Consider the following 72,089-nt stretch of genomic DNA (forward strand, 5'->3'; position numbering starts at 1 on the left):
TAGAGTTATAGTGAGAGAGTGGGTGCAAAATAAAAGTCATCACTATGTTCATGAATCTAGGACCTTTAGCAAAAGGCCTACATGGTGTGAACTGACGATCACCCCAATCTGCAGGACGCTCACAGAAAGCAAAAATCATCTCGTCTTTGGACACAATTCACAGACGCTCACAACTGAGGTAGTCAGGATGCTCTACCCTCAGAACATGAAGCACATCCGCAACAAACTCTGGTGTAACTACAATGCGCATACCTCGAACGTGAGTAGAAAAGAGAGGTACTAAAAAATCAAAACCATGCATGTTGGAGTAAAACTCTTGGATTAGCACGGTTGGACAAGTGACCGAGACGTCACACAGTGACTCCCATCCCCGACTGTGAATGACAGTGGGAATGTCAGTGTCAGCGAAGTCTGTCAAAATGACTCAGCATTTCGAATGAACACCTCGTCGAGAAAAGTTCTCCAAGAAGTCCTTTTGGGCTTCCTTATCACGAAACCGAATATGAGAAGGAGTATGATTAGAAGAAGACGATGTCCTAAAACGCAAAGGGTTCTAGGACAGAGCTGACTTACGCTTAGGTGCCATAGACACGACTAACGTAAACAGAAAGAGAGGGAGAGAAAGAAAGACAATCAGAAAAGCTCCAAAGCAATTCAAAAATAACAAGTATATTGAAAAGAGAGTACGTATGCACAAGATTTTCAGACCCGGACCGTTCATTGAACCGTAAAAGGGAGAGGTTCAAGGTTTTTAAGGTCGAACCGAGGTCAAACCGAGGTTAAACCATGATGACGTCATAATTAATTAATGCCTAAATATAAATATTAAATTTTTAAAACTAGAAAAATTGACTAATATATCTATATATGTGAGGGAAATTTAATGATTTTCAAGCATATATTTAGTAATTAAATAAGAAAGTTAATAAAATAAAATAATAACCATGAAAACATTAAAATTTATGATTAATTTTTGAAGTAAAGTTGAATATCTTTGAAGGATTTTGATTATAATTTTTTTTATTCCTTGTAAGAGATGGATAATTTAATTAAGTAGAATAAAATTGTGTTAAGTTGTTTTTATAAAAAATAAAAAAATAAATTGCTAAGGGGTTGGACCACACGATTCTTGCCACCGGTTCGTGCGGTCCAACCCTGGTTTTAGGGGTTCACGGAATTGCAACATATGCCCGGTTTTTTATGCTTATAAAATCGGTTTTCATCCCGGTTCTCGGTTTTCACGGTCCAACCTCTCGGTCCAGTTCGGTTCTGAGAACTATGCATATGCATGGGAAATGCATGAACATGTGATATGCAAAAGAAATTGCAACATGGGCTTAGCCCAATCCAATCCTACCAGCACATAATCAATTTGCACACATCTAAATGTATGATAATACTGTTATTATGCTAATGTGATGCAATGCATGAGATTTTAAACTCATTTAAGTGAAAACCTATCCCAAAATTTCAATAATAACTCATCAATTTTGAACAACCCCAAAATTTCTCAAAAACCCCAAATCCTAGGTTTTAAAACATGAAATGCATGTAAATGAAGGAGAAGAAACTTACCAAGTGTAGAAAAAGCCTTGAAAAAGCTTGAAAATCACTTTGGTAGAGGTTTGGAGTGAGAGAAGATGTTTTGGGAGGAGAGGAGACAAAGGTATTGAGAGAGAGATCGACAGAAATGAAGAACGGATCGCATAGAACCTATATATAGAGGTTCAGATTTGGCCATCAACAGATACAAGTGTCGAGGTACAAAACATCAAACACAAGAGTTGATGCTCGATCTATCCACCAGGTGTCGAGAAGCTATCGAGGGGACAGGAACTTTCTCGTTCAATCCACCAGCTGTCGAGGATCTGTCGAGATTGCGATACGAAAAATCCTCAAGAGCTCAACAGATAGCTAGGTGCTGAAGAAGTATCTAGGAGGTGTCGAGATTGCTTAAAAAAAGTTTTTCAAGAAGAGAAAAACACATATATGAATGCAATCAAGCATGCAACTTAACCAAAGATCCAACCAACATTTTAAGCTCTTAATATCATCTCTCAACAAAAATTTAAGCACAATGATCCCAAAACACACACACACACACACACACACACACACACACACACACACACACACTAAACAAGTCTAACCACACACACACACACACACACTAAACAAGTCTAACCAATTTTATATTTCAAAAATAAGTCAAAACAGTTTAGTAAGCATACATTAACACATGTAAAACCTTGTGATGACCAAATCACATTGTACCTGCACATGTATCAAAAGTAGCAAAGAATATTGCATGTTGTGTGTGAAAAACATCGCAAGATTGCATAAGTGTATACATGTTATGATGATTTGAGATATGAGAAAATCATATTAACTCACACACAATCATAACTGTTTGATGGGGACTATCACCTTCGAGGTACATCCTATAACTCCCACATCTTCTAGAATACACGCTTGCAATCATATTTAAAGCATTTTTGATCTTTTTGCTTTTCATTTTCTTTGCATATTTTTATTTAAGCAAATCATGCATGGGCATATAAGAGATAGAAAAGAAATACACAATTATGTTAAGCTTTTGACATTCCAATTTTGCTATGCCAAAGCACACAAATGTCATTGTCACTGCACTTTTGCTATGCCGAAGCATACATGTGTCATATTATGATTGGCAAGCAACAGTGGTGAGATGGTTATTTATATCTTTCTCTTAGAATTTTTTAGTCCTTCCCATCAAAAAGAGTGATACGAGTGTTAAGCGCAAGAGATAACTTATTCTAACTCATCACAAACAAGAGCCACAAAGTTCACTTGCTTAGTTGTGCATAGAGATGCTCATCTAAGTTACAAGAGATACAAAATTTAGAAAACTTTGTTTCAATGGCCATCCAAGGTACACAAGTACCAATGTACACATAACACACACTGTTTTTGTATTTTTCTGATTTTTCAATTTTTATTTTTATTTTTATATTTAAAAAATAATCAAAACTGAAAACAAACAAAAACATGTTAAACAATGCAAAGTATAAAAACTAAATGCATATGCATGAGGAAGAAGGAGGAGAGAAAGAGATCAATCCATGGAGATAACGCCGATGTTTTGACGAAAGAATTCAAAACGTTTGCTGTCAAGAGGTTTGGTGAACAAGTTAGCCTTCTGATTATCAGTGTAAATAAACTCAAGAGTGAGAATACCATCTTCGACAAGCTCCCTAAAGAAGTGATGTCGAATCTCTATGTGTTTGGTTCAAGAATGTTGAACCGGATTCTTAGAGATGTTGATGGCACTGGTATTGTCACAATAGATGGTGAAATGTTCTTGACAAATACCATAATCATGGAGGAGTTTTTGCATCCATAGGAGTTGGGTGCAACAGCTACCGGCAGCGATGTACTCAACTTCTGTAGTGGATAACAAATAGAGTTATGCTTTTTGCTCATCTAAGAGACAAGATTGTTACCCACATAAAAACAACCCCTTGATATACTTTTTCTATCATCAGCATTCCCAACCCAATCAACATCAGAATATCTAGCTAAAATATCATTTGTGTCATTGCTGTACCACATACCGAACTCAGCAGTGGTTTGACATACTTTATAATTCTTTTTAAAGCAGTCATATGGGATTCTTTGGGATTAGCCTGATATCTAGCACACACTCCAACACTGTAACTAATGTCAAGTCTACTAGCAGTAAGATAAAGAAGACTACCTATCGTGTTTCTATAGAGAGAAGGATTTACACCTTTGCCTAACAAGTCCACAGTGAGTTTAACATTTGGGCTTATAGGGATCTACACCTTTTCACAAGATTCTTAGCATATTTAGATTGAGATAGGAATATACCTGAATCTTGTTGACGAATCTGCAATCTAAGGAAGTGAGTCAGCTCTCCAATCATGCTCATCTCAAACTTTGCTTGCATGAGTTTTGAGAAGCCATAAGCAAATTCATCCTTAATTGACCCAAAGATGATATCATTTACATAGACTTAAGCAACTATCAACTCGTCATCTTCATTTTTTATGAAGAGAGTCTGATCAGCTTTTCCTCTTGTGAACCCATGTGATACCAAGTATTGAGTGAGTCATCATACCAAGCTCTAGGGGCTTGCTTTAAGCCATAGAGTGCCTTCTTGAGGTACAACACATGATCTGGAAAGTGTGGATCAATGAATCCTTTTGGTTGAGCCACAAAGACATCTTCTTTAAGTAGCCCATTCAAGAAAGAAGTCTTTACATCCATCTGGTAAAGTTTGAACTTTAATTGACATGCTAATGCAAGGAGAATTCTGATGGACTCCATACGTGCAACTAGGGCAAATGTCTCATCATAGTCTACTCCTTTCATTTGTGAGTATCCTTGAGCTATAAGCCGAGCCTTGTTGTGAATCACATTGCCCTCCTCATTAGTCTTATTACGGAATATCCACTTTGTGCTGATGATATGCTCGCCCTCCGGTCTAGGTACTAAGGTCTAGACATCATTCCTCTGAAACTGAAGGAGTTCATCATGCATTGCGTTGACCCAACTTTCATCCTGAAGAGCTTCCTTAGCTTCCTTAACTTTTATGGGTTCAACCTGTGACAGATAACAAGAATAAGACACAAAGTTAGCAACACATTTATCAACTGTCTGTTTCCTTAATGTGAGTTCATTTATATTTCCCACAATAACTTCTAGAGGATGATTTAATTTAGTCTTGGATGAAGGTCCTTCTCTTCATGAGATTTAGAATTTGATGAAGTGGGTATATCTGCAGAATCTTCCACAACACCGGGAGTACTTGGAGATGCAGGTTCTTGTTCAACAATTTCTTGAACTTCCTTAGGCTCAGGAGGAAGGATTTCTTTGGGGAATTCCTCAATACCTTTCTCAGAACCGAAATCTGAAGACTCATCAATAACAACATTCACTGTCTCCATTACCTTCATGGTTCTTTTGTTGTATACCCAAAAAGCCTTGCTTGTGGAGGAGTAGCCCAGAAATATACCTTCATCACTCCAAGAATCAAACTTTCCCACATTTTCTCTATCATTGAGGATGAAACAAGTACTTTCAAAGGTTCTGAAATACTTCACATTAGGCTTCCTTCCTTTCCATAACTCATATGGAGTCTTCTTGGTACCGGGTCTGAAGTACACTCTATTAACCGTATGACAGGTAATGTTAACGGCTTCTCCCCACAAGTTTCTAGCCACATCTTTGTTGTGTAACATGGCTCTGGCCATCTCTTGAATAACCTTGTTCTTCCTTTCTACTACACCATTATGCTGAGAAGTAATAGAAGCAGAGAATTCTTAAGATATACTTGATCTTGTGCAAAAGGACTCCATATACGAGTTATCGAATTCTTTACCATGGTCACTTCAAATTCGATCAATCTTCATACTCTTTTCATTCTGCAGTCTTGTGCACAAAACTTCAATGTGCTTAGGAGCATCAGACTTAGATCGTAAGAGAATGACTCAAGTATATCTAGTGAAGTCGTCTACCACAACCATGATGTATCTCTTACCACCAAGAGATTCGGTTTTAGTTGGACCCATAAGATGCAGATGTAGAAGCTCCAATGGTCTAGATGTAGTTGATGTCTGAGTGCCTAGATGCTTAGCTTTCGTCTGTTTCCCAAGCTGACATGGTCCACACACTACATTGCTTATTCTATTAAGCTTTGGTATCCCCAAGACTGATTCATGCTTAGATACAATAGAGAGATGTTTGTAACTAGCATGTCCCATCCGTTGATGGCATAGATTTTCGTTTGGCAAACGAATGCTATTGCACACAATATCAGCATTAGGAACCAATATATAATAGTTGTCTAGAGTACGAACACCATTTATGAGTTTCTTTCCAGACTCATCCATGACAAGACACTTTCCTTTTGAGAATAGCACCATAAAGTCTTGATCATATATCTGACTTATGCTCAACAGGTTTACCCTCAGATCTTCCACATAGAGAACATTTGCAATGTCCAGCAGTCCAGGTAGAGAGATGATTTCCTTTCCTTTAATCTGTGACTTGCTCCCATCACCAAAAGTGACATTGCCACCTTTCTTAGACTCGAAAACCTTGAAGAGAGATCGGTCTCTAGTCATGTGTCCTGAGCAACCGCTGTCAAGGTACCACAAACACGTGTCCATCACTTTAAATGTGGACTTCATCATAAAACACACTTCATGCTTAGATGACAGATCAGTAGGAATAGTGCTTTCTCTCATGTGCCTTTTACGAGCTAAACCTTTAATTTTCATTCTTCTCAGATGAACTCCTTTACACATTTTCATTTTGAGACAGTCTAGTTTTTTCTTAGGCAAACTGAGATCTTTTACAATGGTCAGCACAAGTGAATTCAAATAACTTTTAGACTTGTATTTTCTGAGACACTTAAATAAGCAAAGATTAGAAAAGCAAGATGTATTTGAATTAAAAGATCTCTTCAAGCCGGTTGTAGCCATGACAATAGGGGTCAATGGATCAACACAGCAAAGATTAAACCCTAATCAAAGTGTGCCTGCTCTGATACCACTTGATAGGCCAAAAACGAATTGGCCCCTTGTGATGAATTAATTGATTAATTAATCAAGATAACTTGCAAATACGTGGTAGTACAAACAAATTACCAATAAACTAATTATGTATCGAGAAATAAATAACACGGTGATTTATTTACGAATGGGGAAAACCTAACGGCAAAAACCCCACCGGGTGATTTTCAAGTCACCACTCCCGAATTCCACTATTATCAAAACAAGCGGTTACAAGTAAATAAATCATAGTACCTTATACCAACCTACAATTGAACCCTTATCCTAATACCCAATTGGACTTGTTCTATAGTGACAATTTCCCCTTTCGATGCACGGCTCCCAAGTGCGTGACTAACCAATGTGCGGATCCCAATACGTGACTTCAATCACCAACTAGAGAAGGTTGTTGACTGCAAAGTTCTTCAGTTCATCCCAACGATGAAGATCAAGAAGATGCTTTGTCACAAAACCCTACGGTGCACATACACAGCAACTTCTTCATAAGAATGATGAACTAGGGCAAAACTTTGTCTCCGATTACAAATTGCTTGAATAAACTTTGCTCAACACTTGTGCAACTTGTATATACTTTGACGGCCTTCAAAATAATCCTTTTATATGTCTAGGGTTAGAAGAAAAGAAAGCCCAAATACATTATCCCGGATTAGAGTCAAAACAGAACTGGAATTCTGTTTTTCATAAAACTCGACAGATAGCTGTTTGTCAAGATGCTGTCGGGCAGCTGTCGAGCCACGGGGCTAGAATAGCTTCTTCAGCTTGAATCTTGGATAGACTTGCATGTCTTCAACACTTAATCTTGAAATATAGTTTCTTGAAGTATTAAACACATCATAAATCTACCCAAATACAAGTAAAGTGTGTTTTGTCAAAAGATAAGCCAATTATATAAAATAGTGACATATGTTCCTAACAAGTGAATCACATATGTCCTAACAAGAGAAACTACATAGGAGTTTTATGTACTTTTTTCCCTAAATAATTAAATTGAAAAGAAAAATAACTACAGTATGAATATTCAGATTTGAGTTGTTAATTTATCAATAACTTCTCCCATTTTGCAAGTGCCTTAGTTCTAAAAGAAGACTAAAAGAATCGTGATAGAAATGATGCAAATATTTTGTAGGTTTTTGAATGAGAAACAAGCCATATAGTTTGTGGTTTTAATTACAAGGGCAAATTAGTTAATGGCATTGCAATTTGGAGTCGGAGAGTAAAACAAAAACAAAAATAAAAACAAAAAACAAAAAACCCATAGCTGTATGGGCAATTGGGCATGATTGATTATCCTATTCAAACCTTCCTTGTGCAGCGTTCGTGGGAAACCATTCCAAAAATTAAGCCTGAGTAATGAGTACACATTAGCTAGTCTCCAAAAATATTCTCTTTGAATTCAACAAGCATTTTATTTTTATCACCGCATTTGTAATTGTAGGTAAAAATTGGAATGGAGCTAGCTAGCTATACAATTTGATTGGCCTCGTGTTTAGTTGAAAAACTCAAAAATCAAAATTGCATGTGAAAAAGAGCTTTGGAGAATAAAAACAATTTTAGGAGTGTAAGGTTATAGTAAATAAGGTAAAAAATTCAAAGGAATCGTGGCTGGCCTCCAATATTCAGAGGCATTGATGGCCATTCGCTGACAACTACAACAATTGTGCTGGAAAGTTGACAAATTAAAACAACCTCTGTTGACTGAGTGCACTGCTTGCTGAGTAACTTGGAAAAGAGCAAACGATCCCTCCTCACTCTTTCTTAGTGTGAATGAAAACAATTTAATTAGCAAAAGAAAAAGAAAAAGAAAATACAAATGTGAATGAGGAAAGCAATTTGCTCTGTCCCAACCTAGAGAGGGTCTTATGTCCTAAAAAGGTCGTATCTCTCTCCCACAGTCCCACACCTCGATCTCCTACATCTACATGCATGTGTGCTGGCATATTTCCCAAAGTTGGAAAAGTGGCTGACTTTGATTGCTGGAAAAATCTTAATATTGAAATCGTGTTTTTAAAATATCGTATGATCAGTTAAAATTGTAAAATGATAAAACAAAAATACGAGACAGAATGTATAATTTCAGTCTATGTATTACGTATGCAATAGTTCGTGTGTGATAATCATCTTGTCTTGTATCACAAAGAATACATCGAAATATATTTTAATTTAAGAGTGAGAAATTTGGAAAGAGCAGAAGTCAAGTCATGCAGGCGTAAGCAGCTAAGCAAATATATAAGCATGAAACGGTTGAGATGTGAGCCCTCTTAATTTATTACTACTCTTTTCTATCACACTCATACAGTCATACAAATACAATATAATCTTTTTATCCTTCTAGAGAAAGAGACATATATTGGTAATTGCATGACGCGTTTTTTTGGACCTGCGAGACAGACAAGCAACAGCTGGTGTGTGAGATTTTTGCGTAGGCAATAGTATTGTGCCTTTCTGCTAGCAACTATTAAGTCTGCGCGTATTTTGAGTATTGTGTTGTTGAGTTCATAATTAAATCTATATATATATATATTTTTTGTTGTGCATCACAGCCAACTTCAAAAAACAAAGCTTTACATTTTTAAGCATCAATCACAACCTGCAAATCCTGGAAGTTGCCTACGACAGAATCCTATGTCTCTCTCTCTCTCTCTCTCTCTCTCTCTCTCTCTCTACGTACTTATATATATTATTATTGTGTAAATTAATTATAATATAAGATATTATATTGATCTCCCTAAACTAGCTAGAAGATATATAATAATATTGTACATATAAAATAAAGTAAGCCATAGTGGGAAATTTACTAATATGCCAATGAATTTTTTCCTGAGTCAAGAAATTTTTTATTAGAATATTTGGTGTCAACTGAGGAGGGGTGAATCTTCTTCTTCTTATGTAAGTCAGAAATTTAAAATATATATAGTAATTTGTTAATCTTTCCTTTCTGGTCTCTCATTGGTCCATGCAGGCAAGAGGCAACAGAACATTAATTAGATTTGTTACGTTTTCTCAAAGTTACTGTGGCATTCTTGGAATTTTTGGACTCTGAATTATATTCTTACTTTTTATTCTTAGTCATACAAGTAACTGCCCATGGCAGCAAATCAAATTAGCTAGCAAAAAAGTCATAGAAGAATTAGTTGTCTAGTAATAGTATAATTTTTTTTCAAGTATTTGATGAAGCATGCCACTTTGACACACTCACATATCTGAGATAAATCTTCCACATAAGTTCCAGCAGTTTTTTTGTTACGTTAATAATTATGTGGTTGACCATTCAAAGTTCTTCAATAATTATTCCAACTAAAAGATTATGGAGTAATGATAATGTTTCCTAGAAAAACAGACTTGTAACTAAAATGTTTGAAATATAAATTAAAGAATAGCAATTTTCAAGCTCTCAGCTTCCAGCTTTTAGTAAATGTGCACAGCCCATGAGAAGAAGGGGAAAAAAAAATAGAGTACTCGCTAGGTAGTACTATGACTACTCGGTAAATTTACATGGTGCACAGCCCATGAGAAGAAAGAAAAATAAATTTGCATGGTAAATTTTGAGCTCCTTCTATCATTTGGGTTATTTGGTTTGTTATTATACCCTTTGGGTTAATGATTTTCTCATATAACTTATTTAAATATGAATATTATCTTTTTGTCTTTTAAAATATGCATGCGAACGCATACAAATACAATATTGCATGTAGTGTGTGAAAATAGAATTTGAGAGAATATTTACAATTTCATTTCTTTTGAGATATTTTTACTTTCCATTTTGTGACAGAGATGTGCATAATACTAGCCCTCTAATACTATTTATTTATTAATGAATCTAATACTACTTTTATGGTGAAAGGGCAAATAATCATTTCAATAAAAATTAAGGGATAGTAAATTTAATAAAATACACTAGAAAACATCTGTCACCCATTTTCATGTTCATACGTTGAGAACCCTACTGTTCATTGACTAGAGAGATCCGGTCCTCAAAAAAACTGACCCCCCATCTATAAATAGCTATCTTTTGTTCTCAACATTCAGTTCCTACCTCATTGCTTCCCTCACTTTCAGAACAAGAAAAGGAAAAAAAAAGAAAAAAGAAAAGAAAAAAAAGATCATCATTCATCAGTGCTAGCTAGCTAGAGAGGCTTCTTCAACACACTTTCTCTACCCAAAAGTATTGATTCTTGAACACCCTTTTGTTCAACAAAGCATTGATCTTTGCAGCTTTCTACACAAATGGTGAAGACAGAGCTCAACAAGATCCTGCATCTAGACACATCAAAACCAATGCCATCAACATCGGCAAGCAAAAAAAAGAAGTACAAGGGAGTGAGAATGAGGAGTTGGGGTTCATGGGTATCTGAGATAAGAGCACCAAATCAAAAAACAAGAATATGGTTAGGCTCTTATTCCACACCAGAGGCTGCAGCCAGAGCCTATGATGCTGCACTTCTATGCCTGAAGGGGTCTTCAGCCAATCTCAACTTTCCTATCACTTCTACTTCCTCTCATCACATTCCTCATTGTGATACCATTATGTCACCAAAGTCTATCCAAAGAGTTGCTGCAGCTGCTGCTAATAGTACTCTCATTGACACTACTACTACTTCTACAACCCCACAATCACCTCCTACTCTCTCTTCCTCATCAACTGTGTCATCTCCATCTATGTCCTCCTCACCATGTGATCAACTTGATGATGATGTTTCACATTCACTAATGCCATCCTATGAGGTCACTTATGAGCCAATGGCCATGATGGAATCATGGTACAACTTTGATAGCCTGCAATCACCAAAATTCATTGATCAAATGCTTAATGGTGCCTTGTTTGATCCACCAGCTGTGGTGGATGATCTGTATGAAGAAAGTGATATTCCTCTGTGGAGCTTCTGCTGAAAGAAAGATCAATCTTTTTCGCATTCATATTCGTTCATGATCTTCGATTATTGCTTGAAGACATTACTGACAGTGACCAAAAATTCATTTATTAATTAGTGTATTTTAATTAGGACAAGAGAAATTCACATGGAGATGAGACATTTTTTGGACTCTCCCTTGTGGTTTTCTATATATTAAGAGGTTGTATGATTCAATGCCAAGTGTGTTATATCAAATATTATTTATAGTTTCTTCACAAAAAAAAAAAGAAGTTTATTTGTAGTTTATATTGTAATGAAATAATAAGAGGGGGAAATTTTTCATTTCATCAGTGTTCCCTTATAATTATATGCTTTGGCTCTTTCTTTCTTTCTTATTTTGTTTGATCTTAGTAAAAAAAATGCTGTACTTGTATAAGTATTCTTAGAAATTACAGTTGCACGCACTGTTTGGAGAGAGTGGGCGGCCATTGTTTGCATAGACAGATGTCAGAATTATGCCTTACTCATTGGGAACAAATTGCAGAGGATGTGGAAACTTGAAACCATCTGAGAGTGAGTTTTTTTTTTTTTTTTTTTTAATGAAGTTTTTGTACCCCAGCTATCTAGACTTGTAAAAATTTCTTAGTCCTAAAAAGCTTGAATCTTTTTGTTTTGTTTTGTTTTGAGTTTTATTTGGTCCTTTTTCTGGGGTAGAATTTTTGGTATCTCAACATCTTGATGCTTGTTCATGAAGTATATTCTTGTGAATTAGAATTTCTCTCTTTTTTTTAGGAGAATTCGGAACTTACGCAATTATATGTTAGTACAAAAGTGGTGATTTCTAATCGGTACGAAATGCTTGGATAATGAAGTGATTGACGGATTCTAAGTCCATCCAATCATCCATGCTTGCTTCTGTTAGCTAGTTATGCTGAAAGAGATGGAAAGACTAGTAGAGTAGCAGGCTTATCCGGACTACTCATATACTTTTCTTTTTTTCACCACCCGGAAGTGTTTATATGTATAGTCTAATTGAAGATTGCACCGTTTTGGTGATGAACTTGTAAAATATATAACATTATGGAAAGGTAATAACTAAATGAATGGGACAATAAAAGTGGTTAGATCTATATTGTATTTATCATTCGTTCAAGACCCTGTTCCATTGATGTAATGGGCCAAACCCGTCCACCATGGTTGGATAGCCATTAGCCAAATAAATAAGGAATGATTGTTATGTTAATTTAGAATTTTCATTTAACTATCTCAGACTAGTTTTTTTTTTTTTTTTGAGAAACTAGTATTTGTAGTTAGTTTCATGAAAAAGTCATGAATTCAATATTTAATAACAATTCCAAAACTACCGAAAGCATATTCAAGCAAAAGTCCCGATTCAATAATTGAAAAGAATTCATATTTCTAAGCATTAAAAAAAAAAAAATGCAAGCGTTAAACATACAGAGACTCACATAATTTAACTATAATTGAAAGCTTACAGCCATACACATATGAACTTGAGTGGGTTTTGCTCCATGAAGAAAAATGGAGGTATATAATCTTAGAGTAGTTCCATTAAGGCTTTAAATGAAGAATTTCAAGTTGTAATCAAGTTGAGATTTCTAATAAATTATAAGAAAAAGAGATAAGAACAAATATATATATATATATATATATATGTATATGTATTAAAAAAGTTTTTAAAAAGAAAAATTGTTAATAAAAAGTTGATAATAATAAAAGAAATTACAGATAACCATGTGAGTATTAAAAACTATTAACAAAAACTTAATAGTAAATGTAGATTGTTAAATTATAGTCAAATTATAAATTATAATCAACTTATACATTATAGGAGAAGGAGATAAAAAAATAAATAAATAAAAATTGGATACGGTATCTACTTGGTGCAACCACAACTTTTAGAACTCAACTTTTGTTATATAGTATATGTTAAAGTGTAGAAGTCCCAAATGGTTTGTTTTCAAAGCTTATTATTAGTTCATTCAATATATTTAATTTATATATAACAACTTGGATTTTTTAGGTATAGTTGTACTTTTATCAAATTATTTTTAAGCCCAATAAATCAATAAAAATATGTTTTCCCAAATGAGTATGGAGAACTTGAGAAATTAATGAAAAAAAACTAGGTAAAAAGTTTAAGTTTTTAGGTTAAGTAGTATTTTACCATATCATCCCTCCAATGGGGCCCATCTAGTATTAGAATTGATTACCATGAGAACCCAATGTTTAGTTTTAAGGCTTTATTTTTGGTAAGGAGACCGGAGGTTTTTTTTTTGTGGGGGGGTGGGGGTGGGGGGTGTGGGGGTGGGTTAGAAACTTAGAATTAGCAAAGGCATTCGAATCGGTATTCTCCATGGAGAGAATTGAGTAGTGCATGGAGGTGGGAAGAATGAGGAAATGAATTGCAACAAATATTTAACTCCCTAGTGATTACTAGGGGAAGTCTACAAAATGAGAATGGCCTATTCGCTATACTCTTGGTTTGGTGTAGATTGCCTTAGATAGGATGCTCGGCCGATTATGGTGCAACTTGGCTATTATTGGCCGCTCTAACGTCCTAGGGGTTATGTTTAGGGCCTCCATTGGTCAAGTAGTCTTGGGCTCGACATGGTGCTTGATGACCGATGATCAATTGATTGTTGTAGTCTTGGCCTTTGCCTGCTGGGCTAGGCTTGCCCCATACATAGCTTCCGCAATTTCTTCCCTCTAGAGTCATCCAAACACAATACTTTTGGTAATGTTTGGCTCTAGTTGATTCTAAACTTGACTATGCTAAGGTTTAAGGTGATTCATAATCATCATATGATATGTCAGTGTTAAAATAAATCAATTGAGACCCAAAAAAAAAAAAATGTAAATGTGGAAGTGTAAAAAAAGTAAAACAAGAATACATAAGGATTACGTAGTTTGGTTTAACAAATTATGTTTATAGAGGAATCTTTAAAGGTTACATCTTTATTATAAAAGTGTAGTACAAATTTTATATTACAATCAACCCAATAGAGGTATTTATAAGAGGTAATATTCTTAACTGTACACCAAGCAAGATTAAGCTTGGGCCTAGGCTAACCGTCAAAATATGATACCTGCATTGGATTATTTACCGTGGGAGGAATAGATGGAATTTGACAATTTCAAGAAAAATTTAGAACTTGGTCAATAGTCTGTAACTCTGTTCAAGCCACATGAACTGTCCTTTTGTGATGTGGATGTGGGCATGGGGTCCCATCCTCATTTGTTTCCTTTACATTGCATTCAAGGTATGCCCTTATGGCTATGGGCCATACTCACTTTGGAAATTAGTAGGAAGTTTTGATTAGGAAGAGTGGCTAGAAAAGGACAGAGTAGTAGAAAATAGAATATTGGACCCTAAAGTAAACATGCTACTGTTGGGCCTACATCGGATTATGATCCCTCCATGAACTTTGTTTTCGGATTTCAGCACATGAATTCACTAACATGACAAATCCAATTCCCATAAATTGAAGACAAGTCATGTGGTATAGAAGCATCAATCTATATCCCAGATTTCAAATATCCTGCTTAATTATTGCTCTAATGTTGTTTCTCATTAACATGTCATGGTCATGACTCAAGCATAATGAATTTGTATGAACCAATTAAGTTCTATTTGTATTTTATTATGCAAAATTGCAGTAACTGTCTCGTACTAGTCTAAGAGTTTTTCACATTAACCAATACGACTTTTATAATCCAAGGTTGGTTAAGGAGTGTCCTACTTCTGTCTCCTAAAGGACACGTATTAGAGGAATACATAGAAATGAAAAATATATACTTGTCAATATTCAATACTTATTGATTTGCACACATATATTTATTGTACTACAATGTTCTTTTCCTTTTAGGAACTTCATTTTTTTGGAAAAAAAATATCATTTAATGGAGTATTATGTACCTTCATTTATGTTATTAGGACACTCATTATCAAGCTTTAAACTTAATATTAGAAATTAATTTTATTAAATGACTAGCTGAAAACTTTTATCACTAAAGGGGTTTTTTGTATTCAGCATGATTATATTTAAGAAAGGAACAAATTGAGCAAGAGAAGAAAGAAAGGAAATGTGAGAGAGAGAGAGAGAGAGAGAGAATCTTGAAGGAGTGTAAAACTAATCTTGCTTAATTTTATTATGAATATCTATTCTATATTTATAGTACATCATTGACAGTAACTGAATAATTATTGGTTCCTATAATAACGAAAATGATCCGTGAATTAAGGGAGGTAGCTTAATAGAATTGCAACAGAACCAACTAACTCAGAGACTGATTTTCGCACCAAGGAAGCCTGAGTAGTATAATTAACCAATACGACGTCGTGCTGAGTTAAGCATATCTATGATAAATGAAACGCTGCGTTTCACCACTCTTATCACTTAATGAAACGCTGCGTTTAAACTAACTAACTGAAGGCTGTTGTTTTAATCAGATGACATCATCAGGCACCTTCTTCTTCTTTGCATCACTCTTAAGATTTCTTCTTAGCTTCAACACTTGCTACCATTGAAATGCATTGCTGGTGAAACAAAAAGCAGGAAAATGCTATTTCTATAAATTATTTTATAAACTGTTGATATGATGAGTAGTTATTGGTAAGTGAAAATATGATGTTAATGGTGGGTTTAGATGAGAACCAATAAGAATTAGCTACAACAATAGTTTGTGAATATAGCATTACTCCAAAATACTATGAGTAATGCTATAAACACAAATTTTTTAATAACATTTTTACAAACTGTTGAAATGACAAATTCTTATTGATTATTATCTAAATCTACTACTAACATCACATTTTACTTAAATAACATTTTTACTTACCAATATAACCACTCACTCACCCAAATAAAAATATATATATATATATAATCACTCACCATATCAGCAGTTTATAAAAATTTTTGTAAAAAATAAGTTTATAACCCTATAATTTTCCAAATTCTATTATTAATCAAAATAAATATATCAATTACATTTTTTTTTTGGTAGAATGCTCTTCTCCTACATCCTTTATTTGGATTGTCATCTTGTAACATCTAATAAGTGTTGCCTTCTGTACAAGCATCAAGTATAAGCCCAAACCATCGGACTCTGCATGCTTAAGAGTATAGGGCCCAATATAAGGTCGAGGCCCATATCAATTCGGGAGACTAGTGCTTGGTCAGGGTCCAATACTAGGTCGGGGCCTATATAGGACCGTAACAGTAGTGCCTTGGGAGAATTGTTTGCCAAGCACTAATTGGTGACATGTGCAAGTTTCAAGAGAGTCACATCTGTCACGAGAGGCGGGTCCTATTTGGTCAGGAATATATCCCAAAAGGGCCCGCTAACATGAAAAGCAACCCCATCATCATGACAACCCCACTAAGGGAAGTTTATAAATAGGGGCCAAAGGTGTGAAAAGGGGGGTTGGAAAAATGGGGAGGAGAGAGATACTCGAGAGAAAAAGAGGGAGAAACAACTAAAAAGGAGAAGCTCTGTTCTAAGCCCAAGCCTTTTCAAGAAGCATACACAGGGAAGGAAAATTCGGACTAGGCCTTAGATTCCCTCATTTTGGGCCGTTAAGTTTCCTTAAGAGGTTTTACCATTGTAGGAAACTTTTTACCCACTTAAAACAAGTAAATTGGGAGCTTGACCTTAAAGTTCATCAGGTATTTTGGGTCAGGGCACCACAATTGGCATTGTTTGTGGGGATCTTCTACTTAGCTGAAAACCCAAAGCTAGCTTGTCACCACCCAAGATGGAGAGGCCACATGTAAGAAAGGGGTCAGTGCGCTCTAGAGGTAATTGTTTATGGGTCTCGTCTCGGGGCCAAAGGAGGCTGGAAAGGGAATAAAAGAGGGAACAAGATCACAAGTAATATTGGTATGAAACAAAGGTAGATTCAGACGAGGGATCTTCGCAAGGGGAAAGATTGGTCTCCTATGTTCACGAGTGCTAGTATCGTAGTAAACGAGATCAGGAGATATAAAACTTACGAAAGCAAGTTAAGGAGTTAAAGCTAGAGATAAGGGGTCGACGTTGAAGAAGGGACCGAAAGGGGTCGTCTAGTGATCCAGACTTTACAGAAGGTAGTACGGGAGAGTCTTCCCATCAAAGTTGTTCACGACGATCAAGGGATAAGTCTAACGAGACTATAGGGCGTCACACCTACACACAGAAAAGAGAAAGTCACGAACACCCCAGTGTTGCCTTGGACATCATGAGTCGGACACTTTGGAGAGCTGCCCGATCACTATTTTCTGAAGAGATAAATCACATTGAGATGCCCAAGTAGTTTAATTGTCCCCCCGTTTATTTGCTATGATGGCAAAACTGACCCAGTGGAGCATGTTAGTCATTACATTCAGTTGATGTCCTTATACTCGCGGAATAATGGGTTGATGTGCAAAATGTTCCCATCCAGCCTTAGGCCCACGTCAATGAGATGGTTCAATGGTTTAAGGAAGGGGTCTATACATAATTTCAGAGAGTTGATTCAGGCGTTCGGAGCCTATTTTTATCACTTGTAGTCGGGTCCCCCTACCCACTAATGTGTTGCTATCAATGAAGATAGGGAGCAGGGAGACCCTTCGATCTTATGCTAACCGATATTGAGAGCTATACAATGAGATAAACAGGGGAAATGAGCAAGTTATAGTGAGCACGTTTAGGCTGGGGCTCCCCCAGGAATTCAAATTGAGAGATTTGCTGACTATGCGACCCCTTGAGAACATGCACCAGCTTATGAGAAGGATTGAAGAGCATAAGAGGTTGGCGGATGACTGACAGCATAGTAAGGGAAAAACTCCCTCTACCTCTCAATATGGCAGGGATCCGTGGCCTGGTGGCTTTCAGTAGAGATCTAGGAGGGAAACTAGGGTCCCGGAGCCCGAGGTCCGTACGGGAAGGGTTAACGTGGCATTCAAGGAGTAAGTTCACAAGATTTTGGAACGGGTAAAAAATGAACCTTACTTCCATTGGCTGGGTATGATGGGAGGGGACTCATCCAAGAGGAACCAAAGCCCGTACTACATGTATCATCGTGAGAAGGGTCATACCACCGAAGAGTGTAGAGTGTTCAAGGATCATTTGGAGCAACTTGTGAAGGCTAGGCATTTAAAGGAGTTCATGATCAGACATGGTGGTAACACAGCAGGGCAAACGTTAGGGAACTAAGGGAACACACTTCCTTCGCCCTTGGGAATTATTGAAGTTATCCATGCAACTTCCATTGGCACAAGTACAAGTCATCGGAAAGGGAGCATTACCCTACAACAAGGACCTGAAGTTGGAGACTGGCCAGAGAAGAGGCTAAGGCCGAGTAGAGAGTCAATCGCTTTTGGTGATGATGACCTCAAGGGGACGTCCTAGTTGCATGATGACACCCTCATCATGGCTTCGAGAATTGGGAGCTTTTTGGTTAAAAGGGTATTAATAGATCAAGGGAGTAAAGTTGAGGTAATGTATCTCGACTTCTACAAGGGCTTAAGTTTGTAACTAGAAGATCTAACCAAGTATAACACACCCTTGGTGGGGTTTGACAAAAAGGTGGTGGTACTCGAAGGGCAGATTTCACTTCCTATTATGACCGAAGGGAAGGAGGTGATGACCGAAGGGAAGGAGGTGATGATGAACTTCATCGTGGTTAATGCTTTCTTTCCTTACATGGCAATTCTTGGTTGGCCCTAGATCCATACCATGGGAGTTGTGCTATCCACACTACATATGAAGATTAAGTTCCCTATCGAAGATGGGATTGTCGTTTTTAGGGTGGATCAGCAAGTTATGAAATAATGCTTGGTTGTGGCGATCAACCATGAGATCAAGCAGATTGAGCTGGCCAAACCAGAGTCCTTATAGAATTTTAGGAACCCCATAGGGGGCATCAGGGCTGATAATGCTGAAGAGTTGATCCAAATTAGAATACTCATATACAGAGATATATATTTTCAGGTCGGAAAGAGTCTACTGTCAAAGGACCTAGTTGCCGTATTGTTGTCTTTAGTACAAAATTTGGACATTTTTGCATGGAGTCCATATAATCTGCCTAGTGTGGATCTGAACTTTATCACCTATAGGTTGAACGTAAATCTCTTGTTCTTGCCTAAAAAGCGAAAACCAAGGAGATCCACTAAGTAGCATGTGGAGGCCGTGAAGGAAGAAGTAGAAAAGTTGAAGCAGGTTGGGGCCATCAAAGAGGCGTTCTTCCTTGAATGGTTGTCGAATACAGTGGTAGTGAGAAATAATAATGGGAAGTGAAGAGTTTTTGTAGATTTTACTAACTTGAACCGAGCTTGCCCAAAAGATCCCTTTCCTGTCCTAAAGATCGACTAATTAGTTGATGCCACTTGTGGGTGCTTGAGAACGAGCTTTTTAGACGCTTTTTAAGGATATCATTAGATCGCTTTGGCCCCCAAGGATTAAGAGAAGATATCTTTCATATCCCCTGAGAGCAACTATTATTACACCGTGATGCTCTTTGAGCTGAAAAACGCAAGAGCCACCTACCAACAGATGGTTACAAGGATGTTCAGGGAAGGAGAATTCAAACTAGGCCCTAGATTCTCTCATTTTAGGCTGTTAAGTTGGCTTCAAGAGGTTTTGCCATTGTAGGAAACTCTTTACCCAGTTCAAACAAGTAAATTGGGGGCCTGACCTCAAAGTCCATCAGGTATTTTGGGCTAGGGCACCACACCTTCAATTTCATATTATTTTTATTTTTTATTTTTTATTTTAAAAAAAGGGATTATATGGAAACTAAGAAATACAAAGGATTCAAAGTGATAAGTAAGCCAGTCCAAATGATATTTTTTGTGGTGCCTTTATGTTTGTGATTTGAATCCCATCCCCCTCCCCCATCACCTATGAAAAAGAAATAATTAAAAAAAAAGTCTTAAAATAAGGTAATGCTATAATTATTTTTGTTTGTATTTGGGGGATTATTAGACATTGGTAGATTGTCATGTGCATAAAGCTTCATTTTCCCAATAATTATGATGATAAAGAATAACAGTGCTGCCAATTACGAATATATGTATATTGATAGAGAAGCCAATTACGAATATTGAAGACATCATACAAATCAGATCCAACATAAGGCATTAGTTTAATGATGCGGGCTTGGCCTATTAAGACAGAAATCAGCATGATTATCAATTATTTAATCATTGTGTATACTATAACAAAAACCAAATATAACATTAGTATTTTTAAAAAACTTTGTTTTATAGAGTGGCTGTCGCAGGATCATGTTATTTGCCAAAAAAAAAAAAAATCTCTTTGTCTCCTAATATTTTCTCTCAAAATTAAATGTTTTCTTTTTTTAATAGGTAGATAGTAGAGGAAGAGGGATGGAGGGATTTGAACAGTAAACATATGTGGAATTAGTAGCAATACCATTATCACTAAGAATGTCATTATCGCGAGTATCATTTACGTAAGCACCAAAAAAGACATCGTTACCACGATTATCACTTAAATAAGCTTTTTTATTTTTTTTGAGAAAAAACTCTTTTTCTTTTTAGAGAGTTTTAACCTATGACATCCGCTCTTGATAATAATTTTTTATCATCAAACCAAAATACCATAGTTTGTAAGGTTTTTTTTTTTTTTTTTTTTGGGTGGAGATATGTATAGGGTCGGACCCACATATAGGCCCAAGGAAATGTGGGCCCCTCTTGACATTACCCCAAAAATAAAAAATGCATAGATATAATATAACCTACTAAAATCTTAACCCAACCCAAATAACAACATTAAACCCAAACAAAATCATAATCCAGTCCTAATAACCATAATTATCAGTCCCCTCCCCCCCCCCCCCAAAAAAAAAAAAAAAAAAATCCCACCCCAAACAACAATCTTCAACCATTTTTGCAAATTACAACCCAACCCAAACAAACCACTATTTTAGTCAAAATTCATCACATTAATGGGGCACAGTGTATTTTAGTCAAAACCACTAGAGAATGATAAATTAATAGTGCTACTAGAGGATAATAAATTGATAGGGACACAATGTGTTTGGGTTGAATATTTAATACACTATTGAAACTATTTTTTAGACAAAAAGGTTGAAAGATTATAAAGACAAATTTACTTATATGCTATTAATCTTGCAACTCAAATCTCTCTCCCTGAAACCCTCAAACACTTGGTATATGAGAAGATACCAATTGAACTATAAGACTTTTGGCATAATGATAGTATAATTGATACTAAATATGTGGAATTAAAAGTTATCATCCATTGCCAAAAAAAAGAAGATAAAATGTAAAACCTACCCTCTATGTTTAGAATTCATTTAAGTTATTTAACTTTATTTTTGTTTATTTCAGTCATTTAAGTTTCAAGTTTATTTAATTAAGACATCTTTATAAACTTCTATTAAATGTTGCAGTTAATTGTCCAAATTTTTAATTTTTTCTTTCAAATTTTTTAAATTAAAAAAAAATCAAATTAATGATTGAAAAATATTTTTCAGATTTTTTTTTTTTAAAGATCTAACAGAAGTTTTTGGAGATGCCTTAATTAAATAAACTTGAAAATTACTAAACATAAAAGAATGAAAGCAAATTAGAGAATTGAAATGAATTTTAATGAAACTTAGCCAGTGAGTTTTTTACTTTAACCCAAAAATTGTTTGTCGGTGAAAACTTTAGTGCGCTGCTAACACGGCCATTTGGCCCAAATATTCTAAAACTAATAAACCCAATAACCCATATAAAGTGCCTAAACTTCAGAAGCCCAGTCTCAAAACTACAGGTCGTATCTCAGGGGCCAATGAAAATACAAACGGCAACGAGTTCATGAGTCAGTGCTTGTGTGTGTGCCTTTGTATTGACCTGACCTATATATGTATATTATAGTATAATCTTCGCCGTTTTGTTCATCTCCTTTTTCTGGCGATCCCTGTTCATTTGATCTCACTGTGAAATGGGGTTTTCCAAGGAACAGTTCCTTGCGCGCTTACAGGTTTACTTTTTTTGTTTTTGTTTTCTAGTGCCTAAATTTAGTTTTTTGATGCTGTATTTCACTTTTTCTAGTTCTGGGTATTCTTTATTTTGCTTTTATATCCATTTTTCATGTGCAATTGCTACTATCAAATCTTTATTATGTACATGATTTGATTGAAAATAAGCAACCTCCGGTTATAACAGGATTGGATTTTGGATTTTTTTAATTCCCTTCCTGTTATTCTTGCTTCGGTTTGGGATTATATGATATAGGGGAATTTTTACGTGAATTATAGAAATAATGTTTTTGTTGGAACTTGGAACTTGGAACACTGTAATACTTAGATAAATTCTGCAATGTGTTAATTAGTCGAATGCCCAGTTCACTTGCATACATTATTGTCCTATTGGTACTGTTACTTACATTTTGGAGCTGGGATTTTGTTTCTTTCTTAATTTTAAAAAATTGTAAATCTATGTGATTCTGAATTACACCAATGGTCAATGGCTGACGTTAAGGGGTGGAGGGTTAGTCGATCACTGGTTCAATCACCAATGGGGTGTGAGTATTTTACCTATCAAAAAAGCCCAATCAATTCTAGCGCAAATGGTACATTCTCCTCTTGTAAGAGCAAGGTGGAGGGTAAGGTTGTTGGTTCAATACCTACTCTGTGTGTGTTAACATCTTCTTTTTTTGGTTATGTTTTGGCTCAAGGGGAGAAGCATGAGAAGAAGGGGCGGTGGGAAGGGAATTCAAACTAGTTATCGTCACTTTGTGAGCCATGGACCCCAGCCAATTGTGCTATCCCTTGGGGTTGTGGATGTGTGCGTAACTTAACAATAAAAAAAAAAAAAAAAATTAACTATGGAAAAAAATGAGTAGATAATTTATAATTACATACATTATTGTGTACAACCTTGATTTTGCTTTTCAGTGATTTGATTTGTATCATTTGGTCTATTGTCTTGCAAGTAACTTTTCTATTTGGTTTTCATTAGGAGCTTCAAATTGAATTTTCCCAGTATGAACATCCTGTTGTTATGACAGTTGAAGATCAGGTAAAAGAATATTGAAAACAAAAGGGTTTTATTCCTTCCCCTATATACATACGTGCTTATGTATTCTGAAGCAGGAATATGTCTTTTCTGGCAGGCGAAATATGTAGGAAATAGTGAAGGTGGACTGAGTAAAAATTTATTCTTGAAGGTAATGGTATTTTGAGACTTGAAAATACACCTTTCTGGTTGCATTGTGGTAAATTTGGGGTTTCACCTCTTGTTGACATAGTTTGTGGCCCAATGCCTGGACGTACTTGTATGTGCAGGACAAGAAAAATAGGTTCTATATTGTTTCCGCACTGGCAGATACTAAAGTTGATCTTAAAGGTATACTATAATATATTTATTTGCCCAATCTCTAGCACCATACTATGCATGGGCATGTAGAGATGCTAGAGGTTTTTGCAGTGTTTTGAACTGTCGTATGAATCGTTGTTGCTCACGAATTGATTACATTTTCCTGGATATTAATGGAGTTTCTTATGACTTGAAACTAAGCAGTTCTATCTCAAAGGCTTGGGTTGGGGAAAGGAGGTTTGAGAATGGCTCCAGAAGAAGCATTGGGTGAAGTACTTCAGGTTGGTATATGCTTAAAAGTTTGGTTTTTGCCTCTTTGGCCCCCGCTTTCTGTCTATAATGACACCTTGCATTAGTCTGTAGTTTTCTTTATTGTGATGGTATGGGTGCTGTCTTACCCACCCTGCATCTTGTCCCAGTTTTTTAGCAAAAAACTTTCTACTTGTGAAGCAGATTTTGGCTTTATCTTTCATATTTCAGATGATATAAGTTCATTTTGTAGGGGAAACATCTGTATGCATCTTGTATGTCTCTCCTCTTCAGCTCCTCAAATTATATATATATATATATATCAAAGGAATGAAAAGATATATGTTCTTGCTTCAGGATTAGAAAAGAGAATGTGAAGGAATAAAATATCTTCCTTACTATATCAACTTAACCACTTAACGAAGAGAGATGTTGTATGTGAAGAGTTGATATTTTAACCAAAACTGAGTTAACTCCAATGCATCACTTACTTCTCCCACCGGCACCAGTTACTTTTCACCAAATTCATTCTTAATCTAATACTACTTTGAAGCAAATGAGTACACACCTAAGATATCCAAGCTATTCAGGTATTGCATCAGCATCACAAAATAGTATAGTGTCATTGGCAAATAGCAACTTTAAAATCTCCATAACTCCTCTCACCTTCAACCCTGCTAAAAAACCACTCTCCATTGTCTTATGTAATTCCCTAATTGGAATTTGTATCACCAAAATGAATAGGAGTGGAGACATTAGATCTTGCTTCAAACCCTTGAGCTACTAAAGAAGCCTATCGGAGTACCATGGACCATGATTGAGAACCAAACAGTTGTAGTGCAAAACCAAACCCATTTTTGCCATTTTTCACTAAAGCCAAGTCTTTCCAACAAGTAAAGCAATAAGTCCTAATTAATGTAATCATAAGCCTTTTCAATATCTAGCTTACAATTACCCCATAAATACCCCTCCGCTATCTACTATCCAAACATTTGTAAGCAATAAGCCCTGAGTCAAGGATTTGTCTTCCAATAACAAAAGCATTTTGTGTAGCTGACTCAAAAATCTGAGAGTTTGATTCAATTGATTGGCCAGCACTTTTTGTAATTAAGCTAATAGGGCGAAAATCCCTGATATTGATGGCACCACTCTTCTTTAGTACCAGAGTAACAAAAGTAGCATTCAACGATTTCTCAAACTTGCAATAACTATAGAACTCCTGAAAACCAGCATAAGATTTCCCAATAATTTTTGAAAATTGCCATGGTATACCCATCCAGCCCTGGAGCTATGTCCTTGTCGATATCTCTTAAGGCCTCATGCACATTTTCCTTTCCAAAGGATTTTCCACTCCTACTAGTATCTTCATCAATAGATGACAAATGCAATCTCTCGACCCTTGGTCTCCATTCAACTGACAAAGTATATAAATTCTTGTAGAACTGGGTCACTTCTTCCTTCACCTCTTCACTATTCGAGTATTTTATTCCATCAATGTCAAGTTCACCAATAAAATTGGCTCGTCAATGAGAGTTATCCATCAATGATCTTACCCCAAAAAAGGGAACAAAACTCAAGGGCATAGGCACTCGAAAAATATCTTCTTAAATTTGATCATTACATTCTTGTAAATATATGTTGAATGATGACTTTCTAGGTATAAGTAAAGGCTGGCATATTACCTTGCTGACATTCTTTTTTTTTTTTTGATAAGTAATGTAAGAACTTTTTATTAAAGAATAGCCAACCCAAGTACACTGGAAATGTACTACAGTGGCAGAAATTAGTTTTTTTTTAGGTAATTACAGTGGCAGAAATTAGTAACCCAAATTACAGTGATCAAGAAGAACATGGAGGGACAAAGAAGTGCATGGAGGTAAAACTAAGCTCCATTCAAGGAGAGTATGGAAGAAAAATGACTTTATATCAAGGATCCACCCTTACGAGTCCTCAAAGCATCTAGCATTCCGTTCCTGCTATAAACACCAAAACAGGCAATGTGGCACAAACCTCCAAAAATCCATATTTCTATGTCTTCCAAACTTGCCCTGCCATGAAGCCAACAACTCAATAACTTTATATGGCATAACCCAATGGATACCAAACAAACAGAATACCATAGACCACAACTCATATGCTATCGGACAGTGAAGAAGAAGATGATCACAACTCATATACTTAATGTTTTACAGTGCACAGTTGTGAGTTATTTCTTTTCTGATATATGGTATTTGAGCATAATATTTGAGCTCTAAGGAGGTTGATCCCTAGTTTGGCTCAGGCTGTTTGGCCACATTGTGTGATTGAGCAATTTAAGCATGTTTGATTGACCAATTGCTAGTTAAGTTATTTGTCTAGGTTTGGCTAATAGTAATATATGTCTGTTACTAACAATGACCATCTTGTTATATCAATGTTAAGTCAATATATATAAATATCTGCTTTCTGTTGTGACTAACTGAGGTGCATTTTCATTCGTTTTAATAAAATTATCTTATTCACACACACACACACACAAACCTGAAGTGCATTTTCTTTTCAATTTTATTTAAGGGAAGAATATCTACCTTGTATGAAATAATCATTAATTTCATTTGAATCTGCCCTCTGATGTACTTGTGTTTTTTTATCATGCAAGGTACCTTTGGGTAGTGTTACTCCATTTGCACTTGTAAATGATTCAGCAAGGTAAGTAGTAATCTTTGTGCACATTGGGAGTTGAAGTTCTTCTTTGTTACAGTTTTTAAATTTTCATTTCATACATATCATGGTATTGTTATGCCTAGAATTTTATGTTTCTATGAAATGATTCAATTTTTGTGTCAGTCACTTCTTTTCTCTGTTATTGGTGTTGCGTTGATATCTCCATCAACATTGTTTGAAATTTTTAATTTGCTTCAGAAAAGAGAAATCCCGAGTCCTGACATTGCTATATCTCTGATAAAAAATTTTGTTAGTAATGTAAACTTCTCTTCTATTACTAGACCAGTTCTTGAGTGTGTGCAGGTGCACATGTGGGCATGCACTTTCATGTGTGCATAATTTTGCATGACAGATTAAGGCAGACCATTTGTGAAGTGATTCTTAATAGGCCATATATACTGCCTGCCCTTAACAACCTCAACATCTTAGCCCTTCATGACACACACATAATCAGCAATAATCTGACTCATGAACAGTTGCATGATAGGTTACATAACTTTTAGAAGAATAGGACATAGCATGTAGAAAAAATTAGAAACTAGAAAGTAAGACATAATTAGGACAAACCTAAACACAATAATAAAGTCTGGAGTGATGCTAGCTGGTGGCGGATCCGAGTGGACTAGTAAGGTAAGCCCAGTTGGCTATGGACAGCTTCTTGCATGCTCCAGCATCACTGAGGAAGGCTCACCCAATCTTTTAAAACCTGAACTGTATAGGTGAACTGGAAAGGTGGTTTGTTAACTTGTTTAACCATGGGTTCTTCTGGTTTAATCATCAACATATTTACTAACTAAATGAAAAAAAAAAATTTATTATAATAGTTATATACTTATTTGAAGTATGCAAGTTTTATATTTAGACTAAAAAAAAATGCTAGATTTATTGAATTTTAGAGGGAAAAAATGAATAATGTGAATTTTTATATTTTCTTGAAAAATTCTCTGGTTCAACTAAAAGAATGGTTTAAGGGGGTGAACCAGTTTAACTTGTTAGTCTGGTCTGGTTTTAAAACACTGGGCACACCTTATTTGTCACTCTTCATTTTTCAGTTTGAGTTTCACATACATTTTCATGATGCAATTGATATAGTTTGATTGTCCTCTGGAAGTTTGTTTCACCGACTGTAATAGTAGAATTGGTTTGCTAGTATGAAATTATCCGGTTAATCGTTTTTTGTCCTTTTGTTTGGGATATTTATAATTTATTTGTACCTTTATGTGGCATAGACTTTAATGTGCATCAAACCCCATTTAAGGAGAATTCCAGCAGAAATTATGCAACAATGTACCCTCTTTTCTGGTCCTTTCTTTCCATCTTCTCCTTTTGATGTTATCTTATATCTTTGCTTTGTGAAGAAATGTCTCCCTCCTTTTGGATCAAGGATTTAAAGGTCAGGAGCGCTGTTTGTTCCACCCACTATCAAATGATATGACAATTTGTAAGTGAGAATGGTAACTAGAAAAAGAAACTCTTTTGACATAGTTTTTGAGTATTTTCTCCAGCTTTAATTTTGAAACCAATTTCACCTTGATTATTATGTGTGTTATCTTTTGTACGTTATATTTTTAAAGGGTTTTGAGGGAAAAAGAAAAAAGAAAATGGGGGCAGGGGGCGGGGGGGGTAGATGGTTGTGCGAGTACGGAGGTTGTAAACTCTGTAAGTTTAATAGAATCATAACAAGTTTGAAGTATTAATTTTTTTGACCTCGATGATAATCACCATCTTTTCTTGTGAAGCTGTTTTAGTTAACTATATTGTATAATTCAGTATCAACTCATAATCTAAAAAAATTTGAGCAATTCAACACTTAGATTCCTCAAGCAACAGACTGTACCCTGTTACTTGAGGAATTAGTGTATACCTGATTTATAAACTTTCGTTACTTATTAAAATAAATAAATAACAGAGTATTCCCAGGAAAAGAGTGAATTACTTGGGTCATGGAGTTTGATGGAATGGGAATAGGAAAGGGTTTGGACTATGGTGTCTAGTGTGTATATGGTATATTGGACGTTTTAACTGTTAACTATATAGGAGGACTATAAAACAAGACAAAAGATGAATGAGATTTTAATCGCTATCCAGGGCTAAAGTCATTCATGTCTTGACTTGAGTTTTTAGTACCGTGCATGATTGGACTCATGCCACTTGATTGGAGATGTCTTATCTTTCTGTACTGTGCTAGAGATTCTAAAAAGGAACTTTGTCGGGTTATAAAAAAAAGGAACTTTGTCTTCTATTTTTGACATCATCTGCTTTAGAGGGGCAGTTCATACTGTGATTGATGATAGCAATTTTATATGGTGAATGAGGTAGAAGATGGTTAGTCTCATCACTCTATTTTTTTATTTAGTGGTGTTAATGTTAAAATATGCTATATTTCCTCAAGTTTCATCTAGTTTGATAGTAGATTTAAAGAAATTTCTGCAGTTGTAGATTTTTCATATGGAAATTTCATCGATGTAGGCCTAATGGAAGCTATGTAATCTATGAGAAAATGATGGGTAATTAACCTGTTTGTCTGTCTGTATGGGAATTCTGTAAGAACTTTCAGTGAGGGTAGCATTGCTCAAAAGACTTTACATTCACTTTTAATTGCTACCTACATCTTACTTGGTAATGTTTATTATTACACAACATTATGGTACATAGTAATGCATCATATTGCAAGGTACTGCATTAGTGAATGCATTTCTGTTAGCGAGGCATTGCTTTAGTTTATATTTTGTTTTTAAGTTAGCCCCTAATCCTTGAAATACTGTTTCCAGCTCTTAATGTCTGTGAGCTTGACAAATTTCTAAGATCAATTGGAAGAGACTCCTCATATGTTGACCTGGAGGTGATTTAGAATAAGATTTGTTATGTAGGTTTGCCAAATTATTCTTTAGTTTTTTTTTTTTTTAATGTAATCTTTTCTTTTTTTTTTTGGTTATTATTCTTTGCAGGCTAACCCTCCAGTAGGGAAAGATAATCCTCCTGATCTAGCTGCTCTTGTTCCATCTGATTCCATAGTTTTGCCAGATCTTCCAGAAAAAGCAGCATCTCTGCAAGCTCCTCCAAAAGCTCATGTTGTTTCAAATAATAAGTCCACAGAAATTACAGGTACTTTTTTGGCCAAAATATGATATTACCACTCAATCATTTGCTTGAACAAAGATGAAGATATCAATGCTTTTTTTTTTTTTTTTTTTTCGTATCTTGGAGGATTCTATATGCCATGTCAAAGATGCAAAGCCTTGCAGTTATTGGGAAATGATCTTTCCAATCTTGTTTTTCACATCAATATATCTATTTGGTGTTCTATTGCATTATTGAACATGAGCCCTATTTTCTGAGACTATATATGATTGTTTTCACACTTTTGGTGAAGTTAAAATCTCCTTTAGCAGTTGCTTGCTTCAATATTCAATTTCAGGGATTGAAACCTTGAGCCCTTTAATAGCATTTAAGAGTAGAGAGCAAATAAGATCAGGAATATAAAAGGTCTATATCAGCCTCGTTATGAATGAAAACATGTTATATTGGCAAGGGCTCAAGGTTGTTTGCTCTCTCCTCTTATCATATCGTTAAGAAATTAGTTTCATTTTCCTTGAATCAATTTAGTTAAGATCTAGTATTTATCAATTTTAGATGTTAGTTGTTATATAGGTTTTGATTAATCATCTTGGATAATTTAGTTACCTCATATTATATTTAAATTTAAATTTGATTGTATTTTTATATGTTTTTTATTTTCTATTCAGTTACCTCATGAGCCTTTGACCTGCCAACCACCAAATTGATTCAAGGGAAATGTCTCTAATTTCTTAATTCCTCTATTTTCATTCCCAAATAGTTGGTATTGGTTTTGTAGCTACTATTCTAACCCCAACATTTTGTTGGTAACACTGGTGATCTCAGCACAAAGATGCCTTAGTTAATGGCTGTGATGCCAAACCTAAAGGTTTTTTTTTTTTTTTTTGAGACACCAGTCAAGAATTTTATTCAAACCACAGCAAAACTACTGTCAATCAATACAATAGAGTCAACATCACTAGGGATGTCCTCCAACCAAACTTGGGGTACAACAAGATACTTAGCTAATTTGGCTAACTTATCAGCCACAGCATTACCTTTTTGGCGAACATGGGAGAACGAACAATCATAGAGTTGCGAAGCCAAGGCGATAGAATCCTCTATAACATTCCCAAAAGATACCAGGCAAGGTGAACTAGCCTGAATGCAGTTTAGGACAGTTGTTGAGTCCCCCTTGAACACAACTTGATGCAGCCCGTTTTCTAGCACAAAAGCAAATGCTTTCCTACAGGCCAGAGCTTCTACAGCTTCCACTGCTGTAGGTAATTCAATCCTTTTCGATAGAGCACCTATAACTTTTCCTGCAGAATCCCTGATTACAACACCGATACCAACATATGAAATATCCTAGAAAAGAGCTCATTTGAAATTAACTTGAAGGGTCTGTTTGGTTGGAAGGTGGAAAAATGGGAGGATAGAAAATGATGAAAGGATAGAAAAGTGGGAGGATGAAAATATTTTAATTTCCCCCATTTCTGTTTGGTTGAGAGTGGAAAAGTGAAAGGATGGAAAAAGTGAGTTTGTATAAATTTACACATATACCTTTGTTAGAAAGTGAGTTTGTATAAATTTACTCATGAGCATTTTCGTTCATTAAGCAGCCCTATTTTCTCCCTTCAGTTTTCTCCTCATTTTGGAGAAACTTTTTGGTGGGTTAGAGGAGAAAACACCCGGACCCCATCATTTATTTTCTTTCCTCCCCACTCAACCAAACACACACCAAAAAAGTTTTCCTTTCCATTTTCTCTCCAAAGTTTTCCATCCACCCTATTTCACCTACAAACAAACACACCCTAAGAAAAAGACTTGGAGGTGGAGACCAGTGGGTGGGACCGAGGATCAGTGCTATTGTGGGTTGATCAATCTGTACTGCTTGAAACTCTGCATTCTTTCAGTTGCATCCACAAAGATTTTTTTAGTAAGGAATGGAATAGTTACCCAGTCTTGATGCATTCCTCTTCGTCCATATAACCCAAGCAACATAAGCAAAAACCTCAGCAAGATTTGGTTCTTGAGATTGAAAAATCCCAGTGAGTAGATCTCTGAAGCAAGTAAAATGACTGGACAGATTGCTTTGGCAAAGTTCAAACTCCCACCAAATTTCTTTAAGTACCTGGCACTCCCATAGGGCATGGATAGTGTCTTCTACTTCCCTACCACAGTATTCACAAAAATCATTGCGAGTCACTTTTCAATTGAACAGATTCTTCTTTGTAGGTAGCGCTTCGCAGCAAGCACACCACAGAAAATGCTTAATTTTGTTTGGAACGTTGAGGCTCCATATTTCCTTCCAAAACCCGTTGTGTGCTGTTGGATTTGACTGGCCCGGTTTAGTCAAAGTCTCAGTTTCAGCAAGCAACCGATAAGCAATTCTAGTGGAGTAAACTCCATTCTTTATCTTTTGCCAAATCAGAGAATCTTCAGGCCAACAGTTGCTGAGGGGAATGCCAAGGACAGTGTTAGCTTCATGTGGTAACAGCTGTTCGCGAATTCTATCCTCCAATCAGCAAGGACCCTCCTTGTCAATTAACGCACAGACATGAGTGTTATTTGGAATTTTTTTTTGAGGGGATATGACTTGCGTAAACGGATCCAGAAGCCAATTGTCACCTCTGATAAGGACCTTTTCCCAATTGCCAATTCGCCATGTTGAACCTCAGCGAACAAGACTTTTTGCTTTCAAAATGCTCTGCCAAGCATATGAGCCATTAGTCTTAACCCCCCCATCCAATATTGAGCAGTTGGGGAAATGTTTGGCTTTGAAGACTTTGTAAAAAAGGGAGTCAATGTTGTGAATTAACCTCCAAACCTGTTTGCCAAGGAGAGCAAGTTTGAACTGTTCCAAATCTTTAAAGCCCAAACCACCATGATTCTTTGGTAAGCATAATTTATTCCAGCCAACCTAGTGAATTTTGTAAGCATTGCCCTTATATCCCCACCAAAATTTCCGGATTAAAGCCTATGCTAAAGGTTTGCGCCAAATACATGGCATTTATAACCCAACAATGTCACATGCAAGCTGTGAAAGTTTGTGAATGCGCAAACTCCTTTTTTTTTCCTATGCTTTTGTTAATATATATATATATATATATATATATATATAGAGAGAGAGAGAGAGAGAGAGAGAGGTTGGGTTCAAGTTACACTTGGTGTAATTTTAAGTAATATTACACCACCTAATAATGTTTAATTAGATTGTGAATTTTGATAAATCGACCATTGAATTATATTATCTTCATATATTCTTCAAGCTTACAAATTTTAAAGATGATTAAAGATTAATAATCATGTCATCAATCAATTGTTTAAATTCAAATTTTTGTATTTTAAAATAATGCATAAAAGATGACTTTATGAATCGAATGGTAAATTACATTAGATTGGCATGCAAATTGGCATGCGTGTTAAAAACATATAGAACATGTAATTCAACGGTTAGATTTTCAAAATATGAACTCAATAACAAGTTATCGGGTGGTATAATATTACTTAGAGTTACACTAGGTGTAACTTGAACACAACCCTATATATATTCATTGAAATTCCTTGCAGGGAAGTCATTGGAAGTTTTCATTTTTTGGTTCCTTTTTTGCTTGGACTTGTTAATTAGAAGTTATGAGAATTATCCAGCTGAAGATATAGAAATGGGCATATTTAGTTCAAATTGTCCATTTTGATAATATACTGTCTGAGAAGTGGAATTTTAAGAACCTGACTTGTTTCTGTTTTGAGAAAGGGAGTTTATTTTTATTTTTCTCTTTTGGGGGGGTGTTAATTTTGAGAGGAGATATATCATCAATTCTATACCAGTTGGGCTTCTAGAGCAGCTCTAGTTCATCCATGGTAACCCAAATTTATTGATTCTTTATGACGCAGCAAAAGCTACTGAGCCATCCAGAAAAGTGAAAAATGTAAAGGATAAACCTGTCAATAGCTTGCAACCATCAAGCTCCTTCAAAGATGTTGGGCAATTTGTGGAAGAAATTTTGGATAAAACATCAGCACTGTTACTTTCAGAGGTAAGCTTGTTTTATTCTGCTCTTTTTAGCCTTATTGTAAGTGGTTCTTCTGGGTTATGCTAAAGAAATTGTCATGCAGATAACTGAGGAGACTATTAAGCAACATGGACAACAGCTAGGAGGTGTGGTATCAAATTGTATCAGAGAACGTCTTGCCTCAGAGCTGAAGACAGATACGGTGAGTTTTGGCTACCACATATGAATTATACCTTTTCAAACATTTATGCATAAGGCTTGCATATTGAGGATTGGTTACTTGCACGCTACTGTTGGTTATGTGGTTGCAAAAAGTTTTTTCTCATTAATTTGTGATTATATTCTATGTTGCAGACTTAATTTGTGGTTTTACTATCTTCACGATTATCTTTGTTGCAGACGCTGTACATGCAGACAGCATACACGGAAGGTTTTCATGTTGCCCGCAAGATGTTCCAGAGCACTGACACTCACCGTCAATTCCGGTGTTTGTGAATGGTATTCTAGCGCACCCATTCCCTGGCAATACCCCCACTCCCCTCCAAGTAAATGAAAAGATTAAACAGAAAGGGAGGTACGGAGAGTGAGAATTCTAGTGTTCAATGTTCATTGCAAAGTTTTTACTTGTAATACTAAACATTCATCAAACATTCATGTAGACAGTTGAATCTTGATAGAACATGTATACGTTCCTAAAGTGACTTTAGGGTGTTATGATCTTTTTTTTTTTTTGGGTATTTGTTGATCGGTTTTCACAGTAACAATTTGCATCAGAACCATGCATCAGTGATCCATCATCATGAAAACAGACTAATGGATCACAGATTCATGGTTGTCTTTGTCTTCCCAGCGATGGTAGCTGGAAGAATAGTGCCTTTTCTGGGATTCTACACTTAAAATTCTGATGCATTTTTGCATAACAAGTAACAACTCTGACGGAATTCTTGGTCAGCATTTCATTTAAATGGGGAATAAATAGGGGCAAGCTTTCTAAGATATGATGAGGACTAATGATATTTTTCTCCTTTATTTGAACGGGATAGGTAGAGTTCATCTCTTCATGAATGTGGCATCTGTGGGTTATCATTTGATTAAAGAACTAGAAAAGAAAAGATAGAATGACTGATTTCGTGGATGCAATCCAATGGCTTAGGCAGCCCTATTGTCTTTGTCATCAGATGAGTCCTTGCATATGAGAATGGCACTTTTTTTCGAAGTATCACATTAACGCAACTTACGTAAATTCATGTACATAAAAACACTGTCACACGTTTAAGTGTATATATATTTTTTTCATTTACTTGGTAAAGACGTAGTATTGCGGACAATGCCCCCTGTATATGCAGATTTTACTGCAGTGGCATTATCATGACAAATAATAAACACAAAGCAATAGAAGTAGCATGTTCGGGCGACATGTCTCAGATTTCCTCCCATCCATTATTCGGCTGTCATGGTGTATGAATTATGAGCAAGCTATATATAACAGCTGTGATATTCAATGTTTCAGAATGTTGAAAGGTTTTATAATCTACCGAAACCGGCTTGCTCCTGCAGAACAAAAAGTCAATACTATTTGGTTAACGCAGGAAATGGTGATGCACATGCAAACTTTGTCTAGAAGCATTACTTAAAAGTGACTTCAGATGGAAAATAGAAGCAAGAAAACTAAGTATTGCACATTTGAGAGAGAGAGAGAGAGAGAGAGGAATACAACCCAATTTGATTCTCAAACAAGTTTTCGGTGACAATAACTTGTATGATGTTCTCTCATTTCTATTTTTTGCTAATCAAGAGGACTAGAGGAAAAAAAGGGAAAAGTGGCCAGAATATTCTAAAAATTGGTACATTCCGGTCATCTTTCCCTTTTCTTTCCTATCATCTCCCTCATCCCAAACATACCATTATAAGATATACAGGCCTAGAGACTAGTCCAATATTGGTGATCTCATTGAAGTTCACTTTGTTCCAATATTAGTCATTTTATTTCATGAAACAAGCTGATCTTGAAAGTGATTAGCTCAAAGCTTTAATTTCATTGTAATCTACTCTAAAATATGTCATATTTATATTGTTCCGGTGAAAAATATTTAAACATTTAAGCATCCAGAGTTTTCTATTAGCTTTTGTTCAGTTTGGGAAACTGGTTGGGCAAGCATCATAAAATCTATGGCTAACACGTTTCCCCAAAGTGATTTCTTCTACATTCTAAATGTTGCATCTCAAAACTGAAACCCGCCAAGAAAAGAAGGAAAGAAGAAATGAGAAAATTAGAAACATAAAGCCAACTTTTCTCTTTTGTAACTTTCTTCTTTTAATGGTAAGAAGTGATATCCATTAGCAACATAAGATTAATGGAAGGGCAAATTTGCATACCGAATATTTGAACTAGCTACACATGATATTTTCCCTGGTGCGCCCTCTCTTTATTTGATTAGAAACTTACATTCCTAGTAAAAACAGTTTAACCACAAAGTCCATATCAATTGCTTCCAGCATAAGCAGCAACATTTTGGGCTAAAGAATATGGCAAGAATCCCAACATGAGTTGACTGCTTAAAAAGAAAAAAGGAAAAAAAAAAAGAAAAAAGTTGAATTCAGCATAAAGAGTAGAGTCTAGGAGGTATGAGGGAAAACAATGAAATTACAAAGTATACCAGAAAATCCGAACCATTAAAGCACACATGAAGTATCTAATAAAATTCCGTCGAAATATCCTATATGAAGTGGTCTTGTTTCTATTAAGGGGATTAGATCTGGGTTCAAATTTACTGAACTCTTTTTTTTGGGAAGAGGTAGAGGTACCACTTGAGCTATAGAGCTCAAGATCTGGGTTCAAATTTACTGAACTCTTTTTTTTGGGAAGAGGTAGAGGTACCACTTGAGCTATAGAGCTCAATGATTGTTCCTAATTAATTAGGACAATTCAATGATTGTTCCTAATTAATTAGGACAATTCAATGATTGTTCCTAATTTATTAGGACAATTCAATAGTCTTCTCAATGCATATAAAGTATGACTTGACTTCTTCTTCTTTTTTTGGTTTTTTCATAATGTTTCATGTAGGGATGGCAATGGAACAGGGTGGGGCCGAAGGATGGGGTCTTCGTCCCTGCCTCGCATGATTTTGTCTTGCCCCATCCTTACCCTGCCCCGCATAACAGGAAAAACTTTCTCACCCCATCCCCATTCCTAAGGGCCCTGCCCTACCCCGTAAAACTCTACTTTTTGTTAATTTGCCCTACAACTAATACAATTTTTTTTAATGAAACCTATTTCATTAATAAAAATATATTTGAAATTACAACTAAATTTATCCCATCAAATCAAATCAATTTTTAGAAAAAAAATAAATAATATATCTAAGTGTTTAACAAGACAATCATTAAAAAAAAAAAAAAAAAAAAATCTCATAGTATAACATATAACAAAATAAAGGTAGAGAACCACATTGAGTAGAATAAAATAAGTTAATATTGATATGTTTGTTTAAATAGTAGGACTTTAGGGTATGAAAAGTTTACAATTATAACCCTTAACAATGCGGGGCGGGACGGGACGGGGCGAGGATGGGGAGGGGCAGGGCGGGGTGGGTCTAAAACATTTAAATCCATCCCCGTCCCGTCCTATGGTGTGAGGCTAAAATCTTGCCCCATCTCCCGTACCACCTTTGTGGGGCGGGAAAAATCCACGCGGGGCGAAATAGGGAGGGGTGGATGGGGCGGGAAAAATCCACGCAGGGCGAAATAGGGAGGGGCGGGTTAAGCGGGGTGGGGAAAAATTGCCATCCCTAGTTTCATGGTCCAAATTCTGTAATCCATATTACTTATCCAAGTTTCCAAGATAAATTAATCCATTTTAGAATTGTTAAAGCTTTCTTTATTTATCCGGAATACATTGAGTGAGTTTTACTGATTTCTTATTTATAGAAATAACCATATAAAAGAAAGATAATTTATTTCTTGTAGAAACTAAATATAAAATGATCAATATCTAGAATGTAAGCATGGTGTAAATTAATGGATCTATAGTGAAACTATAACAAGAGTCAAGTAATTTTTAACGCAAGCTCTAACTTACCCCTTCGAGAAGTACCAATATTAATGTCATGATCAGCATGTGGATTAATCTGTCGATATCTTGGTCGAAATGGCCACAAAGATGTCAAATGGCTCCACCTCAAACTCCTACGTCTCCTACTCTGTCCTCCAACTTGAGAATCCTCAGAATCATTCTCTACTCTTACTCTTACCTGCTGCTGATCTTCAGAATCAGAAGGCACTGGCAGCTCATGCCGGCAAACAGGACAAGAGTTATGAAGCCTTAGCCAAGGAACAATACAATCAGAGTGATATATATGCTTGCAAGGCATTTCCCTAGCTTCTCCTCCAACCTTAAACTCTTCCTTGCACACAGGGCAATATTGTGAGTCATTTTTCAAATGCTCTTCTGTGATGCTCACAGTTGGTATTGCATTGATTGCTTCTTCTGGTGCTGGAGAAGGCCCTGGCCTATCATTTTCAGTCAGCTGCTCAATCATTTCGTTTAGTCCTGGCCCGAAAAAGAAATTTCTATGATCAAATCCTGAAGGTGCTGGTTGTGGTTGAAGTATTGGTCTAAAAGGGTCAGCAGGATCTAAAGGTCTAAGAATAATCCATGTCCGAGGTTGGCCTTGGATTTCAGGTTCTGTATCCGGGCTCTCTCTCCATCGCCGTCTTGAACGTGTCCGGGGTCTTGTTTCAAAACCTGGGGGAGGAGGCAAAGGATGGCCTTGGGATTCAGCTTCCGGGTCATGTAAACCATGGTGGAAGCGCCTAATTGGGGGATCAAGCATGAGAGCAAGGGCCTCGAGTAGACGGGCTTCCGGGGAGGGATCAAAATCAGTGTGATCGATGACTAGTCTAGGCCTAGCTACGTTCATCTCAATGAGGAACTGCCCCAAACAACGTGGACAAATAACCTCTGATGGGTTCGTGGAAGCAACCCTGACCGTTCTGTGGCATTGGTAGCACCAGTAGAGAGGGTAGGTTGTTGGGTTGCCATTGTTTCGGACACGAGGAGGGCTCAATGACATAATTAGAAAGGTTGTGAGCTTGAAAGTTCAATTGGGTTTGGTTTTTTTTGCTCTCTGGGATTAAGTTTATAGATTGAAGAAATCAAGTGGGGAAAGGTATATAAACAAGAATGGAACAAATAGAGCAAAGAATACAGCTTTGTAAAGGTTGTGGAAAGCAATTCTCTCTCTGTTGGGATTATGTTTGGCTTTGTAGGTTTTGTGTTCACACTGTTTCGTTCTAAGGAAGGAAAGGATGAGTGAAATGTGATACATACAGAAGAGGTTTTTCTTGTGGGTTAGTTCTTGAAAGGTCGAATTGGGAGGGAAGGATAACCGCTAACTTACACAGGAAGAGATTTCCGAATCTTCTACTTTCCATGAAAATGCACTTTCTGTTTTGTTATAATGATAATCTAAAGAGGAATATGTGTTTAGCTAATTATGCTTGCAAATGTCATCCACGGAATGTCAATTGGCTATAAATTATATATCACTACACGCCAACCCATGCGATGCACGAGAATATTTAGAAAAATGTTCAAGAAATTCATTTTTTTCAATTCACCTTCCTCTAGATTGATGAAATCTATAAGATTAATTCCTAATATTCATGTACTTAAACAGCAAGTTTAAATGGTTAAATATTGCAAGTTTGATGAATCCATAATCATAGCCTTTAAAAATACTCAATTCCAGTCTTGCAAAAGCAAATTTATGAATTTTTACTCCTCCCTCGGCAAGCACAATTATTTTCCAATTAAATGGCTTTTCAAATAGTGTTTCTCATTATTGGTACATTTTGTAGTTGGAAAAGAGACATGCGAGTCTAATGTTTAGATCATATTGCAAAGTTTGATGCTACTTATAATTTGTTTCAAACTTTGATGATTGATCTATTTAATGAGGCATATTATATAAACTAATTCATTAAAAAAATGTCAAATTTTACTTGAAATTCAATTGTTTGAAAACACAATCGGTGCTATCTAACAAATTTTCACTTTGAATTCATTAAATTTTATTAAAATGCAAAACCCCATTTGAGACTAATAGGTAAACTATCTAGCCATGCAACTATATAAGTTGATAGTGTATATATTGTGTGTAGGAATGTGGATATGCATACACAAAAACACACAAAATTAAAATACAAATTATGTGTTCCTACTTCTCTATAAAATCTAAAAGGGAATAAAAACCAACATCAAAGTTGAATAAAAATTGTGTCTAAAAGCATAATGTAAAAGAAGTTTCTTTTTAACTTGTATCCCAAAATTTTAAGAAACATCTCAATTAGTTTAGTAGCTAAACATATCTTTTAGTAACTATAGCATTCAGCAAGAACTTTCAATATCTAGCCTATTTCAACTTTTTTTTTCTTTAGTAAGTAGCCTAATTTACATACATGATAGCTTAGCAATTGAGAGAAGACTTCCACTAAAACTTCTATGGCACCATCAAACCCCAAACTTGTCAACATGCGCTAATAGCCTTTGAGACATTTGTGACACTTGCTCTCAATCAAAATGTTTCCTCTTTCCTTTAGATTCAATTTTTCCACTATGTTCTATATTAAGTTACATACAATCATCATAGAACTCCTAATCATAACTTGAGGCAAGTTTTCAAGAACTCCATAGAACTCCAGTTTATGGTTTTCTTCCACGCTATCTATGTGTGGGAGTGCACCATCAAGTACACAATTCAATGTAAACGTTCGTCTCTACCATTGGCTCCCATGTTTTTGGGACACTTGTATGTTCAGTTAGACATTCTGAGGAGTGATAAGGATCAAGCAGGCTCATGCCACATAGTCACTTCTTCTTTTCATAGTACTATTTTACAGCACTTGTTATACAAGCGTTGTGCCAGGCACTTGGCTAAATGTAGGCATGTCCATTTTGCTAAGGAGAAATATCAGTCGTGTCCAAGAGTCATTACCGATTTCTGTGGTAGATTTGAGTTTGACTTCTCGTTGGCTTTTTGTTGGGTTGGTTTAAAGCCAATTGGTCATTCGGCTATTGAGTTTTTTGATAAAGGAGTTGGGTTTTCTTGGAGAGCATACGGGAATTTAGGTGCGGGTTACATATGCGCTGATTCTGTTATGGGTCCATTTGTTGACACTGCTGGGACCACCACCCCATTGACCGGTTTCGAGGAGAGGGGGATTACTTACTTGGCAACCACCAACGCTAGGTGGTTGCCTTATCTGGCTGACGAGGGCATTAGGTTTATGCATTATCCTGCTAACAGGGTGAGAAGACAGTTCGGGCTAGATCAGGATATTCTTGATTATCTTTCTTCCCATCTAGAGTCTCCTACTTCTGTTCGACCATTCTTGTGACATGCTGCCTTTAAGTTTTGGAGCAAGCTTTTTATTGTAGTTACTATTCCGGGCTCACAGAGAGAGGGCATTTGTACTCTTGCCATGCACAGATACTGGCAGGCTATGATGACTTCATTTAAGCAGGAATTGGTGGGTAGCCATGGTTTTTCTCTTATTCCTCCTGACGGGCTTAGTACAGTCATTTTAGCCAACCTTCAATTGCTTTTGCCCTTTAAATTTGTGTTGGCATATGCTAGAAAGCAGAGTCGGTCTGCCATTTTTGAGTGGGTTGAGGAGGATAGAGGGTGGTTCTAGCACGCCGGTGATTATCCCGCGGGTTGGGAGAAAAAAGTAAAGGTGACAAACATTCCTGTGTCGGGTAAGAAAGGTTCTGCCAAGCCTAAGTTTGCTAAAAAGGATGATGATTCTTTTGAGGCTTGCTCAGACGTTGTACCTTTTGAGAGTGACCTCCCTCCCATAGGAAATATAGTTTTAGAGAGCTTTCCTCCTCCTTCCGCCCATACTCATTTTAGCATGCGCCCCACTGCCAGTAAGTCTAAGTCTGCTGCTCTGCAGCCATCTACCGATGCTTCCCTTTCCAGTAGGACACGAGGTAATAAGAGAAAGATGTCTCCTCCTTCTACGTCCACCACCACTGAGAGGAGAATATGTTATCTCTAACTTTGCCTTATCTTCTTTTATGTTTTTTTATTATATATATATATATAAGGCTTTCCTACGGCTAACCCTTATACGCTTGTTGACTCATCTCTTCATATTTGTTTTCTGTTTTCTTTACTTTTGCAGTCTAAGCATAAGGAGGATGCACCTGCCACCCGTCCTATATTACTTGATGAGCCCGAGTTTGAGGTACGTCTCCTTCCTTTCTTCCTTCTTTTTCTTCTCTTTTGCACATATTTCCTCTGCCATATGTCATTGGTTGTCTCATCTCCCTCTCAGCATCATCACTAGTTATGGATTCCTTTGTTCCTCATTTTTCCCTTTTTCCTTTTTTTTTTTTTTTTTTTTGGTTATTGTTGTCTTTCAGGATGAGCCTGAGCCTATTTCCGTATATCACCCTATGGCTGAGGAGATTTCTGCCTCCATGGGCACACCCATGGGAGGTTTCTTTGATAGGGCTAGCGTGGTGTTTGAGACCGCAATTCCTGCCCCTTTTGCTGTTGCACAGGGAGCTACTGCTGAGGCTCCTATCCCTTCCACTAAGCCGATACCCATAGGTGAGGGTACTTATACGGAGAGGGTTAGTAAGACTGCTTCCATTCCTGCCAAGACACTTACTCCTCAAGAGGGAGCCATTCCTCCTGTTGTTGCTCAGATCGAGGTTGCTTCTCTGCCACGCCTCTTGTTATCTCTACCAGTGATCTGTTCGTGGCTCTATCTCAAGCCGTGAAGGATGGCTCTTCCTTGGTGGTTACCCCTTCTTCCATCCCAAACTCCACTACATGTGGACCCAATGTAGACTTGTCCTCTGAGGGATTTGAGGATGTTCTTGAGGATCCTAATGATGAACCTACCATGAAGAAGAGAGTTTCTGATTTTGAGGGGGAGGAAAGTGCTGAGCATAAGGCCAAATTCATGGGTATGTGTCTCCTTATCTTACTAAGTTCCCTCCTCCCTTTTTTTTTTTTTTTTGCTTATCTCCTCTTTATACACATATATTTGTGTCACCCCTTTGCTGTAGTTTCCCTTTATCTTGCATGTCCATTTCTCTGATTACAGAGACCTTTGAGGAGCCAGGAGTTACAACAGACACAAAGATGCCTACAACCACTTCTCCTACCGCACTTGTAGCACCCGTTTCTACCATATTTTCAGCACCAGTTTCTGTCACTCCCGCAACACCAGTTCCTGCTATCTCCACAGCTCCTACTCTTACGGGTCTTGGAGTGTTTCTTTCCCTCATCTCTTTCTTCACTTATTCATTGTGAGTTTGTTCTTCTTAGCTCATGGTTTCTCACACCATGCTTCATGTTTTCTTGATAGGTCCACTCCTTATTGCCCCTTCTTAGTTTGAGGTGGGCAGCAGTTTTGCCATAGTTCCGGACCCTGTGAGTGAGGCCACAACCTTCTTTGCTCGTTTTGATCAGCCTGAGATTAATGACCTTGATCCTGTAGACTTCTGGGGTTATGGGACTCTCTATGTAAACTTTTATGGTTTCAGAGTTCCCGAGGATTATGCTTCTCATTTGGGGGCGGTCTATAGTAGCTGCGATAACTTCATGCAGGAATTCAGCCTTGGCTGTTCTGCTAAGGAACATTTCTTGCAGCTGATGGGGAGCGTGATGAACGATATTGAGCATAATTTTGTTGTCACAGTTTCCACCGAGAGGATCCTGCAGTGGAGGGCTGCAATTCAGGAGCTTGTTAGCGTGGGCTTCGCTGTAGAGTTCATTTGGACCATCTTCATGAGATTGCCCGAGTCTTCTTCATGAGGACGGTTTAGCCTGCTGTTGTGCCATTGATACACACATTGAGGCTCTAAGGATAGAGGTCGCAGACTTGGAAGGTCGTCGTGAGCGTCTTCTTTCCAGCAATGGTGGATCCAGCCATTTTGGAGATCAGCTCCTTATTTCTGGGCTTCGTTGATGATGTAGTTCCTCCCTTTTTTTTTGTTTTCCTTCTCTTACTACCTCATATAGTACACTTTATGTTTCCTACAACACTTTTTTGGCAAGTTTGACATGATTGCCATAGTTTGGGTTTGTAACTATGATGTTACACTTTGTTATTACTTTTGCTACTGCTATGACATAGAATGCTTTTATAATACTTCGTACTTTTTCATTACATACTCATAAAAGCACGTTACAATCTTGTCTTGTGACATAGTCACTTGAAGGAAAAAAGGGAAACATAAAACTCATTGAACAAAAGGGATAACTACATAACCTCTTTTTTCTTTTCTTAAGCATTATAACGCTTTGGCCACTTCCTATTGATGGGATCCATCAAGTCCTTGTCATCCATCTGGGTTAAACGGAAATACCCACTTGGATGTGCCTCTCTTATCACAAGGGGTCCCTCCTATTTTGGTGCAAACTTAGATGGTTCTGTCATGCCTCACCTGACGTAGTCCGCTGCCTTTAACACGAGTTGCCCTTCTACGAACACTCTCTCTTTAGTTATTCTAGCATAGGCTTCAGTCATCCTTTGCCTATATCTACGACTGCGCTCTTGGGCCTTTTTCCTTCTTTCATCAAGTCCTTCTAGGTCTTCATATATTTCTACCACAAAGACCTCATTTTCTTTTTCCTTCTCTCGAATCTGCATTACTCTCAAAGATGGAGTCATTACTTTTGTCGGGCTCATTACCTCTGTCTCGTAGACCAAGGAAAAAGGTGAAAACTCTGTGGCCGACTTTGGCGAATTTCAATAGGCCTAGAGAGCGTCTGGCAGATGCATTGCCCATCCTTCTGTATATTCTTGGCTCATTTTGCTGATGATCTTTATGAGGGTCTTGTTTGTCGCCTTTGCTTGACCATTTTCTTAAGGGTAATAGGGTGATGAACGATGGTTCTTAACTTGATAGAATTCCAACATCTTCCTTACTTCATTGTTAACAAAGGGTGTGCCATTATCATTGATAATCCTATGAGGTACCCCAAACCTCACAATTATGTTTTCTTTGATGAAGTTTGCTACTACTCCTCTTGTGGCTTTACGAAGTGGCACTACCTCTACCCATATGGTGAAGTATTCCATAGTCACTAGATCCATATGTATCCACGTGATGGTGGGTTAACTGGTCCCACCAAATCAAGCCCCCAAGTGTGGAAGAGCCATACAGTGACTATGTTATGCAAGTTCTACAGATGAGTGTGAATTAGGTTAGCTTGTACTTGGCAGCTGTGACATTTTCTCACAAATTTTGCTGTATCTTTCTTCATGGTGGGCTAGTAATAACCCATTTGTAACAGGTATCTGTATAGCTTTTTCTTCCCCTGGTATTCCCCACACTCTCCTGAGTGCACTTCTTTTATCAGCTTTTTTGCTTCCTCAGGACCTAGACATCTTAAGGGATCTCCATCATACCCTTTTTATAAAAGGATTGCATTATTCAAAAAGTAACGTGTTGCCAACCTCTTAAGCTTGTATCTTTCATTGTGCTTTTGTGGAAGGATACCTTCTGTTAAGTATTGCGTAAATAGACTTCTCCAGTCTTCACTAGCAAACACAACGTAATTTTCCTCTCTATTTGCTGCAAGCTGGCAGGTCTCGCATTGGGTTTGAACTTGATTTGCATCTTTACCCATACTTGGCCAATAGAAGCTTGCCTTTTGAAGCCTGCGGTAAAGGTTGACCTCTCCGTAGGATCCGCAAGTCTTGTCATGTACTTCCTTTAACTTTTTTTGGGCCTCCTTTTACTCTACACATCTGGACAAGACCCCATTTGGCATCTTGCGGTACAATTCTCCTTTTACCAGGGCGTAGTCTTTTAGCACCTTTAGTTCTGTAGCGTCTTCTTCCTTCAACAAGGCCTCCCTTATGGGAATCCACTAGTCTCCTTCACATTGTTCCTCTTGGAACCTTTCCTTCAACATCTCAATAATAGACTCTTTTCTCTTGTTGACTTCTATCCTAGTGCTATCCCCTTCAAAAATTATTTGTGAGCCTAATGCAACCAACGCATCCACAAACCAGTTTTCGTTCCTTGGAGTATGTTCAATTTCAAAGGTTGAAAACTTTTCCTCTATCTTTTGGGCCATTGCTCTATACAGGGCTAGGCTGGGTTCCTTTAAGGAGAAGTTCTCTTTGGTCTGGTAGAGCACTAAGTTCGAATCACCCATTACTCTTAAATGCTTGATTCCCATTTCGAGGGCCATGGCTAGCCCGGTTAGATAGGCTTCATATTCTGCCGTATTGTTTGAACAAGGGAATTCTAATTTAAATGATAGTGCCACGGCCTTGTCTTCTTCATGATACAAAATTACTCTCACTCCTCCTAATCGAGTGGTAGAAGACCCATCAAATTTCATTACCCATTGCTCTTTGACTTCTTCTGCCATGGCTACTTCTCCTGGAACTTCATCATCCAACGGGAATTCTTCTTCTTCTGGAAACTGTGCCAACAAATCTGCTATAGCCTGGCTCTTTACTGCCTTGGGTGTTCCCACTTTCAAGTCGTACTGTGACAATTGTAATAACCACTGGAATATTCTACCAGAGAGAATCAGTTGCTGCAACAAAGCTTTGATTGCATGGGACTTAGTCATCAACCACACCTTGTAAGCCAAGAAATAATGGCGTAGCCTTTACGAAGCATACACAATAGCTAGGCATGCCCATTCTACCCTTGGGTAACGAGTTTTTGTATCTTTTAGAGCACGATTGATGTAGTAAATTGGTTGCTCAATGCTATCTCCATCCTCTTGGGCGATCAATGCACCTATGGCATACTAGTTGGTGGCTAGGTAGAGCAATAATGGCTTCTTGCAGATTGGGGCTTGCACAGTAGGGAAGTTCATCATAATCCATTGTAGCCTTTTGAAGGCCGTCTACTGTGCTTCTCCCCACTCAAAGCTTTGCCCTTTCTTGAGTAATTTGCCAAAAGCAGAAGTAATTGATGCCAACTCAAGTATGAATCTTCGAATATATGAGACCTTCCCTAAGAACTCTTCAACTCCTTTACTGTGGTTGGAGGTTTCATGGTTGCCATGGTCGTAGCGTTGGCCGGGTCCACATCTATTCATCTATTATGAACTAGGAAACCCAAGAATTTCCTCGAGGACACTCCAAACGCGCACTTGAAAGGGTTCATCCTTAGTTTGAAAGTTATACACTTCTCAAATACCTTTTTCAACACTTGGACGTGTTCTTCTCGCTTCTTTGATTTTACCACTATGTCATCCACATAGTCCTCTAGTTCCTGATGTATCATGTCATGAAATATAGCCGTTATTGTTCGTTGATAAGTTTCATCTGCATTTTTCAACCCAAACGGCATCACCATGTAGTAGAAGTTGCCTATAGGTGTTCTGAAGACAGTTTTCTCCGCATCCTTTAGTGCCATTCTGATTCGATTGTACCCACTGAATCCATCCATGAATGAAAACATGACACTCATTGCCGTAGAATCTATGAGCAAATCCATGTTTGGCAGTGGGAATTCGTCTTTCGGGCAGACCTTGTTGAGATTTCTGAAATCTACGCAACACCTTATCTGATCGTTCTTCTTCTTTATTGGCATTATGTTGGACAGCCAACGTGGGTGCTGGAAGAGCTTAATGGATCCTGTGGCTAGCAATTTCTGTACCTCCTTGACTATTTGTCCTTCTATCTCGGTGTAGAATATCTTGGCAAGCTAGGCCACTGGCTTGGCCTTGGGATCCACATTTAGTGTATGCATTACTAGCCCCGGATCCAACCCTGGCATTTCACTATAATCCCATGCGAAGATATCTCTGTATTCTTTCAGCAACACTATCAACTCTGACTTTTCCTTTTCTGACAACCTTGAACTAATTGAGATGGGCCTTGGTTCCTGCAAGTTGGACCCCAAGTTAATCTCCTCCAACTTTTCTTCTGCCATAACTTGTGCATCTTTTTCTACCACGACTTCTTTCTCTTCATTATTTTCTTCCTCTGAGTTTTCTTGAGCCACGCAACACACTAGGCTTTTGTGCTGCCACTCTTATCTAGGGCTCGCTTGTATTTCACTCGTGAGCTTTATGCACTTTCATAATTTGTATATAATCCTGCCATTAAGTCCTTGGACCCTAACATATTACCGTGTATTGTCTAACTCTGTAGCGGGTGCTTCCTTCCTTTTCTTCTTTCGTGATAGCAACTTCCTTAGATTAGGTTCTGGATCACTTTGGATGTCTTCCCACTTAGGTACAAAGGTGTCTCGTGGCTTTAATACTGAGCTTTCCCCAGATGGTGCCCATTGGTCGTAGAATATAGTTTCTACTAAATGAGCCTTCGCCTGCTCAAAAGGCGAAAGATTTGCTGCTATGTGTATCATTCTACCATTCAACCTTCCTTTCGTGCACTGGTGATAGGTGGATGGAACTAATCGGTATTTGTGCAACCATGGTCTCCCCAAAAGCACATGATATGAGACCTCTGTCTTTACCACGTGGAACCGAGCTAAGGGAGCTGTGGGGCCCACCTTTAACCACAGCTGGATGTGGCCTGCAGTGTATTTGCCCGTTCCTCCGAACCCTGTCACTTCCATTGGGCACCCCTGAATTTCTCTTTCTGAAATTCTTGCCGCTTGTAGAGTTCTTAATGAAATGAGATTTACAGAAGCACCTGTATCCACCAAGGCTCTCTTGATGGGGATTTGATTTATGGATGCTGCTAAGTAAAGGGGCCTCTTGTGGTCTGGGTACCCCACCTTCATATCCTTATCACTAAAAGTGATCTCACTCGATTCCTGCAAGAGGGCTCTGTCATCTATGACTTCCGCTATTAAACACTCTATTCCTGCCTTGGAGGCAATGCTCACCGAGGCCTCTGTGGCTATCTTTTTCTCTTTCGCCGTAAGCCCCAATTGATAAAACAAATTCTTGAATTTGGAGCATTTTTGTAAGGTGATAATTGCTGCGGCAGGTAGGATTGGATTCTCCTCTTTGTCTTCCCCTAGATCCGCACAAATTACTACCGCTGCTACACCCTTCCCTTTGTTGCTTGGGAGCGAGTTTCTCTGAACTTCTTACTGGGATAGTTCTAGAGTCTCTTCTTTGATCCCGCGGTGTACCATTCTGCAAAGCACACAACATTTTGCAATAGGGTGTTGCATGTAATTGTGCTAATGGCAGAAGCGTGGGTCCCTCCGCTCTTCCTCTGTGGGCTCCTTAGAAACTTTATTAGGATTAAAGACTCCGTCGGCTATCCATTTGTCGAGGAGCACATCTAACTCTTTTGGGGTACATGGTATTGGTGGGGGAGTGTCGTATTCCCTACCATCAGTTTTCCTTCTTTGTTCACCAGTGGATATTGCCAGAGCCTACAGAGCAATCCTTTTGTCAGAACTTGGCTTCACCAACTAGGCAAACTAAGAGATTTCTAAGTTTTCCAAGATGACTCTGTGTTCTTTGATCATGTTTGCCATACACATTTCCACCAATGTCCTTTCTTCACAATGATCATAGTAGTCGAGTGCTATGTCCCTGAATCTTTTGATGTACTCTATTAAATCCTCACCACTTCTTTGCTTGGTTGCTTGCAGGGTTGCAAGCGCTACTGTTTCTTCTCCATGGAAGTATTTAGTGCAAAATACATCCACCATGTCATCCCAACTTGGGATTGATCCTGGTTTTAGGCCGATGTACCAAGTGTATGCCCGGTCACATAGTGATTTGGAAAACTCCCAAAGACATAAGTCCTCGTTTGCTACATAAGGGCCAAGAGTATCAATAAACTTGCTCACGTGTTCAATGACACTTCCTTTCCTTCCATCAAACTGCACAAAGACCCGTGGTTCGTATCTCTTAAGATATGGTTTGCTGAGTACCCTTAATGGATAAGGAGGTCTCCATGCATAGAATCTTTCCTTAGGTGCTCTGGCCTTCTCCTGTTCTAGGAGGGCCACTACTTCGGCCATAGTGATGAAACGTTGTTCCGCATTTTGTGGGACACCCCCTACCGATGTCTTCTCTTTGTCTGCCGCATGCTCCGGGTTATGCTTGCTTCTTTTCTCCTTTATTTTGTCTGTTTTCAGCTAACAGATTTCTTCCATCATTTGTTGCTGCGAGTGCTGCAACGACTGCAACACTTCAATGAAGACATTGACATTGTCAGTGGGGATTCTTGGCTGCAATTGGGTTTTAGCCCCCATTCTGTTAACACCTTCCGTTTGGTTAGGTTGTTGTTGGTGAGGTGTTGTTGGCCTAGATTTTGCCTGCAAGGGCACGGCGCTGATGTTTTGCGTCATCCTGGATTTTGGGGGTATCTGTTTGCTGGGCTTCTATTCCTATCTATTTCCCAACTCCCTAATGGAGTTGTCAATTTAAATGTGGTGGGCCTTTTTGTAATGTTGGGCTGGGTTGTCTCCTGCTGTACTGGGCCCAAGTGTTCTAGATAAGGGAATTAGGACCGGTCCAATCATAACCCACCTTAGTCCGACTTGTGCACAAACTATCCCTCATTTGCGAAGAGCTTCATTCACATGCCCATGGCAGGCAAAGCTGCTTCGAATGAGTCATGGCAAGCAGACATGATAATAATAATAAAAGAAAGTGCTTTTGGCATTGCACAAAGTGAATAAATGATCCCCAATTAAAATGATAATCACAATAATAAGAAACACCTTGCAAAGAAAATGGTGGAAATAAATAGGTAAGACATGAGTTATCAAAAGAAAGAAAAAGATCAATTTGTCATGCCAAGTTATGGAATCATTTTCCTTAATGTGAGTAATCTCTCAGGAAAATCCTGCCATATAAATTAATCACTTTGAGGGAAGTGGACCTGAATGGCTTGTGCCAATAATAATCCTTTGCCTTCAATAGAGAGCAGGGCTTTTAGAGGGAGAGAGGGGATCAACCTATTGGTGCATGCCTACTACTCTATCTCTTTGCTTTCTTTCGTTATTTCTAGTTTTTCTTTTCTTTTTCTTTTTCTCTTCTTTTCTCAGTGCTTGCTTCTCTGTTGTGATTTTCTCCTAGAGGTTACTATTACCGTGATTGTCCTGATCCCCCTACTGTGCACAACAAGGGTCCTTTATATAATGTCTACCATGACTGGCTTTTACTATTTTAGCCATTAACTACCTTTGTTAGATCTGGGTGTCCTTGCCGACCACCACTGGTTTGTTAGTCGCTCAGTCAGTACCACTTTCCTGTGCTGGCTATGCCACTCCCCATCACCAGACAAAGAAGACTCTTTTGTTTGTTTGTTTGTTGTGACACTCTTACCTGCTACGATGTGGTACTCTCTCTCTCCCTATCCCTCATGGCATGCACCTAATGGTTCCAACTCATCCTTACTTCTTTAAGGCGGTATGTCATCCCAGTAGGACATTTCCCCCAAAAGAGCTTGAGTAGGAACCCCAGAATAGGTTTTTCCCTCTCCCCACCGCCAAACCATACCCTCTTACCTCTGACCCATGACCCACCACTTCCTGTATTGGGTGGGTACAGGCTGGTGATGTCTGGGCCTTGCGCATGCTCTACTTCTGTATATGTCCAAAACTTTCCCACTGCTCATGCGTTTGCCGTGGATTGGAGGCTCGTCTGCTCATTCTGCTGCCCACCCTTGACTTCTTATGGCATGAGCTATTTCCCATTCTTTATGGCCTACTTCCTTTAGGGGTTGGGCTTTGCTTGATTGTGGGCTTTTCTTCTTTCAACCTACTCTTTTGCTCTTTTCTGCAGTCTTGCTACCATTCCTGCTGTGATGTTATTTGACCCAAGCTTGCTAGGCCTCTTTAGGCCTGTTGTTTATTCTTCTCTCAATGACTCAATATGGTCATTTGGGCTTTTGTATTACATTGCTTGTGGGCTCTTTTGTCCCATTTATTTCCTCTTGGGCATCCTTGTCTCATTTGCTTTCCTTGGGCTTCCTTGGCCCTTTTTCTAACTTTGCCTTCACATGGACTTTTACTAACTCTTTTGGGCTTCCCTACCCAATTACCATATCCTTCATCCTTGGGGCTTATGGGCTTGCCATCAACCCCTTACTTTCTTTGCTTGTATTACTTTGGGCTTGCTATGGCCCATTCTCACTTTTCTACATCATATACTGCCCATGGGTTTGCTACTTCTCTCTTTTCGGGCTCCTTTAGGCCCGTTTGCTTCCTCAAAGCCCATTTATTTATTTTATGGTTCTATGATCCATTATTCCTGCCACTTGGGCTTAATGGTTTTTCCATCCACTTACTAACTCTTTTCTGCCCATGTTGCTGGCCTTCTTCCTTCTACTGTGCTTCCCAAAATGAGCATCAACACAGTAAAATAAGCGGATCTCAAACAGACCCATAGTGAAGCGTTGTTGAAATTGTGCGCAAAGTAGATGGAGATAATCAAAACAGTGGAGTAAACCCTAGAGAGAAGGATAGAGAGGATTAATACCAGATTTTGAGAGATGGAGATGTATGCATGTTGTGTTTTTGAAATCAAAGGAAGAAGATGTATGCATATATAAAATGAGAAAGCATTTGATAAACCACATGCCATAAGTTACATCGTAAAATAATATAGGGAAAATACAATATGTAGTGGTTTGATAGTAGTAACAACAATTTTTTTTTTTTTTTGGGTGAGAAAAGTAGTAACAACATTTTCACAGCAACTACTATGCTATCTTTACTATTGTTTTGTTTTTTGAATTACTATGCTCTCTTTGATACAATATTGTACTAACAATCACAACAATGCAAAAGGCAAATAACTTGATTCCCTTAAAATTATATTCATATGTACTACCATTCAAGAATTCATTACAGTCTTAATCTCTCCCTAAAACCTTGAAACTATTATGCTATCTTCACTATTGTTTAGTGCAAATTTCTTTGGTAGTAATTTGAAAATCTTCTTAAAATGGTTTGTGAATTCAAGTATACCTTATTTTTCCTAGAATGCATAAGGTACACACAAATAACATTAAATCTCATGTTCAAAAATTTTTTATGCCTAGTTTAATCATAGTTATCTGCAAAACCGTTGAATCTTTAACTTGTGATGAGAATGCAAAATGTCATATTTTTCTCCCTTAATGTTCAGTTTTTTATACTTATTTGGTTCCTAAATGTACTCATTATTATTATATTTTGATTTAGGATGCAAATGGAGGTGTTAAGTGCAAAATGAAGCTAATTGGGCGATTTTGAACAGTTTTAACATTGTTTCGTAATCTGGGCATAACTCTCTCATCTGAGCTCTGATTGAGATGATTCAAGATGCTATGGAATGCCAAGAAAAAGCTCTAAAACTTTCATTTTTTGAGTTTTGAGAGATACTAGATGCATCAAGGTCGAAATGGGGCTTGAAGTTGCTGCACCTGCACTGCTGATGTTCTGGAATGTTCCTTAGCCTGCAATTCTAATATACGGATCTGATGTGGTTTATTTTCAGAAGTTTTCAGATCTAGTGCACAAAAATTCCAGCTGAAAACACAACTTTCCTAGTTATATTAGGACTTTATTTTGTTTTTAATATTTTTCTTAATTAGTTAGTTTTGGATATTGCTATTTTAGGATAATATTTAGAATATTTTTAGGAGATTTTGTAGGCTTCTAAGACTGATAATTATCGTGTAAAGGGGGGAGGAGAAATCATTAGACTTCACACACGCCTCTCTCTCTCCCCTCTTCTCTAACTTCTCCTTCAAGTTTTCATCATGGCCTTACATGGCTAAACTTTTATAATTGGTCGAAGGAAACAGAAGCCTCAGAATCAATAAAACTGTGAGATCTAATTTTTTTTTATTGTTCAATTTATGCTTTGAGTAGCGGATGTTCTTCTATGCCTATTTTCATGATTGTCTTGTTTAATTACTAGGAGGTTTACTAGTTTATTATTTGTTGCAATCTACTGCTAGGTTAGATATCAAATCCGTAATTGTTTGATCCCTCTAATTTGTGAAGCAACCAAGATTTAATGATTTGCTACATCAGAAATTATTAGGTCTTAGGAATAATGCTCGATTAAATTAAATGCAATTGTTTGTGCTTATGTTGTTTAGCTTCACCGATCTCTCTAACTCTTAAGGTTGCTATTAGATTAAACCTTTAGCGCTTGTCTTGGGTTGTTTAGTAGTTAGGGTTAATTAGATCGTGTGTTTTCTAATTAACTGCGACTAAGGAGAGATAGGAAAATAGTTCCAACAGTGAATATTCAAAGTGTGAATTGATATATACTTGCATCAATGATTAGTTGTAAAATTCCGATGGTGGATGATGACTTAGACAAAGGTTTGTTCTTTTGATTAATTTCGATACTTTAATTTGAATTGTTCCTTACTTGTTTTTCTTAAAATTGTTTTCATTATATTCAAACCCCCCCCCCCCCAATCCTTGTTCATGTCGCATAAAACTAGGCTAGATACTCTACGTGGGAACGATCCTTACTCACACCACTACATGTATTTTTAGAAGTATAGGTTTTATTTTTGGTTGCTTGCGACAACACACCAACTTGTATAATCTCTTTCATATCATATCTATCTGAAGGAAAAAAATGAAACCCAAAAACAAAAACAAAAAATCATAATAGCAATAAACTCCATGTCTCTAAGACATTGAATAAAACACGTAGATGTGCAAACTCACTAAACATAAATATTAACTTACAGGGAGTCAAAAACCAAATTATATGAAACCATTTTTTTTTTTTTTTACCACAAACATCCAAAACAGTCACCAAAAACATTGACAAAGATGACAAAATTAAGGACATCAAACCCACTTAGAATTACCACGTTACAATTTTTTGTTGATGACTTTGATTCTTTCTTGCTTTCACTGGCAAGTAGAACTAGTCCTCATCGCATACAACCATAGACCGTAATCCACTCTCTAATATGTCCACTGAAATATTTAAAAGCAAAACAAAAATTAACCCCAAAAAACCAATAAAAACTTCTTCTTCTTCTTTTTTTGATAAGTATATATGATAAGGATGATGTGCCCATAATTTTTTCTATTTATGAAAACCCATAATTTTATTAAAATACATAAAAGGAGGATGTGGAATTAAATCATATGATTTGGGACTAGGCTCTATCTTCTCAACCGGACACATGATGCAATTGCATTAATTTATTTGTTTATTTTTTATGTTACAGAACTTAGTGACTTCTTATTAATCATTCATAAGGACCATGACCTTATGTTTTGGATATATCCAAAAAAATTAAAATATGTAAATAAAATTAAACATTAGATAACTCTGTAATCATCTTTAAAAAAAATTAATAATAAAAAGAGTTCAAATTTGGTAAGGATTTAGTAATAATAATATAAAAAATCATCCAAATGATAGCTTAGAAGATTGAGTAGCTCTTTTATGACCATGAATTTAAACTACTGTGGCTTACTTGTTTGAAGACTAATACGAATAGTACAGCTACAAAATGGTGGTTTCTAGGTAATTCAATTGGACACATATATTGATTTTCGACTAATGGATGAGAGTGTCCATAAACTAATGGTAGTTGCTGCATGTATACTTCATACCAATGAGATTTTAATACTGTAAACAAAAATGATAGATGAGACTTGTGAATTAATAAAGCTTGTTAAGATTTAAGAACCTTTGTTCCACAAAAATGTACTTGGAAGCACAAGCATGGCCCTATCTATTAGTTTCTCTGCTCTATTATCAATTTATCATAGCTAAATGTGGCAATACCTAATTACGTGATAATTGATTAACGTATGTAGTTAAGTGACAATTAAATCAATTAGACATTTAAATACATCCAATGCACAATCATCTATAGAAAACAATAAATTAGTATTATTGATTACGGTATGGATAAAGGTTTCGATACAATCCATAATGACCCTCCCACATAAAATAGCATGTAGCAGAACTACCAAATTGACACAAAAGATAGTCGTACATATAACAAAGTCACATGTATTATGGCTATAGTCTAAGGTTTATGTAAAGTTGTGATTTCCAACTATATTGTGTTGGCTTTAATTTCATGCCAAATTTGATTATAATTTCTTCAATCATTTTCCCTGTCTCACGGGTAAGGCCAACCCGCGAAGGACCCACGAAACTTTCTGTTTGGCAAAAAGTTATGTTTTGCTTTACCAAGTCTTTACCCACACTATATATACCCTTATTAACCACAAATTGTAAGGAGTGCTTTTCAAAGAGAAAACTATAGAAAGTACACTTGAGAGTTAGAGATTGTTATACCTACAATCATCTACACATTTCCTTATAGTTTTCCTTAACTCCTACCTCTCCATCTCTATATCCTTGAGAGATTGCTAGCCCAAACACTTATCACACCCATTCTAAGTGTAAAGTGAGATTTTGGTGCTACTGGGATGCATTGGAAGGAGTCATTCATTGGCGGATACAATCAGGCTAAATTGCGGGATCCAGAAAGTTAGAGAAGACAAGGCTCCGAGAAGTCAGTTGGTAGCAAGAGCTTGGAGGACTCAAGTACATGGGGTAAACTAGGCTTGGAGGGTCTTTTGTTATTCATGTACTCCAACTTTATTCTCTAGTGGATCAATTTAGACTTGGAGGGTCGTAGAGAGGTTTTTCACCGAGTTCTTTGGTGTCCTCTTCGATAACACGTCTCGGTATTATCTTGTGTTTGCATCTCTCTTCCCTACTCTTTAAACTTTCATTTTACTGTTGATAATTGATGAATATGGCTTAGGGTAGTGTTAACGGTTCTTTGCACTTATTTACTCTTGTTCCGCACTTAGTATAAGTTAGAGTAAAAACTATCGAGCCGTAATTTTTAATTGGAGGTCTAAACAAGCTCTTGTTTTTTAGCACAAATCTGAGCTTTTAGTTTAGATCATAAACTATCCACTATAGTGTGATGAGAATAATGTAAACCACATATGGAGATTGACCTGCAGGCAGCAGCTATTCAAAAACCATGAATCTTGATATGTTCCTTCTTCACAATGTCAACCTACACAAGGAAGGTGGAAACATTCTTCCTTTGATCTCCCTGAAGTTGTATAAACTGAACTTGATATAAACCTAATAAAAATAATCACAAATTGGGATAATTTTCCATACCATAATATCTAAGCTTTTCTCTACAGCCAATGGCAACAACTAAAAATACAAAAGATTGCAGACCACAAACTCAATACGCAAACAGAAAAAAAATAATTAACCCTAAAAATTTTAAATATACATAGAAAATAAAATTTAAGTATACCTCAACTTGATATACAGACCTTGTAGCTGACATAGATATCGACGACTCGAGCAAAAGAGGCAGCTAATAACTCCTTGCCATTAAAGTTGATAGTGGCCTTGAACCTAGGCCTGTGGTTGGACCTATTTGCCTCTCGCAAAAAGATGCGGTTAGGAAATGGAGTGTTGATTGAATTACTGAAATACAAAAGAGAGAGCAATGCGTCCAATAATTGAAATTAGCAAAACCCACTATAGGGCTCCAAACCCATCAATCTAAGCTAATCATTCAAAAGAAACACTCCTTAACGAAACATGAACAAAGTGCCGAGACCTATATGACTTAGAAAATGCAAGGTGAAATTTCTGATGTAAATACCTGAAGTGAATCATCCACATTCTATTAGTATTTTTGAGCTCTTCTTCAAATATACTGTTTTCTAATTCAGTTAAATGAGGAGAGGAAGAGACAAAGGAGGGAAGAGAAAGTTGCAGTTCTAAAGTTTTGAAACTGTGAAAGACAGGAAGAGCAAAAGGAGGGGAGACTGTGAGGAGGTATAAAGGAGTGATTCACTTAAATAAGGAAAGGAAGTGATGAAGGAGAGAAGAGAGAGGTTGGCGTTAGAAACCCAAAGGTCTGAAGTTTTGAAACCATCTTTGGAAGAGAGAGAGGTTGGTGCTAGTCAAGTTGAAGGTTTGAAGAAGAAGAAAGGGTTGGATTTGGGCTTTATGGTGGACAGTGTTAACATAATATTCATGCATATAGGGTTGGGCTTTATGGTGGACATAATTAAAGTTATAAAGATTGGGCTTTATGATGGAGATATGGTTGGAAATCATTTTCTTTTTAATAGTATATTAAAATTACGGAAAAATTTAGTAAAAGTATTTTAAAATTATAAGAGAAATTCAAGAAAAAAAAATTGGAAATGACATGGTAATTGATGTGGCTCAATGAGAGCGTAGCAACATTAGATGCTATGCTGCAATTTTTAGATATATATATATATATATATATATATAGATTTTTGGCATCTTCTTACTACCGGTATTAAAATACTTTTATTGGAAAAACTTGAGTAATGCTTGATGATGCATGGGAAATCAATGGGCCAATTGTCCAACAAGAGCATTGAAAGACCTGCAAGAAAGAAACATACTGTTAAAGAGCATTAATGTGGTGCCAGCCTAAACTTATCTGACATTTACGTTCAAAACTCACAAAAACCTAAGCCAACTGTAAAATACTATAGTTCTAGGGTTTTTCACTTACACCTCAAAAATGAAATGGAGAGGGCTTAGAAGTAATTTTGTTTTAGTAGTTTTAGCATATTTCGAAATCCACACTATAGAGGCTTTTTCAATCAAAATAAACAGTTTCCAGCAAAAATAATAAAATTTTGTAGCATTCATCCAAAAATAAAAACACTGAGTAAGGAATAATATGAGTTAGGGATGAAAACATGAGTCTGAAATAATGCATGCTTAAGATGATTGTATAGTTGTCTTAATTACTAGAAAGAAAAAAGGGAATTTTAAATTAGTGGTTACCACTTAAAAGCTCAAAGATAGTCCATTTAGTAACGTTGTTCTACTAACGTTATTTGTATTTTTTGGAAATATCTGTGGGTGAAAAAGTGTGTAAAAATATGTGTAATATTATTTAAAAACTAAAAACATGTGTTTAAACATATGTACCAAATGGCCCCTAGATTTTTTGAGACTACAACGTTTGTATGAAATGATTACTTGAAGAATTGGTGTAGCATCAAAGAGGAGAGGTGAATCGAGTAGTTTTTTATGTTTGCTTTTTTGTTTTTTTGTTTTTGTTTTTGTTTTTGTTTTAATTGTTAATCTAGTATACCAACTCAGTTTTTAATCCTTTTTTTTGGCCTCTGAGAAAGTAGTCAGTGCGTAATTGGGGGAGACTTGGGTTACAGTACTCAAAATTATTGCTTTTTTCTTTTCAGAAGTTGTGTGGGTTATGGTAGAAGTTTGGGCTACTCTATTTTGCAAACCGCATATGAATGAAATGGGCTTTGGGCCACTAACTGGTTGCCGTAGGAGCTACTCGATTCATCTAAAGACTAATTGATTCTTGAAAGGTAAGGAGCCCGACTTGCCTTTTTTTTTTTTTTTTTTTAATATTTTTTTAACTGCTTTTTTTGAAAGTTAGATAGAAATATGGGTTGACTTATTTGAGAGTGGGTAGGGGTGTGCTAGTGTGGCTCAAAATATTTCTGTTGAACTACTACCCGTCTCAGTTTGTTTGTCATCTATTTATTTTCAAGATATCCCAAAATATTGTCATGTTTCTAAAAATAAAAATTATTAGTTTACTAATTATACCCCTACTTTATTTTCAAAACTATTTGAAAAGAAAACTAACTAATATTTAAAAAAGCCAATTTAATTGGGGCACCTTTTTAGTTGCCTCATTAATAATAACTCTTTTTAAAAAAACTGATAAATTTATTTAAAGGTAGTTTTGTAAACTTATACTTTTTTATAAGGCAAAAAAGATAATAAATGATGTTCCCTCAAAATATTTGACTATTCAAACAGGACAAATAAATTGGAACGGGGAAGTATTTTGTACCATGAAAATTTGAGTTCCTAATTGAAGAGTAAATCTATAAACACGTCCAAGTTTTCTTAAAAAAAAAAAGGAAAAAAGGAAAAAGAAACACGTCCAAGCATATGCTCAAATCCAGAATATGCTTAAATAGTTAAAGGTCACATTGTGATTGGTGTTCTTAAATTCTTTTTTTCCCAGCAAATACCCATGGTAGTCCTATATGTTTAGTGCTAAAATTTAATTACAAGAAATTGGGTGTAGGTTTTTTTTTCTTCTAACATTTGGTATTAGAGGCACCACCGTGAGTAATCGGGCATAACTCATTAATTATGAGATCAAATGGGTTACTGCTTTGTGGTTGGATCCTAAAAAGGGCGACCTAGTGTGTTTATAGGCGAAGGACTGCAATTAAAGCTTGTGTGAGTTTTGGCTTGGTTGGGTAAAAGTAAAAGAGAAAAAAGTTGTTCTTCACACATTTATTTACACACACAAAAAAGCAATTGAAAGTGTGATCAAGTTAAAACCTATAAATAAACGGGTTCTACTAGTATGTGCCCTTAGAGTATATATTAATAAACTATTATAAGAAACTTTTTATTGAAAAATAAAAAAATTACCAACTATTTTGACAAATGTTTCCATTAAATATCTCAAAAAATGAATGATTAATGTGTGTCGTATACATTAACAGACCCTCAACACTATCATAACTTGAAGAGATAAAATTGTTTGTACAAATGACAGTGCATTCATTATTATAATAACTGGTAAGAGTAAAAACTGTTTGTGCAGACTCTGTACATTATCCACAATAAAGTTACTCCTTGTTGCATAATAGCATTTTAATGAAGTTTGAGTACGCCAATATTTAGTAGCTTCCTCCATCACTTAGCATAGATCTAAACTATGATTAGCCTAGGAATTATGGCACAAATAAAGAGACCGAGAGACATTTGTCCTTGGCAATTGGCATACGAGTTAGTGCTCATTTTGACTATGTTCAAATTTATAGGCTAACATCTCTAGAATACCAAAGGTCTAGAAGAACTTAATCTATCGGGGCAATGATTTCTTATTGTTCATATTCTAGGCCACAATCAGTAGAAGACAGTCTAGAACATAATTTACCAGAGAAAGTGGGGACAATTATTTTGATTTGTTTTCTGAACATGCTGGTTGAAGTATTTGCAATGATTCCAAGAAATGATTCATCTTTTTTTTTCCCCCCCAGAATAAAAGGAAGATGTTGTAAAGTTGGCTGATCTTTACTCCTCGCTCGTGGCAAAATCTGATGATAAAAAGATACGTGCAAATCAAAACATAATGGTGTGATTTCATTTCCCGATCAATCGGCATACATAAATTTGTAGACCATGTCAAATATGAACGGAAGATATGCTTGTCATGGACCTCTACCCCAATGGACTTTTTCAGCCTAAATTTATAAGGGAGTGATTTAATGCGCCTACCATAATAGTCATATAATGTCACCAAATTCACATGGTATCTGAATAAGTCCAATGCAACGAGCAATCATCTAGTCATATAAATGATTCTTAAGGTGCCACGTTTGGGTCTTGTTAATAGGTGCTTCTAGTTTTAGAGCATGTCAAAAAAATTAATTATTTTTTTATCAAAGTTTCTCAAAATATTTCTTAAACCAATACTTTTTCTTTTTTTTTAATTTTTATATACAAGATAGAAATTCTACTCTAGTCTAATTTAAGTGTATATATGTGTAAAACTTCCTCCTGGAGACTCGAACCTCAACTGTAGCCCCTCACACCCCACAAGCACTTAAACTATGGAGTGACAATCGTATTAAAGGTGTGCGGTGGTTAAAACCAATATCTTTGAACATTCGTTAAACTTTTTTTTTTTACACTTTTTCCTTATTCAAATTGACGTAAATAGGAGGAAAAAAAATATAGTCCTAAAGTTTTTGGCAATTGCCTGTATTATAAATCCACTGGGCATATAGTATACCAAGCTGTTGTTGGATATATAGAAATTCATAGTGACAGATGAACTTTTAATGCAATACCTATTGCTATAGAGCCAAAGCTGCCGGCCCAAAAAGAGATGGATTGACTACAACTAGGGACCAATGATTCCACAAGCAGGTGTAAAATGATACATCTCACTAGGTATTCATTGGGGAGGTCCCTCTCAAGCAATCTATTTCAACCCCCACTCAACATTGAAAACTAATTCATATTAAATACCATATGAAGCACTTTGGACTTCTGAGGTAGGGGTTGAAAAATAATTTAAATAGTGCAAGGAAAAATAATCAAGAATCCGGTTAACAAATGCTCTAGGGCACTTGTTAATTGATCATTATTGAAAAATTTTGATATCATTTTTATGAAAAATATAAAAAGTTATTAAAAAAATCAGTTACTTTTTTTTTCCATAAAAGATTTCTAAAAATATTTTCTAAATCAATACCCTTATGAAATCAATTAAATTTTCCCAAAAATTAAAGACATCTTCCTATAATATTTAATTTGTGATTTCAGCCTTTTAATTTCATTAAAATTGTCAAAAGTCTTGTAACTCAACATAATGGCCAGGGGCGGCCCAACATAATTTGGGGCCTAAGACGAAAAATTTATACGGGACCTTTAATATTTAAATATTAATTAAATAAAAATATTTAATACTAATCAAATTAAGGTTAATTTCATACATTAAATACATAAATAATACCAACTAGACTAATGTTAATTTCATATAGAGAATTGAATATCATAGTTGAACTATAAATATTAATAAAAAGAAATAAAAATATATTGCGATTGAAAAAGATACTTTATTTTATATATAAGATGATGCATAGTTAAATAAAGTTGTAATCTAATTTTTAATTTTATATTTTGATTTTAAAAGAGAGAGATGGATATTATTTGGTGTATGGCTTTGTAGGATATTAGTTTACAAAAATCAAAGTCTATAGTTGATGATTTAACACATTTGCAACATCTTTTTGAAATATTTTAGGGTTTCAATTGAGTTAAGGTTCTATTGGTTTCGTACTTTGAGAGTCTTAATAGAAATGAAAAAGAAAAATGCGCTAATTAAAAGCACTATAAAATGTTCAAAATATAATGTGACATTGTCTCTAATTGTTGAACTTCATCAATTTAATTAATGAATATTTATATCATTTTTTGTGATTAATAACATGGCAATTTGTAAGCCAATAGTAAAATTTGTAATATCCTTAACATCACTAATAAAAAAAACGTACAACCTTAGGCCTTAGTAAAAAAATGTACAACCTTAGACCTTAGGCCTTATGCATAATTTTATAAAAATTTAAGCCTTTAACTATGGAAAATGAGACATTTTTTCATAAGGAAAATTTTGTTTTTTGGTGGGGCCTTAGGCCTAGGCCTTGGGCCGGCCCTGATAATGACATCTTTGTTTCTCTGGTATTTTCAATAAAGACCTACAAGATTCAAATCATTTATCATTCTAATCCCAACAATCTATGTATAAATTTTATTTTTTATTAAAATTCATTTTGATGAAAGGAAAAAGGCATGAATTATATATATTTTTTTAAAAAAAGTAAAATGTGGAGCCATCTCCGACAGACTAGACATTGTAAACATGGAACCCATAATGTCTAGGTAGAACAGCAAATAGCATTACTTGACCTAAAAGTAGTTTACCTACATTTTGCTTTGAATCTATATATATGTTTTTTTGACCACCGTTTGCGTAACTATTAGTTCATCCATTAATTAATCCTCAAAAAAAAAAAAAAGTGAACCAACCCAAAAGAAAGAGTTATATATGTCATGGCCATAAATGTCTCGATCCTTGTAAACTAATCTCTCTGGATTGAAATGTTTGTTCGTAAAAACATTTTAAAACAATTTAGCCATAAGTTTGTCCACTTTTCTTAAGCTTATATTTACAATATTCTCAAAACAAAAACATAAGTAATAAATTGTTATTGGTTCTAATTTGAACCTACAACTAAAATTTATTATGAAAATATTATAGACGTAATATTTCTCTTATTGTATATCAATTAGTATGCAAAGTCTCTTAAATAAAAAATATTTGTCTGTCTACAAAATGTTTAGTTATAAATTAGATGCCCTAGTTCTTCAAAAAAATAAAATAATAGATGCCCTAGTTTAATCGGTGAAAGTCTCTACAGATTATGTTATAAAAAAAAATGGCCTTATTATATACCACAATATATATGGACTACAGAATAGATCAAAATATATGATTAGAATTTGTCATGTTTTGAATTTTTTGATAGCTTAATTTAGAAAATTTGCATATGCTGTCTTCTCGCTCATATAAGTAATGATCTAAGAAACATTTGCAGGAAGTATTTAATACAATTTTTTTGGAAGTATAATATTGACCAAGCATTTGGTGTACTAATTTGTTTTGTCACTTTCATAGAATTTATGTTTAAAAATGTTAGACTATTATTTTCTTGTGAAAGAAGCAAAAGATTATTTAAGTTTTAAGAAGACCAATGAATCATATTCAACCAAGTCGGTGTTTCAATATTTCCTATCCTTTGACATACGATACGAGGGACTCTCATAAAGTTGTTGACCGATATGTTAGCTTAGCTGACACCTAAAACGCAATATGTTTTGAAATTCAAAGAGCACAACGAATAGATAATCATCTAAAATTGTTAATAATTTTTGAGTTTTTTTTTTTTTTTTTTTTTGAGAGGATAATGATTTTTTAGTTAAATAAAAAAATAGTATATATTTTCAATAGTAACATTCAATATTTGAATTCCTCTTTCGGTCTTTCCTACTTAAAATGTTAAAAAAAATAAAAATTTCTAAACATAGATGCTGAAAGTAGATTGATTTATCATATACTATAGAGAAATTATATGTCTACAATATTTTTACAACAAATCCTAAGTGACCGGTTGTTATTGTTAGGGCAAAAAAGTAATCTTAGTGTTAGTTTCAAATTTGAACCAATAACAACTAACCACCTGTGATTTGTTGTAAAAATGTTATAAACATAATATCTCTCTTATACTATATAATATATTTGTTTGATTGTGGATAACTGGATATAGATTCTCTTTATTAAAGAAAGTGGACAACATGATTATTGAACTATAAAACTTGCCTAAATTAATTTGACAATGAATCTATATTCAAGACAATGCATTTCTATAATATAATATTTTTTAATATTTGGTACTTCACGAATAAATTATAGCTTTTCCTTGTCTATTTAAATGAGAAATCATAATTCTGTGCCAGAAAGAAATTGAAGTAAAAAAAAAAAACTACAATAGAATATGAATATGAATATGAGATGTAAATTAAGGCCACGCTTTTATGTGGGGTAAAGCAAACTCTTGGTCTTGGTGATGTAATGACATTAACACCACCTGCACAGGATCTGATACTAAAGGTCTCCCGGACAAATGGAAGTGTGTACTATTTAGTATTTACAAAAAAAAAAAAATAATAATAATAATAATAAATTCAAAATTTATTATAGTATATAAATAGTAACTCGTAATTTCGGATAAAGTTTTCTTCCAAATTAATTTGTAAAAATCTTCTCCAACCACCACGTGTTGGAGCCTTGGAGGAAGTTTACTCCAAATTGGTTTCATCCCCCAATGTTTAGAATATATAAATTGTACAATGTAAGCCATGTTGTGTTATATACTTATATATGAAAGTCAAATAGATTTTTGTGATGTAAACCATAGAATAAGTTTTTGTCGTTAAAAGGATTTAGGTTGGAAGAACTTGGACAGGCTATTTCTGATGATCCCATCAACTAATCTCACATTATTTAACGTGATGTTTTCATGGACTGTCAATAAAGAGGACTGGATTAGGTGACTTAACCCGCTCACAGAAAAAAAAAAAAAAAAAAAAAAAAAAAAAAAAAAAAAAAACCTGTGATAGTACTTCATTTACATTCAAAATACCAATTGTTCAGTGACTTTAAACTTTGATAGCATCACTGCTTTATCCTGTAACACGGTGACATTGTTATTAAATACTAATAATGAAGAGAAAAGATTATGCATAGATGAAATTTGAAGGTCAAATTCAAGTGCATGTTTCGGATTGTGCATTCATGCTTGAGTTTTGAAGGCAAAAGACAATTAACAACTGTGTACAGTAGAAGGTACCTTATGGATTGTATATTATATTTGTGTGTGGCTCTCAAGCAATTTATAAGTGTACAAATGTATTGGATAAGCATATTTTTAATTTTTTCACAGTATGTGTGGATCTGGTACAATTATAAAACTCAAATTTTGTTAGAGAAAAAATGCATACATTCAGATGAACAAAATAATTAAGAGTCATATTAACGGATACCTTTAATATAATTGTTAATAAACAATTTTAAAAATGTTTTAACACTACTTTCATAAAAAAATATAAAAAATCTGTAAAAGAAATTAATTGTTTTTTCTTTTACCATAAAAGATTTTTAAAAATAATTTTTAAGCTAATGTTCTTAGGACATCTGTTAACTTTTCCTAATAACTAATGGTATGATGCATTTGCATTAACAATCAAATTTAAGGGGGTGGTGGTGATGATGCATCTTAACTTTTGAAAAATGTTAGAGATACAAAATTTTTTACAATCTGTTAAGATGGTAAGTGGTTATTAGTGAATAAAAAAGTGATGTTAGTGATAATCCCAAATAAAAACCAGTATGAAGTTGGACACAACAACAGATTGTAAAAATGTTTGTATTGTAGCATGAATCTTTAACATAGTACTGAAATACTGGGATTTCAGCACTGAAATACTGGGATTTCAGCCTTGTAATGCTAGGCACTTTATCTTTCATCATTTAATTGAAAAAGAGTTGGTTGATCTATTTTTAAGAAACAGTCAGTAGGGAGGTCTACTTTTGAGGGACAAAGGAATAAATATAATTTAAATTTTGAGGTGTATTGAGATGAATTGATTTAGTAAAAGGGAAATGCTTTGCATATGCACACCTCTCTATCTTTACTATAATAAAATGTAGTATAAAGAAAAGCGAGTTTAAAAATAAATGGGAGGGATCACATCGCTACTTTGACAAGAAAGTAGAAAGCGTGCTGCTTTTGCTGTCTTCCATCTTATATCTTATAGTCACTTTCCATATCATTAAAACTAAAATCAAAACATTAAAATTAAATTGTATTGTAACTTATATCTTTTAAGTTTCAGGTAATTTTGATTTTCTCCTCCAAAGATTTAAATTTTAGATTTATACTTTTCATGTTGTGTAGTGTTTGGAAAAAGAAATCACCGTCTATATATGTTAATATTGAGCTAGCAGTTAAGCACCAATTAGACATCACCCTCTATAAAGTGATTTAAGTTATGTTTGGTAATATTTTTTGTTTTCTATTTTCAAAATTTTGTTTTTAGGAATATAAAGAAAAAATAATTTTCTTGTATTTTTGAAATAAAAAACATTTTTGGTTAGTTGAAATTAAAAAAATAGTTTTTTGAAGGAAAAAAAATAGAAAATATTAAAATATGTTGTTACTAGGATTTAAACTCTAATGCAAACTCATTAAATGAGACAAATTCATTAAATTAAATGCATGTTTTCATTAACTTTTGAAAATTAGAAACTGAAAACAGTCTTTTGTATGTTTTCATTTTTCTTCACAAATTTGAGTTTTGAGAATAGTTTTTGTTTTCTGTTTACTTTGATTTGTCAAACAAATTTTTTAGTCTCAAAAATAGAAATTTGTTTTTGAAAACAGAAAAGAAAAAGAAAAAACAATTACCAAACATACTCTTAGGTTTTTTTTTTTTTTTTTTGGGTCGAAATATAATAATTATTTTTCACAAAAATATAGGAGGAATAAAATACAAAATCGACAAATCTTCTTTATGGCAAAGGATCACAATCTTAGAAACATATAATTTTTTATGGTGTTGTAGCAGTAGCACCATCACATCACAATGGCAGTAAAGCGAGACCCTACTGAAGCCTCATGGTATACGGATCCAAACTCCAAAGCATCATCTAAAAGTTCTTCAAACTCCTTTTGCATTTCTTTTCTTTTTGGAATGTTGTACACTTACTACCCCCCCACTACTATATTAACCAAATTTGTGGCTAGGCCAGCCCATGGGCAAGATCACTTAGGCCATTGCCTAGGGCTGTCCTTCAGGCAAGGCCACTGTTACGATTATATTATTAAGTGAAGTTAAAACAGAGTCTTAATGAATTAAATTATACTATTTTGTGCTTTAATTCAAAAAAGAGTTAGCAGATAATGAAATAATAAAATGGAAAGATAACAATGTCAATAAGACAATAATCATACTGATAATCAAACTTGTAATATAAAAATTATTGACAATTTAAAAAGATTATATTATTTTCCAAATGCATATATCACCTTATAGAGTTTTACAAATAATACTTACTAGAATTATGCAAAAAGAAAATTTTCAACCTAATTAAAATAAATTGTGTGGGGACTCCTGCCCAATAATTTTGGTCTTTTGGGCTTAGACCCCCAATTTATTTGTTTTCTAGATTAGGCTTACCCCATAGTGGGAGGTCCAAGAAATGGCTTTTCAAGTTACTGATGGAGTTAAAGCGTTGATTTGGCCCTAAAATCTCTTGATCTTGGCTCAGCTAAGATGATGACTATGTAGCCAAGCATTTTCCTTGAAATCTGAACAAGATTTCCTAATTCCCAGGATTTGTCTTTCCTTAATACTCTCGTGTCTCGCTTCCCCCAATTTTCCAATCCATAATTCCTCCCTCTCTTCCTCTCTTTATACCCTCCACTCAGTGGGGTCATCATGATGAGAGGATATTCCCCACATCAGTGGACCCCATTGTATCATATCTCTGAACAGATTGGGCCCATCTTCTACTACTGACGTGACCTCCAAATAACTTGGGCTTGACACAGGTTATTGCTTGGCGGGCGGATTCCCCTAAGGCATTATCCCTCGTTCACGACATATCTTGAGAGTACTTAGTTTGTTTGCTCAGCCAAGCTCATCTTAGCGTGGCTAAGTAGGCTGAGATGGGCCAAGATGATTCTGTGAGTGGGCTTTGTAATTTGGAGCCGGCCTACTATTCTTGATCCGTAAAAATCATATTAGAAGGAGATTTAGAATAACATATCATCAATCAAAAAATAAATGTTAGCAAAACCTAAATATAAAAACATAATTTTAAATTTCAAAATCAAGAAGAAAGGATTTTTTTTAAAAGTACTACTATAGAACATTAAATAAATTTTATTAAAATTTTTTTAAAAAGGAAAAAAAGAAAAAACAAACACTAAAAATTGTCGCCTTTTAAGGCAGTGTTTAGCCGGCCATGTTTTTGGCTCACAATCTTACCCGTTTGTCTACTATCTATAATATGGATGGGTGTCCCTCTCCCCAATAAATTCTCACTTCTTTTAGATTTTCTCTTTAGAGGTGGGGAATGGTCTAGACTCTAGACCCTCTTCTTTAATGAATCATCCTTGCTTATTAAAAAGAGTACAATTCAGTTGCTGTTGTTGTTGTTTTTTTTTTTTTTTTCGAAGAAAAATTTTAGATGTTAGTACTTAACATTTGATATGCAAAGTGAAATATATTAAAAGAAAAGAGAGGAAACGAAATACAATTGATAACTAGGACTATTCCTCTGGATCGACAATTTCATTAGAGGAATCTGAAGGAGCAGAACCTATATTTACACCTGAAATTAAAAAAAAAAAAAAAAAAAGGTCATTTCTCTTCTCATGCATGTGTATACTGACAAAAGTAATACAGACATTATTAATTGATTATACATAGGGCAAAAGCTTACACCACGTTAAGCTTGACTTTGGAGTGAGTGCATTTCTTTTTTCTTTCCCTTTTCCCCTAAATTTCTTGTCCCTTCCAAGTTCCAAACTACCTTCCACCGAAAGTATTTGGAAAAATTAAAAACGAAAGAGAAAGAAAGCATCTTCATGTCGACCTGCTTAATATGAATAGCTTCCAAATGGGATTTGTTAAAGCTTATCACCAGTCAACAAATTAAAGGAGTCACTTCTCTTTTAAGACAAAGAAAATTTTCACTAAAACGAGTTTTTTGTTTTTTTTTTTTTTACTAGGTTTTTGTGTGGGATAACTTGAATTTACTTTTAAAAAAAAATAAATTCAATACATCTACAATTATATCTAAGAAAGAGTAATAGTCTATTTGAATTGAGGGAAATGAAGAAAAAGTAAAGTAGAGTAAAGTATAGTAAATTTGACTCAAAATTAGCCTATTTTCAGCCAACTAACTCTATTTTACTCCCCTTCACTCCCCCTTCATCTAAACGGGCCCTAAATTTTTTTAAAAAATTATATAAATTGGTGTAAAAATAAAATACAACTTTATAAATTCAATTAGACCACACATAATACACACATTCTTTTTTATACCCAAAAAATAGCATATACCCTCCCCACAGTAAAAAATACAAATATTCTTTTTTTCTTTTTCTTTATTTATTTATTTATTTTATATGGGAGGTATAGGCACTTTGAACTCAATTTTAAATCTTAAAAGTGCTCATTCAACATTGATGATAAGTTTCACTCTCAAGATTTATTAAACAAGAAAAAATGTTTAATTGAGATTTCAATTATAACATTACAAGCTTGATATGTCAAAGCATCAAAAAAAAAAATATATATATATATATATATATTAATCATGAACTAGTAATTGAAGAAGTTTACTATGTTTGTTTTGGAAAAACTTATCTAACTTTTTGCTAAAAATATGCTAAAATATATCCGTACCTTAAAAAGGTAAGAAAATGCAGAAAAAAATGATGTTTTAAAAAAGTTGTACATAAAAACTAAAATCTAAAAACTAAGTTTATAAATTGATGCCAAACACATATATAAGGATCTTTGTTGAGATTTGGGAATAAATTTGATAGAAGATGCTAAGTTTAATTAAAAAATAATCTTGTGTGTAAGAGTGTATATATATAATTTGTGTTTGCCTTGACTACTATATTAATTCAATGGTTAATTTAGCCCCAACTAAAAATTGGAAGTAGTTAACGAATGCCCTAGGGCTCCTAAGAGTAAGAGCATTAGTTTAATAAATATTTTTAGAAACTCTTTATAAGAAAAAAAAAATTAATTACTTTTATTTATTACAACATTATATGTTTCTAATAAGGAAAATTTTAACAAATATCCTTAGGGCACTAGTTAAGTATTCAGTTAAAGAAAGTATTCATTTAATAAATGTTTTAAAGGAATTAGTTAACCGAGCTTGCTTCTAAAAGTTTATGATACGCAGAGGTAGCTTGAGAGTTGCGACTCTAGCTTGTCTAATATAAAACCATTGCACCTATCTCAGAAATCCACAATAGAAATACCTTTTAATAAAATCAAAGATCCATTTTACATCAAGGTTTAATTAAATTGCAAGCAAAAGACAGAATCTTTGAATGTGGTTCTCCTACAATTATGTCTCCCTATAGTCTTTATATATAATTACTTCCTGTAACAATTATCACGTACCACGTGGCCCAATATATCTCGTTGCGGCTATAATATAGTATTTTCTTAATTTACAATGATGTAGTACAAACTACAAAGAGAATTTCAGCATGTTGGAAGATAATATAATTGGACCGGTTTAAAATTAAATAATACCCATAGCTGCGATACACTTCCCGCTAGCTCATTTAATTTTTTGAAAAATGTTAATGCATACTTTAAGGATAATGATCTAGAAACTATTTTTTAACAAATTAATCTTCTGTTTCACTCTTTTTACTCTACTATGTATTCAACAAATAAAAACATGTCACATGTCCATCTAATTTATTAAATGTTAAATTTATGCCTTTTATTCTTTCTATTTCCTAAAATAAATAAATAATCCATCATATTTAGGTAATTGAAATAATAGAAGATATAAATTTAGTATTTTCCTTTAATAAATTAAATAAAAATGTGGTATGTTTTTATTTGTGGAGTAGAAAGAGTGAGATAAAAGATTTGAACTCACTTTTTTAAGGCACTTTAGAACTTAATTTTTTATATAATTATTTTTTATGCCAAATTGCTAATGCAATTTTTACACGCTTTTCAAGCCCAATGGTTCATCACTTCATGTCCATCTTTTCATATTTCTGCTTGAGAAGTGGAATACCTTGTCCATTCCATCACTGAACAACTTGGTAATTGGTATAGAAGCTACGCTATAGATCCAAGTTCCAACTATTTCTTGGACTAATATCCATTGAAGGCAATACCAAAATAATAATAGTAACAGATGTTAAATTAATTTTTAAAAATTTTATATAAAAAAAAGTAATTGACTTTTTTAATTATTTTTTTATATATTTTTTAAAGTAATATTAAAATGTTTTTAAAATCATCAATTAATAAACGTCCTAAAAACACCTAGGACAAAAAAAAAAAAAAAAAAAATTCTCTTCCTTTTAAGCCTTAATGCTGATTTTAAAAAAATATTCAGCAAATTAAAAATTTAAAAACACATAACCAAAAAAAT

The 72,089-nt window shown here is 35.4% G+C and overlaps 3 protein-coding genes across 4 annotated transcripts; 2 read left to right on the forward strand and 1 right to left on the reverse strand.

The window, feature by feature from the left end:
* Window positions 1-10,620: 10,620 nt before the first annotated feature.
* On the forward strand, window positions 10,621-11,770 carry LOC115960801 (ethylene-responsive transcription factor ERF014-like). The gene has a single exon (XM_031079792.1). It carries the CDS (start codon window positions 10,803-10,805, stop codon window positions 11,463-11,465), a length of 663 nt encoding a protein of 220 aa, XP_030935652.1. The 5' UTR covers window positions 10,621-10,802; the 3' UTR covers window positions 11,466-11,770.
* Window positions 11,771-22,257: 10,487 nt separating this feature from the next.
* LOC115960161 lies at window positions 22,258-34,739 on the forward strand. The gene is made up of 12 exons (XM_031078912.1): window positions 22,258-22,426; window positions 23,407-23,466; window positions 23,561-23,614; window positions 23,733-23,793; window positions 23,968-24,044; window positions 26,651-26,700; window positions 28,074-28,156; window positions 29,487-29,557; window positions 29,664-29,820; window positions 33,670-33,812; window positions 33,892-33,990; window positions 34,188-34,739. The coding sequence occupies exons 1-12, from the start codon at window positions 22,388-22,390 to the stop codon at window positions 34,281-34,283; spliced, it is 990 nt and encodes a 329-aa protein (XP_030934772.1). The 5' UTR covers window positions 22,258-22,387; the 3' UTR covers window positions 34,284-34,739.
* On the reverse strand, window positions 34,508-39,005 carry LOC115960160 (E3 ubiquitin-protein ligase RZF1). Of its 2 annotated transcripts, XR_004085102.1 has the most exons (3): window positions 37,870-39,005; window positions 36,235-36,340; window positions 34,508-35,339 (listed from the first exon to the last, which is right to left on the reverse strand). XR_004085102.1 is itself a non-coding variant. In XM_031078911.1 (2 exons), the coding sequence occupies exons 1-2, from the start codon at window positions 38,861-38,863 to the stop codon at window positions 35,320-35,322; spliced, it is 1,014 nt and encodes a 337-aa protein (XP_030934771.1). In that variant the 5' UTR covers window positions 38,864-39,005; the 3' UTR covers window positions 34,508-35,319. The 2 variants fall into 2 exon arrangements, 1 of the variants encoding a protein (XP_030934771.1); XM_031078911.1 differs by lacking the exon at window positions 36,235-36,340.
* Between the last annotated feature and the right edge of the window lie 33,084 nt (window positions 39,006-72,089).

The sequence above is a fragment of the Quercus lobata genome, chromosome 9 (assembly GCF_001633185.2).
Source record: "Quercus lobata isolate SW786 chromosome 9, ValleyOak3.0 Primary Assembly, whole genome shotgun sequence".
In the NCBI taxonomy this organism is placed as follows: domain Eukaryota; kingdom Viridiplantae; phylum Streptophyta; class Magnoliopsida; order Fagales; family Fagaceae; genus Quercus; species Quercus lobata.

Coding starts and splice junctions, on each gene's coding strand:
- LOC115960801 (XM_031079792.1), top strand. CDS start 10,803: ATGGTGAAGACAGAGCTCAACAAGATCCTGCATCTAGACACATCAAAA.
- LOC115960161 (XM_031078912.1), top strand. CDS start 22,388: ATGGGGTTTTCCAAGGAACAGTTCCTTGCGCGCTTACAG. Junction 24,045..26,650: donor CATTGGGTGAAGTACTTCAG/GTTGGTATATGC, acceptor TTATCATGCAAG/GTACCTTTGGGTAGTGTTAC. Junction 29,558..29,663: donor CCTCATATGTTGACCTGGAG/GTGATTTAGAAT, acceptor TATTCTTTGCAG/GCTAACCCTCCAGTAGGGAA.
- LOC115960160 (XM_031078911.1), bottom strand. CDS start 38,863: ATGTCATTGAGCCCTCCTCGTGTCCGAAACAATGGCAACCCAACAACC. Junction 35,340..37,869: donor TATTGGTACTTCTCGAAGGG/GTAAGTTAGAGC, acceptor TTTGTTCTGCAG/GAGCAAGCCGGTTTCGGTAG.